We start from the raw sequence: 71,215 nt of genomic DNA, 5'->3' as shown, positions 1-71,215 counted from the left end.
CCTCCCACATCTGTTGTGATTGATATGGAAGAGGGACATTTAAAACGGTCTCTATGTCTGCTCTTTTCCCTAACTTCTCAAAAAGACCAAAGTCTATCCTTCTCTACAAATTCTGAAATCTAGTCATAATTCAGGTGCTGACACTCTGTCACCCAGGGAGGAAGCCATCTTGGAGGAGAAAGCTGCCCGCAGGAGAGCCACTGAAGAAACTTCTTCTCTCTGCCAAATAGTAGAAAGCCGCAGGAGCAAGTAGCCCTCTTAAAGGCGCTACAAGATTTAGAGAGACAGATGACCACTCTAACTTCAAGAGTCTTACAAGCCCCTTGACTTTAAAATTTAAAAAAAATTAAAGTCCACAGTCACAGCCTATGGGCAGACTGCTCCCTTCACTTTGGCACTTAGAGTCTTCCACCAAGGGCTGGCTCATACCTAAGGAATTTATCCAGCTTGCCCCAGCCATGCTCTCTGGGGGAGAAATTGTTCTTTGGAAGTCAGAGGCAGCTGAAGCGGCCAGAGAAATCAAAAGTAAAAACTGCTCACAGGCAGAGTGTAAGTCCTAGACTGCAAAGAAACTCTTGGGCTCTCCTCCCCTCTCTCCTCATGGTCATGGCCAGTCTCTACTTCTCTACACACACACTCTCTCTCTCTCTCTGCCTCCACTACTTCATTAAATCTCATCCTCCGCCCTGAATAAACTCTATTCTATACCAAGTCTCTGTGTGTTTGCCTAGACACCCCCTTCCCCACACCACTGTATAACACATTCTCTAAACCTCTTTCTCTTTTTATGAACCCAACAGAGGTTTAAAAAAAAGCAGGCTAGAAATGGCTGAGAGGGAGGGTTTTGAGATCTATGTGAGAATGGCTCCTGGCAGAACTGGACACAAGTCCCCATCCAAATACAGACGCTATGTCCAACTGATAACCACAAGCATAAGAAAACTCGGTTCTCTCCTATGGGTCCTCTCTGGGTACACAAACCACCCTTAAGAATAGACCCCAATCCCAGGGGTAGATGGCCAACACAAGATGAACTCAATAGTATTTTAGGAGGTTTTGTTTGTGTGTTTGTTTGTTCTTTTGTTGTTGTTTTGTTTCATTTTGTTTTGTTTTGTTTTTGTCTCATAATGCTTTGTCTGTAGTATTAACATTATAGATATTTACTAAAAAGAATGTACGTACCCTATATGATATTTTTCTATTTGTGTGTTATGTGTGTGTGTGCAGGATACATGTGTATGTATGTGCAGGTACACACCTGTGCATGCACATGCACACATACACACAGGGGCCAGAGGATGATGCCAGGTGTCCTGGCCAGTCCTTCACTAGTTCAAATGGAGCTGTTACCAGGACTAAGGCTTTATCTAAAGGCTCAGCCTGGGGTTGTATGTATATATCAGCTTCTGAGGCCATTCAAGATTACACGGGCCTTGAGGTGTCCTATGTCATGCCATGCAGCTGGAAAGACCACCAAAGCCTGGATAACGAGGATGGCACCACAAACGTTAGGCTCCTCTGTCTGAATACTTATTCCCTCTTGGAGGAGGTGTGTGTATTAGTTTGGGTTCTCTAGAGTCACAGAACATATGGATAGTCTTTATATAGTTAGGGAATTTGTCGATGACTTACAATCTATAGTCCAACTCCCCAACAATGGTCAGCAGCAGCTGAGGATGGAAGTCCAAGGATCTAGCAGTTTCTCAGTCCCACGAGGCAAGCAGGCAAGGAAGAGTGAGTAAATCTTCCTTCTTCCAATGTCCTTATATATCTCCAGCCAGTGTATAGCTCAGATTAAAGGCTGTAGTTCTCCAGCAGAGGGTGTGGCCCAGATTAAAGGCTGTAGTTCTCCAGCAGAGGGTGTGGCCCAGATTAAAGGCGTGTGCATCCATGCCTAAAATCCCAAATGATCTTGAACTCGGAGATCTCCTTGTCTTAACCTCTATGCTTCAAGATCTCCTTATCAAGATCCATGTCAGAAACTTATATCTCTGAGCCTCCAAATTAGGATCATAGGTGAGCCTTCCAATTCTAGACTGTAGTTCATTCCAGATATAGTCAAGTTGATGGCCATGAATAGCCACTACAGTGTGTCATTCAGGGTAGGAGTTGAGTTTTCAAAAACTGGATCCATTCCCAGTGCCTTCTCTGCCTCCCAATTATGCATCAAGATGCAAGCTCTCAACTGTTCCTGCCTTCATGGCTTTGTTCTGTCACCATGGACTCTAGACCTCTGAAAGTGTAGCCCAATCCAAGGCTCTCCTATAAGTCACCTTGACCATAGTGCTTTATCACAGCAATAGAAAAGTAATTAAGAAAGAGTATAGTAGTTCTGAGGTCAGACAGTTCTGGAGGCCAGAAAGTCCAGAACTGAGAAGCCAGAATTCCCTCTGCCTCACCCCAGAGCAGACAGAGAACAGGATTCCAGGGTGTGAACTAGTCCTTTTGTGTGGAACTCAAACGTGCTGGTTCTGAGTCAGACTCATGTCATGGGCCATACTTTATCAGCCCTGCACAGACAATAGCATGGATTCTACATGAAAGCAAGGCAACGATTAAAGGTAAACGCCCAACATAACCAATGTGCTACTATCTCTGACAAAAGCATTAAGCGAGCATGCCTTTCAAAAGTTGATTTACCATAAAGAAGAAGAAAAAAGTTACCATAGCATCTGCAGATTTCATATTTACAGACTATATTAGTAATCACTATCCAGCTGCTGCTGCTGGGACCTGTGAGCTCCACCATCTATAATCATTTAAAAACTGGTTATGAAATTGTCGAACCCATGAAGGGAAGGTGGAAAGACCTGGAATTCAGTCTAGTGATGAATTTCTTCCTAATCAACTAGACCAATGCTGTGACAGTTAATCGTGATTTGATTGCATGCAGAGAAATACATGAGGTCAGTAAAGCCCGCCTCCAGGTGTGGCTGGAGGGTGTTTCCAGAGATGATCTAACATGTGTGATAGTAACTGAAGGGGAGCACCCCATCCTGAATGTGGGTGACATCATAACATAGTCTAGGGACCCAGACGGAACAAGAGCAGAAGGAAGTCCATGAGTATAGACCCCATCTCTGCTCCCTCGGCCTCCTGCACACCAGGGGATGAGCAGCCCCTCTCCTGTATATGCCCTGCCATGACACTTTGCCTCACTACACAAAGGCCCAGAAAGTAAGAGTCCAGCAAGACTAAAACCTCTAAAATCATAAACCAAAATCAAATGCTTTCTCTCTTGTTATTTTCTCAACACGACATCATGATGACAAAACCTAACAGAGCTAGTGCTCCTGCATGCTTCACTCAGTCACATGACAATGATTTATTAAGCAATTCTGTCTGTTGGGGGGGGGGGGGGACACAGTCAGTGTTAAGTGACAGGCTTGTAGTAGTGATGATTACAGCCTGAAACAAAGACAAAGGAAGAGCCAGTTTGGTCAATTTCTTTTTCAAATTTCAGTATCTAGAAACAAGAGTTAGTTAAATCAATCATTCAATGAAGTCTGCATCGGTATAACCAGAGAAATGTATTTCAGATAATAGGTTCCAGGACCTATCCTCCCATTCCCTCATTTCCACTGTGCCTTCAGTATCTCAGATCTCTAAGTTTGGTTTGGTACGTGCCTATATACCCACCCTGTAAGCTTTCTTCTCTAAAAGAATATGCTGAGGTTGGAATGTGATCCTCAAAGTCTACACATTAGATAATAACTCCCAATGCAACAGAATGGAGAGGCATGCCCTTTAAGAGGCCATTGAGACCCTAGGCAGAGGCCTCCTGTGCAGGTTAATATGATCAGTGGAGTATGTTCATTATCACCCATGTTATCACCCTATGTGCTTATCTCCACCATGTTATAATACATTCAAGGCCTCACCTTGACTTTGGTCTGTTGCCTCCATAACTGTAAAAAATAAACCTCTTCCTCCATGCCATACCCAGGCTGTGGCACTCTTTTACACAGGAAAAGGCTTGCTAAGGCAGAACACACTTGGGGAACATTCTCAGAAGCGGCATCACAAATCACCCCTGTGAGGATGGACACAGGGATGCCTGTGCCCTTCCAGTGCCTTAGCAGGAGTTTGTGTGCTCGATGTGGTCACTGCCCAAGACACACACACGGGGCACTAACACACAGGCTGATACAATCCTCTGACTATAATTTTAAAAAAGTAATCTAACAAAATTTAGCATAAGAAGAGCATGAGTATGATGTTCATATACCAATGAACTAGATATCAGCCCATACATTTATAAAATCAACTAATGCTCATTGTGGGATAAACGCCATTCTTAATCACTATACCTTCGCACTTTCTAAAAAGTAAGGAGACATTAGAAATCCAAAATGAATGCAGGCTTATGACTCCCGGGAAGGTTCAAGTTTCCTTAAAACTATGGATTGCATGATGTTCTCTAGTTCTAAATCCTGGCCAGGGACTAGAATCACCAGGAAGGCCTCCCTGTCAGAGTTTCTAACTCACTAAGCCTGAAGCTGGATGAGAACTTGGAGAACATTGCAAGCTTTCAGTGCCACAAATACTGTCTGCAAAAGATCAGAGGAGCCAAATAGATATTTCCAGTGTTGCAGTGCAGATCACCTCCACTGCAACTGCCCCATATGCTGCTACAAGGTAAAAACCACCACTGGCAGCACACACATGGACGGTGGGGCTGTGCTCCAGGAAGCTTACAGTACAAACACTGGCAGCAGACTGAATCTGGCCTCATGCCCAAGTGTACTGATCCCTCCTTGGAGAACGAAGGACTCTTCAGAAGACTCATGTGGAGGAGCAGAGAAAGGGATAGAGTCTACACGGGCAGTCCCTGCCTGCCCCGAACTTCTTCCTGAACACCGACAATCAGAACCACAAATGCAGTGGCACCTGTCTTCTACCTCTGAAGCTCTGTCCCAAGGGTCCATAGATAGTATTTGACCAGAAACAACTCAACATATTAATGTCACAGAGCTTCAGAACATGAGATGTTCTTCAGCTTTGCAACTTGTTTTGGAGCATATCATAGCCTATTTCTGTCACCTCTCAACATGCAGGGCTGTTGACAGCCTGTAATGAACAAGACAATAAATGCCAGGAAGGTGGCAGCCTTACCTCTACTTTCTAGAAAGGCTCTTGGCATTCGGTATCTAGTAAAAATATTTGTTGAATGAAAGGGGGCCTGCAAGATCAAGATTCCTTCTTGCCTTGTGATATTCATGATATCTAAATCAGGCCTTGGAGCCTGGCAGCCAACTGAGTTTCCCTCCTCCTCACAATGACAGTCCCAGGATTCTAATGGCAAGAAGAGATCCTAGGAGGGAGAGCGCGCTTATATAGCCAAGGCTGCCAAACTGGGAAAGAAGACAAGAACAGAATTCCTTCTGTCCTGGGAGCCCCACATTACATGGTACCATGAGATTTGGGGTTCCCTCTTTGGGTTCCTGGTCTAACTAATAAAAGAATTCAAGGAAGAACTCGGAAGGAAGCTCAGGGACCATACTCTTATTGTTTATAAAAGAAAAAAAAAAATAACAGGACATGTCAGGAGCCGCCCGAACACTCCTATGACCTCCATTACAAGATGGCGCCTACATCCTGTTCTTGCTGAGCCGTAAACAGGCAGAGTGCGCATGCCCGAGCGGAATTTCCCGCCACTGAGTCTCTGCCTACCTCGTGGCGTCATATGGTGAGCCGCAGCCAACCAGGGTACGCCACGTCCAAGGCGAGAGGACCTGCCTATATAAGACTTGGGTTCGTGCTCCCTCGGGGTCTCCGCCTTCTAAGCTTATGCTCTCCCTCTCAAGATGCATTAAAACTTTCTGCAGAAGGATCCTGAGTGTGCCGCGTCATTCTTGCTGGCGAGACGGAAGCGCGGGACAAGGACAGGGAAGCTGAACATCTTGGCAGCCTTCAGGGCAAGGGAGATTGAGAAGAGATGAACCCATGCTGCCTGAGTCAGGCCTGGTGGCCAGCTCTGTGGCAGGCAAGTAGGCATGTGGCAAGAGTAGAAGGAGCTTCAGAGGAAGGGAGTGGCCCTCAAGGGACAAGGACAGAACATCTGGGCTCTGGCAAATATTTGAATGAGAGAGAGAGAGAGAGAGAGAGAGAGAGAGAGAGAGAGAGAGAGAGAGGAAGATGTGGTTTTCTGAGTAGCTCACAATAGCAGGCAGGCTAGACAAAGCCAATGAATGACGGAGGCACTGCTAACAGCTGCTCTGAGGCTAGGACAGGTCTCTGGGACAAAGGCTGCATCCCTAGAGCCATTAGTGGACAGGGCCTGTAATGGGCATCTGGTAGGACAGGTCAGACTCAGGAACAAAAAGATCACCTGAGTAGGTAGTGTTGGCCAGCAGGAGTAAGAAACAAGTGAGGTTAAAGAATTCCTATTTAGTAAAGAGTCAGTTGCCCAGAAGCAAGAAACCCTAGTTATTTAGATAGCTTTTGGAAACAAACAAACAAATAAAAACAAAAACAAAAAACAAAAGTAAAAACAAACAACAACCAAAAAACCATGCCCTTTGTGTATCAGGCACCTAGAAATGTCTTATGGGGGACCAAGGCCTGGACCCTGCCTTTGCTTTACATGTCTCCTTTGTCTTTGGCAGACTTCTGTTTCAGCCTGCTTGTTGGTGTGCTAACCACTCCGAGTGTCTTCTCTTGATAATGGCTTGCCTGGCTGGTTCACCCAGTGGAGCATGAGACCTGCACGACCTAGAGATTAACCAGTTCCATCCCCCTTCGAGGCTGAAAGCACAAAGATAAGAGTAACGGAGAGGTCTTACCATCAGCTCTTACAGTGCCCCGTTGCATCCTGAAAGTCCGTGGTCATCCTCGTGGGCGTGCATCCCCCTGGTAGTCTAGGGACAGCAGAGTCTCACAGACAAGATCACCCAGGGCCACAGCAGTTATCTGTTGGAAGACAGTTCATCATCTTGAGCGATAAAGACTTTTTTAGACCATCTTACATGACCAGAACTGAGCGGAAGACTATCCAGACCTCACTGTGACCAGGACTGTGGAACCACACACACCATCTCTCATGCCAACTCCTTCTACCCCATTTCTCCCTCTCCATGATCCTAAAACAATACCCCAAAGATGGCCAAAACGCGTGCTTTCTACCTTCCCCTAGACGGTCATTTTTACCGAAACCCTTCCTTTGATTTTTCAACATTACTTTTGTTTTTGTTCTTTGAAAGCTACTGGATTGGGCTTGTTAGAGCCAGCTAAGAATGCTGTTACATATACAACCACTAGGATGAGCCTTAAGGGAATGTTTCAAGTCAAATAGTGCACTCACAGGAGGACAAATATTGTGCGATTCCACTTGAGGGAAAAATGTACAGTAAGTTGATAGGAGCTGAAGGCAGGAGAGGTGGAGATGCCAGCCAGTCAATGGTGCTTCATCTGTCTGAGATGAGCGCATTCAGAGGGCATGCTCCAAACCCTGGGGCTGTTGGAGACAATCCTGCCCCATGTCCTTACTTTGTGAAAAGGGTCACTATGACGTTCTGTGTTCCTATCATACTTTAACAAGCCACCAGAACTTTGTTTTAATTCTGTGATCTTCACAAGTTTGAAAAAAAAAAAAAAAACAAAAACAAAACTAGACTCCAAGGTCCGAGAATCTTCTAATTATCAAGAGAATTTACCCAGATATACAATCTAGTGATTAGCCAAATAACTAAAGCAAATGAGCTAGCTCATTAACATTAGGCACCCCTGTGAACAAAAACAAAAACAGTTCCCCACCAGGGGTAGACTTGGGGCCTGATGCAAAGATCTTATGTTTGTTTTCCAACTTAGACCTAAACAAAGTTTGAAGGTGTGGGTTGTATTGGGGGGGGGGGGGGGGGGGGTAAAGACAGTGCCAGAGGACAGAGTCATCTTGATCTCCTGACATCGAGTTACAGAACAGTTGGATAAGGCGCATCAAAACCTTTGGATAGATCCTCAGAGCATAAGCAAATCCAGTGTGGCCTGAGACTTGCTTAATCAGCTAGCAAGGTTCCTGCCCCTTGCTGGTGCAGGATATTTGATCCCACTGTGAACCCTATGATTGTATGTTGAAAAACCAGTCTCTAGTTGTGGTGTGGCTCAGTCCAAGCACTCACCTTTAATCCAAGAAGTCTTTGTTTATTGTAAATAAGATTAAAGAAAGGCCACTATAGGTCAAGAGGAGAAGCAAGCCGCCAATTGACAGGGAATGAATACCGGAAAACACCATAGAGAGTGAAAGGAAGTCAGGAGGACAGACAGAGAGGCACAGGAAGTAGAAGGACAGGAAGGAGGGACATTCTGTTTGAAAGTGATTTAAAGACAGTATGAAGAAGGAGATGTCAGTTGAAGAGGAAGGTCAGTTGGGTGCTTTCTCTGCCTCTCTAAGCTGGCAGGATTTCACCCCAGCATCTGGCTCCTGAATCTTCATTTGGTAAATCAAATGAGTGGGATTTTGTTTTTAAAAACAACCCCTTGCATTTGTCACTGGGTAGTAAGTGTTCTGTTTTCACTTACTGATTGACACCTGGAAAGGTCACATAGTGAGCTAAGGCCCAGGATGCTCCAGTGCTCTCTGAATTAGAATGGTCACGTAAGAGAGGAATGGGATGTGTGAGTAAGGGTTCTCCAGAGAAACAAGACTAGGAAGGGTGTGAAGATGTATATTGTGCACACTTCCTACACACACACACACACACACACACACACCACCTGTGTGGATAAAGAGGGACAATGACAAGTCCTAGGGACACTGCATCACTGTGTTACATACTTTTCTCATTGACCAAATGCCCGATAGTATGCAACTTAAGAAAGGAAATGCTTATTTTGGCCTATAGTGTGAGGGTACAGTCCATGGAAACAATTTTGGGGTATCTGTAGCTACTGAAGGAAATCCCTGCAGCCGTCAGCCCAAGGAAAGACCGAGTCTCTGAGCATTCTCACACACATGCCCGCTCTCTGGGATCTTCTATGTCATAAGTATCTCATGAAGTGAGGTTGGACTATAGGCTCAAAGCTGGAGCCATGAAACTCACCTTCTAAGCAAGTCTCTGCTTCCTAAGATCCTCTAACTTCCCAAAAGAGTGCCAGCAGCTACGAACCAAGCGTTCAAACACAGGAGCCTATGGGGGACACTTCACATTCAAGCCTCAGCAGACACCAATGGAGAGAGTTGTAAACGGTCAGTGTGTGGGATTGTGGTTTGTCTTTCCCCCACTCAGGCTCTCCACAGTTGGGCACGCCTGAATCATGGAGGGTCATCCCCTTTAGTCCAGATCCACCAATCGAAATACCCACCCCGTCTAAAAACTGTCTCTTTAAAACCTTTAAAATCATGTTTGACCAAATATCTGGTACTGTGGCTAACACTTGATGGGGTGTCGCATTGTGTTATTCACTAACAATGTCTAGAGAGAGAACACTCTTGTTGGCATGACCAGAGCTTCCTTGGTCATTGCTGAGGTGACAGTGTCCTTCCTTAACCTCAGGACCCCATGCTGTGTTCCGCAAAACAAAATTCCCATAAGGATTCAGACTGTTCTCTTTCAGGATGGGTAGCAGAGAGAAAATGAAGATGGCAGCACCCCTGAGCAACAGAAGAGGAGCAGACGGGCAGATGAGACCAGCCCAGATCATCATTCTGTAGTATTTTTGCTGAGTGGTGCCTTGTTAAGCCATATCCTTTCCACAGCCTTGCATGGAATGCTCAAGAGTAGCATTTCTTCCCCAAATGTCCCACGGCTCTTCATTAAGATAAAGAAGATGGGAAGATCCCCCATCGAGCTGCTGAAATTGTATCTTCTCTTTTCCACAGCCAAAGGTAGTCTATTAATTCGTGCCAGGAAAAGGTTCCAGAATGGCACCCAGAGGGTTCTTCCAACCCAGAAGGATGGATGGAGATTTGTCCTTATCTGGATTTACAGCAATTCTATTTCTCAGGCTTGAACTTTCTCTGGTATTGAACAAACACAAAAAGGGCTTTGCTGTAGACGCTGAGGACCAGGATGCGACAGAAATCATTATTTACAGGCTTCTCCCACCTGCAAAGTCACACAGACACTCTGGAGGGAGCAGAATAATTAATCAATGATGGGGAATCACCAACAGAGAAGAAAAATGGTTTTGAAAGAAACCCAAGTAATTTCAGCAAGGAAAAATAGGCTTTAAATTTGTTAGGAATAACAAACTCAGGACACAAACAATGAGAAAGAGGTTAGAGAAAACCCCACAAGTGTCCTCCAGAGCTGTGTCCAGAGGTAAACCTGTTAATGCAGGCTCTTTGTAATGAGTCTGGGACTTAAGCTAAGATTGTATTAGTTTGCTTTTTCATTACTATTATGGTACCTGAGGTAGACCTCTTTGGAGAAGAAGAAAAGGTACCAGGTCGTGGGGGCACGGGTATTTAGTCCCAGCACTCAGGGGGCAGAGTCAAGAGAATCTCTGTGAGTTTGAGGCCAGCCTGGTCTACAGAGAGTTCCAGGATAGCCAAGGCTACACAAAGAAATAGTATCTCGAAGAAAAGGAACAAGGAGGATGAGGAGGTATATTTTAACTAACAGTATAAGATCCAGCTGCTTCATCTATGATGACCTTCTTTGTTGACAGAATCTTTGGCCAGTACATGCATCACAGGTAAGAAATGAGTGTGTGTGTGTGTGTGTGTGTGTGTGTCTTTTCAACTCTCTACCCTTTTTTATAAAGCTGCAAAGACACAATGATGGGGCCTCCACAGTAATGAATTCAATCGATTCCTGAATGTTCCACCGTAAATAGCAACCTTATATCAAGTCTCCATCCTTTCTATGGGAATGAAATTTCCATACATGAAGTCTTGAGGACATTGACACCATATCCAAACACGAGACGTCAGCCAGTTCACAATGCTTACCAATAACGAGCTGGCTGCACCAATACATTAACTTCCACCTTATAAAATTGCCATATTTTAAAACCCTGTCTACCAGTGGGGTGATAAAGGACAGCATCTCCTGTAACAAGACAGACACACTGACAGCGTGCATTCCCTTTCCTAGTGTGAGGATGACATTCTGGGGGCTTCCTCCCCAAACCTGCAGCCACTGTTAATGAGTAAAGTATCCAACTAAAGGACAATCTACAAAATGAGATAGCAAGAAAAACATCACTCTTGCCTGGTGGTCCAGACGGGCACACAAAAGGACACAGTTGGCACCACAGACTGGTAGGCTGCTGAGTGCTGGCTTGCGTTTCTCTTCAGGTTTTACTCTGTTGTTTGGGTTTACAAAGGGCAGTGTTGGGTGGTTTTCATCCAAAATGCTCTCATAATGTGTCTGTCTTTCCTGAAAGCAGTCCAGACATGTGGCCAGCTGAGAGAGGGCACAGCACAGAGATTTGAAGAGAACAAAATATAGGCAGCCTCATGGGAGAGCCTGTTAGCCCTTCTTCTCAGGGGAGACTTAAGACAGGGGAGTGGGCGCACCAACACACTCAGAGCTCTGGAACTGACAACACACAGAGGTGCAGAGCAGAGCCCAGAAGCAGCTGCAGGACAGGGTCAAGCATCTAGGGCTGCAGCAGAGCCTGTTCAGCCTTCTATTGAAGGGACCGTCCAGCATCTGTGAGGCTGAAGAGGAGGAGGACTTAGGGTTCACCTGTTGGCTGGCACTCTTGTTCATAGGCTAGTGTGGTGCTGATATTCCTTGGCTTCCTCTCTGGTGCTGCTCTGAGGACCAAGATTTGGAATTTTGTTGGTTTTGTTTTCGAGTTTTTTCCTTTTTGCTATTTTTATGCATGCCCATGGTGCACCTGTATGTGAAGGCATTGTTTTGCATGTATGTGTATAGGTAAGCATGCTTATGTGTGTGTGCATGCATGGGGATGAGGAGGATGTCAACCTTATGCATTGAGGGCAGGTTCTCTTGGTCAAAAACCCACAGTGCACCCACGTAGCTAGTCTCGTGCTAGCTAGCTTGCTCAGGAATCCTGTCTCTGCCATTTGAGACTGGAATTACAGTGGACAGATATAGCCGCCAGACATTTTACGTAGGTTTTGGAGTGATCCAAACTCCGGTCCTCACACCTGGCCAGCAAGTGCCTTCACTGCTCCATCACCACCTCAGTTCATGATTCATCTTCATTCTGCACCTTCAGTCAGTGTCAAAGAACTGGGCCACAGCAACCATTCTCGAGCCTCTGGGGGAATCTGGTGGCAGTGGAGGAGCATAGACCTATGCAGAAGAACTAGGAGGTGGTCATGTTTATGATATCCTAAAGCCTTATTGTTTCCCACTCTGTCTTGAGGGCATAGTGTAGTTTTCTGATAGCCACACAGTGGGCTAAGGCAAGGGACTGAGCTTAGGTAGACAGAGGGTGCATCTGTCTTCCCTGCAGCCAAACTTAAGACAGGGCTTTCTACTCCTCCTGTGCATGTGCACTCTGCCTTCACATCAAGTGTGGTGAGGACAAGGTCCTCTGTCTTCCACCTTCTGTACCTCTCCTCCATTCTTCCTGTGGATGAACACACTTCCATCTCCAGCCAGGCGGAAAGGTTCGAGTCCTCGCTCTGGGCTCTGAACATCTTTCTCCTCACCTTCCCTGGAACCATCACAACCCAGGGGGAACCTGTGTGTCCTACTGTCAACCCACAGAGACATTCTAGAAAGCATGTGATTCTCTCCATGTTAAGCCTGGGACACTGAGCCTCACGGAGGATGCTTTTTCTGGAGTTCATAAATTGGCGTGTGGTTGGGGAGGGTCCTGGTGTGTCCACAGATCTCTTCCACTGGCTTCTCTCCAGTCCACCCCATAGAGAAGTTTAAGCAGGGCCCTATGGGTTCAGAGAGGTCATGATCATCTCAACGGCCTCCTGCTGGTCATCTCACGTGTATGGTTTCTGAGAAAGATGGGCTCCCAGCCAAAGAACTTCCCAAAAAGCTTTTATGTATTTTTAAGGGCAAAGTCATGTCCCAGTAGCACTGTCTCCTGGATAGATTCTTTAAAATCGAAGTAGCAAAAATATTTTATTATTCAATTTTAGATTCTGAGCTCTCCTGAGATTATTTTGTCTTGCTGAGAGCCTCTTTATCCTCAGCGTCTTTGTCATGTTTATTTTTATTCTTATAGCAATTCATATACCCTTGTAAGAAATTTTATACAGCGAGATAAATGCTAAGCTGTAATATTGAATAACTATTTGAAACCCTAAGTATTATTGCCTCCAATACAGAATCATAATCACAGACTACATACGGAGTTTCCGCAAGGTCAAATCGTGGCTCAGAGGGCAAGCTGGAAATGCCATTGGTCCACACCCTTCCCCTCGTTTCTCCACTCAGCACATCCTTTCAGGAGTAATCGACAACAGGCTTGGAAGCTCTGCAGGAAATCAGTATTCACAGTGCCACGACGCTCATCCTCTTTATGGTTTTTCTATTTCTAACTTCCAGATAAAGGTAAGGGGAATATTTGCCAAGGTTGGTCATTTCTTTCTTCAAATGTCTTTTACTAAACTATAAGTTTGCATGAGACTAAAATTGACTCCACGTTCTTTATTAGCTATTGAATAGCTTCTGAAAACCCCTCAGATGGCTTCTCACCCTGCGACTGAGGACAAGTTGAAACCCAAGTGAAACCCCCAAGGACAAGGACAACTTGCCTCTGTGCCCGTGTGTGTGTGTGTGTGTGTGTGTGTGTGTATGTGTGTCTGTGTGTGTGTATGTGTGTGTGTGTTGATGTGTGTGTGGGTGTGTGTATGTGTGTGTTGGTGTGTGTGTGTGTGTGTTTGTGTGTGTGAGTGTGTCTGTCTGTCTGTAATATATGGCACAATTTCACTTCCTCTTTGGCTTTTGGAACCTGTGTCGATGCCAAATCAATTATACTTAATTTTATTTATAACTTGTATAGCATAATAAAGAAATGCCTTTGATGCTGTGGAGCTAAGTCAGGAGTGACAGCCACCCTCCCTTTGCAAGCCAAGACAACAATGTGAAAGAATTCTGAGTGTAAGAACATAAAAACTCTCGTCCATAAGGCAGCAGCCCAGAAAGACAGAAAGCAGAGACCAGCCTGGAAAAAGGAAGCAGTCCTGACCAATGCACAGAGTCATTTTTATATGCCACAGACTGGGCAACGAATGCACAATGGTAAAAAAAAAAAAAAAAAAAAAAAAAAAAAAAAAAAAAAAAAAAAAAAAAAAAAAAAACCACTGCAGGAATAAAAATATATTCTCTAGGGTATTATGGCTTACAAGTACTTTCTGACATGCAGTCTGAACAGCAAAAGGGCAGGTTCCCTCAGGCCTCCCCATCCAGACCCAGCTCCTACAATCCGACAGAGTCCCAGCTTCTCCATCCCAGAAGCCGCATCTGGGGATGCTGGAGGGGTAACTGTGTCAGGACTGTGTCACCACCGAGCCTGAACCCTCACAACACCGACAGCCACCATGGTTCAGATCTGGAAAGTTCCTCGTGGGTGCATGTGGCAAAGGCTTGCCACCCGGTCTGGCAATATTTGTTGATTGAAAAACCTTTAAAAGGTGAGGTCTAACAGGAGACCTTTGGGTCAGCGAAAGAATCTCTTTGAAGGACATGTGGAACTCTGAGCTCTTCCTCTTTCATTTGCTCCACAGCCATGGAGATGTGACTCAGAACAGATCTGAGTCACTGTGCGGCCTCAGGCTCGAAAGCAATGGCGCCAGTAAGGAAGTTGCTGGAATCTCCAAAGCTGTGGCCACAGATTTTATTATTTATTTATTTATTTGTTTGTTTGTTTATTTATTTATTTCTGCGGTGGGATAGAACCAGGAAGTGAGTCCCGCAAGGTCAGCAGCAGTGAGTCCCGCAAGGTCAGCAGCGTACAACTGAAGGGTGATGCATCTCAGCCTTTTGTTTTTCAGGGGAGTCACTGTGGGTGTTTGTGGCAGTGCAGGGAAGCTAACACACTCGGGCCGGGTTCCGGAAGACTCTGTGAAGTCGCCAAGGTTGCAAAACAGACAATGACAAGGAGAATTTGCACCTTTTCTTCCTTCTACAAACCCTCTTTCCAGATTCTATTTAGAAAGCAACCTACTTAGAGAAAAGTGGGAAATGTCCCCTAAAACCATACCCAGAAGTCAGGCAACACTAGGAGGAAATACTGCTGGGCTGAGACACCTGGTATCTGGGCCCTGCTCACATTCACCACACTGAAATGCCTGCCTGCCTCTCTCTCTCTCTCTCTCTCTCTCTCTCTCTCTCTCTCTCTTTCCTCCTTTCTTTCTGTGTGTGTGCTTTCTTGGTAAAATGAATTATCCTGCCTCACCCCTAGAACCATTATGAGATTCAAAGACCACCACCCAGTCCGCAGAGTGGTACTCAACAATTAGACTGTGCCATGACTGACGGCTGGACACGCCCACATCCACGCACGTGCTCTCCCCACAAGTGAAAGTAAATGGGTACGCCATCACACCCTAAGCATGAGCACCGTTTTCTGTGGAGGCCCCATCGGTTGCCATCCGTTAAGGCAACACTGTGGGAGGCCCATTGCCTCTCTGTGCCAGGATTGTATGGGTCCAAGGGCCTGGAATATAAGTGAGAAATGCAGACCAGGCGTCTCCTTCCACGGGGTTGACATTCCAGTCCACGGAGAATTCCAGTAACTGAGCAGAGAGAAACAAGGACTGCGAGGTGAGGTCGACGCGCGGAGAGAGTAGAAACATAAACGCAAACGCGGGCCGAGCGCCCTGGCTACATTTTCAGATCCCACGGTCAGCTGACCTTCCAAGCTGGTTGTTTTGCAGGAAGGAGTCGATCACGCAGGCATCTGGAGGAATCGGTGCTCAGTGACGGAAATGGCAGATGCCAAGACCAGAACTGGCCTGTCCCACTCAAGAAGGATCAGAACGGCCAGTATGGGCCAAGAAGCCATGAACAGTAAGCTGATCGTTTGCCAGGCCGGGTCCCGAGAAATCCTGGTGGGTTGTGTGTGCTACAGGTTGCATTTGATGGCCACAAGGGCTTCTTCAAACCTGGAAACCTCCTTTAACAAGAATTTGTTTTCTATACAAGCCTGCAGTCCACCTGCCTCTTAAGAACTGAGAGCTAGCCGGGCGCTGGTGGCGCACGGCTGTAATCCCAGCACTCTGGGAGGCAGAGGCAGGCGGATTTCTGAGTTCGAGGCCAGCCTGGTCTACAGAGTGAGCTCCAGGACAGCCAGGGCTACATAGAGAAACCCTATCTCGAAAAAACCAAATCCAAAAAACCAACCAAAACAAAAACAAAAACAAAAAAACCCTGAGAGCTAAACAATTCTGTTATGAATTACCCAGACTCCAACACCGTTACAGTGCAAAGCATCCAAGGAAAGCGTAGGGAAGACAGCCAAGGATAATGCTTGGGAGATGCAAATATTTACAAGTCTACGGGGAAGCTGGCGGCAGCCAGGGTGGTCAGAGGACCGGACAAGGCAGAGACATGGCATCCCTAAAGCTAAAGAGAATCCAGAGCTGTCTGCAGTGCTCCTAAGAGATCAAAGGTACTGCACAACTGACCTTCGGATTTGGCAGCCTGGGGTCAGGGAGAGGACTAGTCAAGAGGTTCCGAGGGAAAGAAGGAGTAGAGGGGTGTGGCACCCAGCCTCATTTAATAGCTGGGTCGTCAAAGGTGCATGTGCAGCCCAGAAGGGAGGGTGGCAGACCCTTTTCTAAAGATAGAAGACTGCTGATCTTGCAGAGCTATGTGTTCTAGAGAGAAACGGATAAGCTGCGCAGCAAAGTCGGTCATCTCTGAACGAAACCCTGCTCTGGGGTCTCGAACCCCCAGCAGGCGACGCTTCCCTCAGTGACAGCTGGCCTAGGGAACACGCCCCCTCGCCAACAGACCGCAGGCGACACCCCGCCCTTCACGTACACGCGCCCCGTCACCCTTCGCAGTCAACAGCCTGGGAGTTGTACGTGGCGCTGGCCGCTGCGCATGCTCCACACGGCCAGGCGGGGCAAGGCTAGGCGGTCCGCTCAGCTCGGGTGGGCGGAGCCGTGCCACGCAGCCGTCCGGAGCCACGCCCCCGGCCCCCGGGACGGCAGTGCGCGTTCCGGAGCGGCGCGCGCCTCACGCCTTCCCTCCCGAGGCCTCGCGCGCACAGTGCCGCCCACCCCGCGGTTGCCATCGCCCCTCAGAAAACCAGCGGCGCCATGTCTTCGCCTCCAGAAGGAAAGCTGGAGACCAAAGCTGGACACCCGCCCGCCGGTACTGACTGGTTTGCACTTTGTCTTGGGGCGCCGGGCGGGGGCGGGGCAGGATCGGGGTCCCGGTGCCCCGCACTAGTGCGATGCGCAGGCGCGCAGGTGAGCGGGGTAGCCCCGGGGTGCAGGTGAGCTGAGCGGGGCGCAGGATTCAACCCTCCCCGACGAGGACACCCTAGTTGTACAACTCAAAACTCAAACGTAGGCAGTTTCTATGAGATTGCACAGATGTTTGGGGGGAAGACCCCCCCAGACAATTAAAAGGTAGTGTTGTATCATGATGATTAATCGTGGGCTGACAGCAATTCACACTGACAGACCAAAGAAGCGGAAATAATTATGATCATAAATCACCCGGCATGACTTCCTTTACTCCTCTTCTTTCTGTATCCAACTTTCTCTTGAAAGTGGCTAAAAGGGTATTTTTAAAGCAAACCCGAAACTTCAAAGCCAGGCAGTTCAGTCCAGTAAAGAGCCACCTTTCTTAGGAAATGGTAAGCAACCTTTGTGTGCCTTGGGCAGCCGCCTCCACGCAGTTCCTGTTTGTTCCTCCATGGCTGGAGGAGTTGGCATTTTTACTGTGTGTGTGTGTGTGTGTGTGTGTGTGTGTGTGTGTGTGTGTGGCAGAGCTACCTGGGGAAGCACCACAGAAAGCCAGCCTGAAGGCAGTGGGTCCCAGAAGCCAACTCTCCTTAAAACTCCTCTGGGTCTTGACTACACATGCTAGTAGTTTAAAACCAGGGCTTCACCCTGCAAACCGTAGAGAACTGAATGGTGTAGGGACACATCTGTACCACCTTTTCTGTAGTACAAACTTACACTCTCCAGCTGCTGGCCCCACTGGAGAACCAGAGTTCCAGGGGAGAGGAAACAGCCTTTAAAGTATGCTGCATTCCAAAGCCGATTCACTGTGACAGTGCTTCTCAACTAACCTAACTGGGTTTAGGAGTTACAGCTCTGGGAGTCTCTGTGTTCAGAGATAGAGTAGGGAAGGCTCTGGGTTCAATCCTTACTTCTTACAATACAAATCAACTCATGGAAAGATTACCTTTAAGACACTGGCCCCTATCCCTAGCCAAGTCAGTTGACAATTGGTACTGGCTCGTTTCTCGAGTGGAGTCTCACTGAGTATATTAAACCATATTTCTGATATACTGAGTATATTAAACCCTATGCCCCAGTAAATAGATGGCCAACTCAAAATGAACTCAGTGGTATTTTTGTAGACTTCCTGTCTCATGTGACTTTCTTTGAGCATTTTTTAAAATCTTGCTAGTCTATTGCTTGTGTATTTTGGTTTGTGGTTTTGTGGACTGTGTGTGTGTGTGTGTGTGTGAGAGAGAGAGAGAGAGAGAGAGAGAGAGAGAGAGAGAGAGAGGCAGAGACAGAGAGAGAGAGAGGCAGAGACAGAGAGACAGAGACAGAGAGAGAGAAAGCATGAAGTAGGGTGGGTAGGGAATTGGAAGAGTTGGGGAAGAGGAAAAGCATAATCACACTATATTGTGTGGAAAAAATCTACTTAAAAAACACAAAACAACAACAAGCATTTCCTTTAAAGAAAACCTTGACCTTTAATTCTTAAAGAAGCAGTTTGTGTCTACCTGCCTGTGACTCTGAGCTGCTTGGCGAGGCCCACACAGTAGGATTACCTGTCTGATTCTCCCAAGATAAGGAGTTCATTAGTGTATACTGTTAGAAAGACCTTGAGTCAGAATAACAGTAATTAAGTTACATATAGAGACCATTTATATGAACATCTTAGGATCAGAGGAAGAAAAACACACATGGGGGGAATTTGACCTGAGAGTTCTAATTTTCTGTAGTTTATAAGCAGGCTTTTGAATTAGAAATGAAGCATGTTGTTTGTGCCTGCAGAGAGAGCCACGCTGTTAGAGTCTTGAGGAACACAACTGGGTTCCTCTGGGACTCTGGGTTTCTTACCTGAAATTAGAGGCTGCAGCAGGTGGTGGCTCTCTGGGCCAGCCTTGGGGCTGTATCATTTCTTCTTTGCCTCTGTTTGTTCCTCTAGTTAAGGAAACAGATAAATTCTGATGACGTTAGGTCAAGCCCTTTTGTTTACCTGAAGCGAAAGTCTGGCTGGAAAGTAGCTGTCGTGTCACATGCTGCCTATCCCAAGGCCAGCTAGACCTGTGAGCCCAGAGGGGTGGGTGGGAAGCTGCAGTAAGTAGGCTGTGGTGCACAGCACTGCCCCTAGTGTGCATGTGTCTCCCTGTCCACAGAAGGCAAGGGCAATGCCTGTTTGCAGCAGGGAGGCCATAGGGTGCGTTTTTTTTTTTTTTTTTTTTTTTTTTTTTTTGTCCAGCAGCACCAGAGAACAGCAGTGCTGCAGAATTAATTTTTTTTTTTAAAAAAAAGGGCCACCCACTAGTAATGAAGAATAAAGGTTTGCCAAGAACACAGTTCATAAGTCAAAAGAACTGCCTTCAAAACTTTGGGAAGGCTTTCGTTAAGTGCTTAGATTGTGTACCAGACTTATGCTTAAATCTTTCATTGGAAATAATAAAATTCTCTCACCACCCTTCCGCTGTCTTCTCTTGTGTTTTCTCTTTAACGACCCCCCTCCCCTATCCCTTCTGGGCCACCATTTCCCTCGTGGCTCCTCCATCCACCTCCTACTGTCTACCTCTCTTCTGGTTTCCAGGCTTACTAACATCTTTACCTTGGCGGGGGGCGGGGCGGCTGGCACAGCGCCTGGAACAGATGCTCAGTAAATAAGTCCAGAGCATTTCCTCAGGGCCTGTCCCCACCTTGCTCTGATGGCATGCCTGCAGCATCCCTGTCTTCCCCTTCGCACAGGTAGCTGGATGGTGAAGCGTCAGAAGGGAGGAAACAGTAACTAGAACCTGGTTACCTCATCCTGTTACAACACACCATTTTACATAGTAAATAGGTGTCCCCACTTTCATTACTGTGGTCCGCTGTCAAGAGACTATGGAGGGTGCCCTTTGAATCACCTGGCAGAGTTGTTTGGGGTGACTTGCTAACCCCTAAGAACTAGTTATTGGAGATTGGCACCCAGGACCTCTGCAGCCTGACTGAGTGGCACTGTCCCCGGATGTCACTCTCAAGCTACGGAATGCACCGAAGGATCTGCCAAAGGAAAGTGGAGGGAAGGACTGAAGGACAGTGCAGTGGAGACCTTCCTGTGAAAGTTCCACTCCATTGTAGCCTGCACACATCTCCCTGACAGCCAGTGAGGCTGCTAAGTGACCCGCCTACTGCTCGTCACTGGAAAATGTGTGTAGGGCGAGAGCACTCCTCTCAGGGCTCTGACTGAGGGAGCCACGTATTAAGAAGCAGCTTCCAGTTGTAACAGCAGCTGTGCAGCGACGCCATACTACACGTGGTGACTCATCCCTGCCAGTCCACATGTGACCTGGATAAAGAGCTTGGCAAATGCACGTTTCAGGCCTATAGCCCTGACCACAGGCACCCATTTCCCAGGAGAGCCAAAACTCTAAGTCAAGTCTCACAGATCTCAATGTGATCCCATTGAGTGTTGCTGATTTTCTGTGTTTCCCCCAAAAGTTCTGCTCACATCCCCCACAGAACCGAGGCAAATGAAAACATAAACGTGACTGTGTATGTCAAGTACAGCGGGAAATAGACCACTCGCTATTTTCAGCAACACCGATAATTCAACTCCATTACATTAATCATGCAGACATGGCTTCAGGACCCATTAAAGCCTGTGGATGATAATTGACCCTGAAGTACTTTCTTGCGGAAGGTTTTTGGATTATCCAGAGTGTTGTTGCTAGAAATGGAAAGTGAATCCGCCTTTTATGGTAGCGAGCTTCCTGTCATGTACATGGTAAGCGGGTTCCCATGCTTAGCCAGTGAACCAGCCATTGACCACAGGTTGAAGGGAGTAAGAGCCCTCTGCTTTCACTCCCAGCATGCCAAGGGGCAGCAGACCCTGTAGTGACTGGTTTCTGGTAATAGGTTCTGCCTCTGCTTCTTAGACATCTCTGGCTACTCCCCCCTTCTGGAACCTTCTGTACCTGGCCCTTTCTTTCCAGCAGATCCCCCTCTGTGTCCTGTTGTGGGTTGGTGGCTTTCTCCCATCCATACATCAGACATCTTGTCATTGACATAGGGAATATTCGCTTGTGTAACAACAACCCTGTGAGGTACGGCACGTGAGCTAGAGGAATCAGTTTCCTTTTCTCCAGTCGAACCTCCAACAAGGAGCGTGGAGTCACAGATACTTCGTACCCCTTGCCCAGTGATGTCTGTCTCTCCCTAGTAGAGCCACTCTTCCTAAGATAGACAGCATTTCCTATTCCCTTCTGTTCCACGCTCCTGCCTCATGTATCCCAGGAGAGTTCTGATTCCATCTCCCCTTGCATACGCGCCTCTGCAGTGCACTGCCTGGGCTTAATCCAACCCGCAACGTGCAGATTGTTTTCTTGTGTTCTCTCTACCAGAACGACCTTCGGAACCCCTCATCTCTGAAGGATGGATTAGCCTCCTTCTAGATAACAAGTCAACAGCTCTTCTCCAGTAAGAACAAAGACAGCCACCCTTGCACAGCACGCTTTAGGATCTACAGTCAGGTTTGAGGGACATTGGTGTGCATCATAAACAGCTGTCTCCCAGTCGCCATCAGAGGCTGTGCCCAGTGCCTGCTGGGTCCTGGAAGAACTTTCTCTCCCCACTCCACCATCCTGCTACAGGCTTTTCCAACTGTTTGCTGGGCCTTAGCAATAGCTGCCAGTGACTCCCTTCCAATGCTCCACACTGTAACAGCTGACAGTAGCTTGGTCTATGGATGGCAGGCAGTCACTGGCCCCCTTCATTTGCTCCCAAGGCCAGCCTGACAGACAGACAGACAGACAAATAGATACATAGATAGACAGACAGGCAGACACACAGACGATAGAAGCTTCGTCTCCCCTCTTTCTGCTGGGACAGGAAGGCGTTCTACAGATTGCTTTTTATTTCTAACTTCCTTCCCTCCTATAAGTGATGTATTGATCAGAACCTGTCCATAGTCTGTCTCTCTGCTGTGCTTGGAAGGATTCCCAGTGATTAATGATGTAGATCATCTAGATCTGTCTGGTCCAGCTGTGCTTCTTGCCGGCAGCGACCCTGAAGGAAACGGGCTTGGTCCTGCATGTCTCAGGCCCTGTCACAGGGGACTAAAATTCGGTGATGGTGAGGTTGGTGCCTAGAACTTCATGGATATTAAAAAAAAAAAAAAAAAAAAAAAAAAAAAAAAAAAAAAAGAGCAGAGGTGGCAGACCTACCCAGGATCTGGAGTCTCTGGAAGACTTACCTAGTCCTGGTGTCCCGATGAAGGTCTGATGGTTGTCAGCAGTCATGTCAGTACCACAGTGGTCTTCTTCCCTATGAATTCTGTTTCCTCCACAGTGAGATGCTCAAAGGATCTGAGCACATAAGACCTTTCCGAGCCCTGGATTTTCATTTTCAGCACTTGCTTGGTAGAGTGGGGCACATCTTGTATGCCAGACTCTCTCAAGAGATGGCTCTGGAGCTGATTCAGTTATCCTCCGCGTCTCTCTCTGGGGGGGGAGGAACTTGTCACTCTTTCTTCACAGATAGAGGGCCCTGAGGCACAGAGTGTCAGGCATGCATATGCAGTCACACACACAAGTGTATGCAGAGCTGAGATTTGAACCTGAAGGCCCAGGATCCAGGCCTTAACCTCAGCAATACAGTCAGGCTAAAAGGAATCTGTCACTCTTCAAATGTGAATCTCTCATTTCAGTAATAACCACCCCCCCTGCCCCAAATCTTGCATTTTCATTTCTACTGTCAAAAAGAACCCCTAGATTTGCAAATGGTTCTACAGATTGCTAGTTTTTCAAACAGAATTCTAGATAAGCTGATAGGACCATTGCAACATGCTGTCGTAACTTTTCACATTCTTGCCAGCTAAATTGAATCTGCCTCGGCCTTGCTTTACTGTCAGCATTGCCATTTTTTTTACTGCATTGATCACAAGCATACTGAGATGGATTAATGAAGTTCATTGTTTTTAGAAACGGAATCAAATGTAAGTGCTGATGCTAGGTGGCTGAGCTCTGACTCCAACTCTGGCTTCTGTGGGGAGTGGCAGGCTGTTCCCCGGTGGTGCCTCCAGAGATGTGGTCGTTTCAGATGTCACCTTGACATTCACTCTTTGTGTTCGTGAACTAGCCCATTTCACTTGCAGGCGCTCTATGGAGTATGTCGTATCTGTGAACTGCCATAGTTGAAATGCTCCAAAGACACCAATTTTTCAACAGTCATTCATTCTTTGGTCACCACTCCTGTAACAGAGTGCCACAGATGGGCAGCTCCCACAATATTTCTTTCTCATGGTCCTGGAGGCTGGAAATCCAAGATGAAGGTGTTGGCAGGCCTGGTTTCTCCTGAGCCTGCTTTCTGTCTCCCTCCCTTCCCCTCCCTTCCTGGCCACACCCCAGATCTGGCACGTGGCTTCTCTCGACCTTTGCTCCACGAATGTGCAGCCAGTGCACAGTTCTATTTCTTCAGAATCATCTTTGATTTTAACTTATCTCCTCAGAGGCCTTGATGCCAAATACCATCACAGTCGGTGGCTAGTCATACTTCACCATATGTTTTTTATGCCAAATACCGTTACAATGTCCATGTGGTGGCGATTAATACTTCCCTGTATGTATTTCATGATACAACAGCATCTTTCATCAGGTCCTGGTGAGCACGGGCAGGAGGGAGGAAGTATATTCTAAAAACCACTTAGGGGGCATTTTTAGACTCTTCATTCTGGGAAAACAATCCATTATTCTCAGATAGAAAGGCATCTTAAAAGAGTTTAACAGAGTTTTAATCTAAGTATTTCAAGTGGGTTTGGAAGCCTTAGATTAACATTTTGCCTACAAATGATGGCTCTTTTGTGCTCTATATTGTTTTGTTTTGTTTTGTTTCGATCTGAACTCAAAGTGAGAGACTTCCCTAAGGAACAACAACAAAAAAGGATCAGAAAATGAGACATGAGACTCGGGCCTTGGTGAGCTGGGGGTTAGACGTAGGACACCAGACCCCAGCATAAAGCCGGTGGTTAGAGGTCAAACCCTGTGGGAGAGAGGCTTGTCCTGCCTCACAGTGAGGCAGCCAGAAGCTGAGCTCCATCAGCCCAGGCTCCAAAGTTGGAGAATTTGTAAACACGGGAGTGATTTTTGTGGAGGCTAAATTGAAATATATATTATATAGTATGTCCATTGCCTTTCTAGTCTATAAATATATCTGCCAGAAGCAGTTTACAGAAGGAAAGATTAATTTTAGCTCACAGTCTCTTGAAGCCAAAGAGGTGTGGTGACAGTCACACATGGTGACTGGAGGGTGTAGTGAGTGAAGGCGGCTCATTCTTGGCAGATCAGGGTCAAACCACAACTGAGTTATAACCTTCAGTGTCACCCCTGCCCCTTTGAACTGCTTATATTCAAGCCTCAGGATCTTGGTGCCATGTCTCAAAGGTCCACTGCCTTGTTAAGAGAGCCTCCCACTGGAGGCCGGGGGCTCCAAACCCAGCCCTGGGGGACATGTCACATTTACACCGTCACATCTGTGGCCCTTCCATGCTATGGAACCCATCTGAAGGACGACAAACCTGAACAAAAATAGTCGCTTCCTCTCCACAGAGCTACTGTCTGCACCTGGACCCCATAGTATAATAATAATAATAATAATAATAATAATAATAATAATAATAATAATAAAGGAAGACAGCATGTGACCCACAGCCATCCGGCCCAGGAGCAAGATCAGCAGACAGAGGCAGACAGCAAGAGTAGACACACAGGGCCTCGGATGACTGAATAGCTGCACAGCTGCAAGACAGGTTTACCTGAAACAAATATGCAATTAGAGACGAGGGAAGAGTAGATCCCCAGCAAATAAGATTCGAGGATGTGGAGACAGAGCTAAGCTCTTTAAAGAGAAGTAAAGTTATTAAAAAATCAACTGTTGAAATAAAAGGCAGATTTCTGAGAGCATTGTTAAAGGGATTTTTTTTTTCCAAAGTAGCTTGGCGTTCCTGTAATAAAGGGTAAGACACGGAGATATTAGTTTCCACCACAGACTGGGAGGTGTACTGTTCAAGCCCAGACCTCTCTGATCTACTGGTCCATTCTTCTGCCTTCTGGAGACAGCTCTTTTACCTGCTGATCACGGAAAGTCAGTGTCCTTGTCTTTCCATGTTTCCCAGGGAAATCAGAGTTCGAGCCTGAGAAGGCCTTCACCTGTTCTCCCTGTCCACTGTCAACTTGCCTGTCCTTGTGACCCAGCAGGATCCATCCAATGAGGAACACCAGAGACAAGTTGACTACTCTACTCCATGGGGTGCAGGCTGTATTGTGGTAGACATGTAGATAGCTAACCTTGAGAGGAAGGGAGGGGCTCTGTGGGTACAACAGAAATACCACACCAGGACACTACTGTCCTTATTTAGAGGTCTCTATTTTAGCAGGTCCACCATCTCTGAAGCTGTGTGTTGGCAAGTACTGGTGATGAAAAATAATTACATTTTGAAGGAAACAAGAAAACAGTTATCCTGGGCCAAGTCGGCATAACTGTCTCAGGAACACAGAAGTAGGTGACTGATAGAACCCCTGTGAAAGAGGTGACCAGCTTTTGTAGCCACAGAAGAAAATCATAAGTCAGTACAGTGGGCGGATGCCTGGTAGGGAGCATCAAGTAAGTGGCTGTACAGGTGGGAAACCTTTCCTGTAGGCTTTTGATGTTACTGCAGTCTTAGCTTTAGGTGTGGTAGAGGCTACGGGTCTGCTTAGAGTTATCCAAGCCATGAGAGCATTAGGTTAGAAACAGAGGTTGAAGGTTAGTGGATGTTAATGGCTGAATACGGCCAAGGTAATTTAAACTCTCAGCCCACAAGACCCCCTCTGTTCACTCCCACAGAGCTCACTCAACTCTGGTGAGGCCAGGCCTTTATAGGGTCTGTAGACAGAGCACCTTTTCAAAGAACTTCAGCTTCACACCTCCATGAAAGACTGCATGAATGTAGAGTCATGCTTGCAAGCCATGCTGTGGACCACTGCTACTAAAAGATGAACCCCAGGTTTATTGGGGGTACTGTGCTTACTCTGAAAGCCCAGGGATCTGAGTTCAGATTCCTGGCATCCAAATCAAAGCTAATTTGTATCTGTAATCCCACTGCCAGGGACGGAAGATAGATTGACTCTCAGAACTCAGCTGTCTCAGGAAAGCAGGTGGAGAAAAAAAGACCGAGGGTCCACCTCTGGCCTCCACACTCACACATGTGGTTCTGCCTCCCAGCGTTTTCCACACTCATGCCTTCCATCCTAGAATCTCCACATTCCAACCCCTCTTCTTATAAAATAATCACATCAGCCACTGGGTCAGTAGTGATCAGATCACAAAGGGATCCCACTTCACACTGACTGTCATGGCTATAGTTAGAAGTAATCAGTGTGGATGCATGTGTAGACATTGGAGGCCTCATCCTGGTGCATGCCTGCTGATGTCTCAGTGGGGTATACAGAGTTCCTATGGGACCCAGCTATCCCATTCCTACATACAGATCCGAGGAAATGAACACACAGACACAGAAAATGATATAAATGGTATCCAGAGCTGCAGGCTCATAACAGCCCAAACTGCTAACAACCTAAATGCCCACCACCTGGTGAGTGGCTAAATCAAACCGTGTTATGTCCCTGCAGAGGAGCATATTTGGCATTAAGAAGGAATGACGCTCTAGTACGCCGGGTAACCCAGGCGAAGCTTGAAGATAAGGAAAAGAGCTGGTGACCAAATTCTGTGTGTTTTATGATTTCTTCTCCACCTTAGATGTCCAGAATAGGAAAGTCTGACTGATGGTTACCAGGAGCTAAGATTACTGTCCATGAGTACAGGTCTTCTGCATAGGGTGATGAACACAGTCATGGCAATGACCACACATAACTCAGGCTGTGTTAGACAGTCTAAACTGGTGAACTCTGTTTCCATAAAGCTGCTTTGAATAAGAAAGTATCATCCACCCACAGGGCATCCATAGCCCAGTTTGGGAAGAACCGCTCTGAATGGCTTTGTAGGCTCTATCTGGGCTCTGAGACTGGCCCAGTAGCACACTCTTGAAAAGAGCCCACTTGGGGGCTGGGAAAACCTTTTCAGTCCAGTGCTTACTTTGAAAGCCTGAGGACATGAATTCAGATTGCTGACACACACCTAAAAAGCTGGCCGAGATTCATGTTGTAATCCGTGCTAGAAAGGTGGAGATGGACAGATTCTTAGAGCCTCCTGGGCATCCATGACTGTGTCACCCCATCCAAACCACTGGTATTTGAAGGACTAAGAACACAAGACAGTGTTTTAAGTGGCCTGTGTTATGTCTATATGACATACAGACCCTAATCCAGTAGCCACCTTGTCACGTGGCTTGTGTTCTGGTTTTGCTGCTGTTCTTAGAAGGTGCTTGAGAGGTGGTGAGAAGGGAACACCAGAGCCTTGGGGAGCTCGTGAGAGGTAAGAGGGTGCTGAGGACTCCATCGTGTCTCCTCTACAGCACACCACCCTCCCACGTTAACGATTGTCGCTCTTCTTGGAGTCCATTCAATAACAGTGGCTCTCCGCCTGATCCACAGGCATCTGTACCTCCACCCTGGTCACCCCTGCCTGTTTGTATTTCAGTGAAAGCCGGTGGGATGCGGATCGTGCAGAAACACCCACATACCGGAGATGGGAAGGAAGAGAAAGACAAGGATGACCAAGAATGGGAAAGCACCAGGTGAGGAAAGGCCGGTGCCTCGAGCAGACGGCGAAATGACTGCTCGGTTAAATATTAATGTCTGTTCTGTGCTTCTGGGAACTCCTGGGCTTCCTGCCCCTGTGCTGCGTGTTTTCCTTTCCCATCATGAGGTAGGGTTCTGTGCTAGCAGGAGAGAGCCAGTGTATCTGAAGTCATCTCTCTGACCCACCTCACTGTGTACCCTGTCCTCCTGTTGAGTCAGGGCTGCTGAGCAGGTACACGGCCTCGCCCTGTGGCACTTTCCTCTGGGACTCTGGTGGGACACACAGCTGCCGTCTCTCCTGGCAGGTCACAATGCTGGAATAGAGGAAACTGATTCTTGTGCTTGATGGATCTTTGTGCTGGGGTCTCTGCCCAGTCTAGAGGCATGTGTAGTGCCCATCAGTGGTCAAGGGCTCTCACTGGGGCTGCAGACTGAACCCACTGGACACCCCTGTGATCACTCACACTAGTGGAACTTTAGCTGTCTACACAAAGAACTTCAGAGTCTAGAAATGCTTCCCAGGCGGGTCTGTAGCTAACAAGCTACTCTTTAAGTGACCAGATGCGTCTTTCAGTGACATCTCTGCCACGGCTTTCCTGGGTGCTAGATTCTGGTCACCCCTGTTTTCCTTGAAGTTTATCAGCTCGAAGTTTGGTTCGCTGTGAGTAACCCTGTCATAGGATGGTCACCACAGACACAACTGAATATATCCACATGGAAGAACATCAGAAGTACAGTCCTCTGCTCGGAACTTGACTGCAGACAGTATCTCGGCTATAACAGGAAGGGAAAGGGGAGTAACAGTGAAAGGAGGTGTGGAATAGTGAGCCCTTATTTCCATGGTCCGGCCTCTAGACTTCCGGGCATGCAACGTTATCTCTGTGTGCAGGAGCAAGACAAGACAATCCCTGACATTTCTTCCTGACTTTCCTGTGAGGTGAAGTCCATCAGCTGGAGGACGAGAGAAGCTTAAATAACGGAGAATGAGTGTTAGTGAGAGAAAGACTGGATGTGCCTGCCTTAGGTTATAGCATCTTCCTCACCCCCAAGTGGTCATCTCCCCCACCTCTGTAGAGCTTGGGATTTTGAAGCAAGCTGATTGCAGATGTGAATAGATGTGACCAAAGAATCTCCGTTGTGCCTCCCTGAAGTCAGGCCGCTGTGTTCCTCCTGGGTATATAAGCTTTGCCTTGGCTCTTCACCAGTGTGGGTTGAACCATGTGACCTAATGGGAGCATATCCTGTGGCTACTCAGCTGTAGACTTGTGTTACCAATACAGGCACCAGGCCTTGTGCCCTGTGTCACGGTGTAAGTTGCTGCAATCCAGACTGACCTCAGACTCAAAATTCTGCTGTCTCTTGAGTGTTGGACCCACAGGTGTGTGCCACCACACCAACACACAAATCGCTAATTTGTGGTGTGTAAGGAGCCCACTTGTTCGTGAACATTCCCTGCACCTTGACACACAGGATTCTCATTACTCTGTTATTTTCCCTGCTCGAGAGTTATCCCCATTCCAGGATACCCACTCCTTAACTCTCCAGAGAGTAGACTCAGCTTCCATGGGCACTTACAGAGAAGTGGCAGAGTGCAGGCAGCTGGCTCCTTGCTCCTGGAGGTCAGCCTCCAGCCTCTGCTGCCCTGTTGAGCTCCTGTTTCGGGCTGGACACTTGCCGACTAATGCACATCAGCCTAGAAACCACCTAAAATTCCGTATCACTATGGTGTCTGTGTGGACGAAGAAGACAAGACTTAGGAGGTCGCCCCAGTCAGCTAATGCTTAGTCATGGCATAGCCAGAATTCAGCCGGAGATGCCCACGAGCCACTCTCATCTATGCAGAGGGCAGTGTAGATCCTTCTCTGTCTAAGACCAGTTAGTGCTGAGAGTCTGTTCTTCTCAAACCCATAATCCTCCCTCACTCTGCTCCTTTGCCATAAGAGAGGGTGAAAGATCAGTTTTCAGCAGGCACCAGGAGACCTGGCTGGCTTCTCCTTGTATATGGAAAAGCCTGCTTATTTTCAGAACGTATAAAATACTTAGCCATCCTCCTGGGTGTGGCGTTGGGCACACAGTTTAGCCATACACATTCTCACACGCCTAAGCTTTTACATTCTTGCATGATCTGATCGAAATGGTCTCCACATATGAAAATAAGCACCCTGTCTATGTCAGCGAACTCCTTTTAGACACTTCCTGGATGTTTAAGACGTTTGCTGACACATTTCCAGTGGCTTCCGTCTTCCTCTTGAAGGCAGAGCAGGGATTACAGAGAAAATGAACAGTCAGAGCCCTGAGGGGGTTGTTCTGTGACCCAGAGAACCCACAGCTTTCTCTGGTAATTATGTCCGGGAGTAAGTTTGTGCGTCCCTTACTCCCTTCATCTTTAACTTTCCAGAGATTTAAAAATAATGCCTTGTGTCACCAGTATTGAGATACTACATTTAAGAGAAAAGAAAGAATATATCAAAACCATGAAAATCAGAGCTGGAGAGATGGCTCGGTGGTTAAGAGTACTGGCTGCTCTTACAGAGGACCCAGTTCAATTCCCAGCAGCCACATGGAGGGTCACAGTCATCTGTGATTCCAGCATGGGACCTGATGGCTCTTCTGATGTCTACAGGCACCAGGCACACGTGGTGCATATATATACATGCAGACAGAATGCTCATACATATAAAATAATAAAGTGTAAAAGGAGAGAACCTTGTAACTGTTCTAAGACCACTCTCTGGGTGTTCCTTCTATTTTCTCTGAGCACGCAGACCCCCTCTGTGTGTGTGTGTGTGTGTGTGTGTGTGTGTGTGTGTGTGTGTATGTGTGTGTGTGTGAGTGTGTGTTCCTGCTATTGCCTCTCTCTTTGAACTCCTGGTGTTCTCTGGACTCTCGGTATAGCATGCTGAGAACTTCCTAATCACACCTCTCCAGAGGACCCAGCCTCTGTTTGTAGCACTTGCTCTCTTTGTGAGGTAAATACTCCCACATGGACTGTTTCAAGTAGAAACATGATATTACTGAGTACCGACACGTGAAGAGGGACCTCTAGCCTTCGCTCTCACCAGAGTCAGGCCTAGCGTTCCGAGGACTACGGCTCCCTTGTGCACAGTTACGTTTGTGGTTTACAGTCCATAGTCTTGAAGAGGTTTAAAGGTGTGAACTACTTTATGGCCACTGTAGATGTCCACTTATTTATTCTGTCTGGTGTCCTCTATAGTGAAAGTGCTGAGCTTGAAAATGGGTTAAGTGTGTCCCTCAGACATTCATGTGTTGAAATTCAGCCTCCATTGTGAGGAAATAAGAAAGTCAAAGGGTGGTCAGACCAGCAGGCCTTAAGAGGTGATTAGGTTTTAGTATGTCGTGGCCTGAACCCATGTCGGAACCCATGTTGGCATTACAAGACAAAACAGGGCACAGGAGTGAGAGAGAAAGGGAGAGGGAAAGAGAGAGAGAGACAGAGAGGAGTGACACACGTCTGACACCCCCAAGCTGCCCTGCACCTCCTTGAAACTCTTACCAGATGCATCCCCAAACCTTGGACTAGACCATGAAATGAGGTAGAGGCTCTTTTCTTTAGAATTAGATTACTACACTGTAGTGGCAGAAAATGGACGACCATAGAAGGGTCCCTTGGGGATGAATTCTTTCATCTATCATCCACCTGAAAATGTATTTTCTGTGCTTTAGCTTTGAAAAGATGGTGTGTTTGTTAGCCTCCCTGTCACTGTGACAGAGCACATGGCAGAAACAACCTAAGAGGAGAGATGCATGCTGTGCTTTCGGGGGGATGGGTGTCCATGTGCTTGCCCAGACCAGTGCTTGGGCAGTGCGTCGTGCTGGGGGTATCTGCAGATGGAGGGGCTTTTCCTTAGGATGGGCAGGAAGTGAGGGAGCTGGGACCATGGCCATGGTATCGTCGCTGCGCTGGCTTTGTGGGCTGCCCTTCTGTCTCATGGCTGCCACAATTCCAGGTCCCTCTGTCCTGCCACGCCCTCCCCTCGATGATGAACCGAGCTTTCAAACCTGCAACAAAATCGATCTCTCATGCACGTTTTTTCTGGAAAGTGTGTGTGGGAAGGAGGTCGGTAGCCCCTGTCAGTCAGCTCTTCATCAGGTTACCTGGGTGAGACTAGCACATCTTCACTCGAAGTCTGTAGACAGAGCGGGGACAGTGTGTCTCAGTTGCATATCAGCCAGTGACAGGTGAGAGTCATCATTGTACCTGTGACTACTCGGAAGGTTGGCCGAGCCAGCACCACCTCCGTGAGGCAGCAGAGCGGGCTCAGGGCATCGGCTGCACTCTGTCAAACTGCATCCCCTGGCATCCAGAAGAGAGCTGTAGTGTGGTGTCTGTCTGCCTCCGTGACTCTCCAGGCCAGCCCTTGGCCACTGCCCAAAGTCACAGATGGGTCCACTGTCAGGGCGACAAGCTGTCTGTCTCTCTTAAGTTTCCAGGGCTGTAATGGCAATGCACCGCAGGCCTGGTGTGTTAAACAGAAGAACTGTGATCTCTTGTGCTCTGAAAACTTAAGGTTGTGTGCCAGCGGCTACGTTGCTTCTGATGTGCCAGGGAGGGAATTGCGCCGGTACTCTTAGCTTCTGGTGTTTCATCAGCAGGCTGACAGAACTCCAGCCCTGCCTATGTGGAATCTACTAGTCATAAGTCTGTCTGATTCCATCTTCAAAAGGTTGTCATGGCTGGAGTAGGGCTCACCTAAGGTTATATGACTTCACTTAACAAATCGCAACCCCAGTGATGGTACTTACAGACAAAGCCACATTCTGAGACATTGCCGGCTGGATCTTCAGGATAGGTTCTTTGGGAAACTCCACCACACCCCACTAACATTCCAAAGGCAGTGGTAGTAAAATAATCTAACTATGAAGTTCCCAGGGTGAAGGAACCCCCCCCATACACACACCCCTGCCAGCCTCTTCTGCTGTCCAGGTTGAGCACTGTAGCAGCCTGTCCTCCAGGCTTCGTGGATGTTCTGTGCTGGAGGTGTGGCCCCTGCACTTTAATCCCATGGCCCATCAGTTTTAAAGAATGTTTTCTGCATTTATCCTGTTTGAGAGTTTGAGAAAAGCCACACCCTGCAGTCTAGGCTGGCTTCAAACATGAGATCTGTTTGCTAGAGTCTCCCAATTCCTGGGTCATTTTTATACTGTGTGTGCACAGACACACAGACACATACACACACACACACACACACACAGTTGAGTGCTATACCTCCATTCTGTAAATTATATAACATCTACAAAACAGAAGGCAACCTAATTGATGAAAGTGAAATCAGCAATAGAACTTGATACTACCATAAGCTGATATCTCAAGGTGCTACCACCCTTGTGGTGAAGTTACCCATTAGAGAGGATGTGATTTTACATTTCTAATGACCTTCTGGGTAATTTCAGGTTTGGTGGAGGCGGACTGCTTCTTATCAGACCCAGTTAGACTGTTGGCATTCACCACACCACTGGTGGTGAACTGAGAGGTGAATATTTTCTTTCCTTTCTGCTCACAAGTGCTCATTTAGGTTAGCCTCCTGTAAGCCGCTTGTCCGTCTTGGGAAAGCTAGTCTAGTTGGTCCATTCCTAAGACAGCATTTGAACATAGTTCTGGGCTCTCGAGGTGTGTCAAGTCGTTCCCACACTCATCTCCCTCCCCAGTCTGACCGTAACCATCTAAAGCTCAAGGCCCTACCTTCTTCACTGAGTGATTCCCAGCCCCAACGCCCATCTTGTCATTGTGCACGGCAGAAGTTAAACCTTCCTTCAAAACACCTTGAGCATGAGTTGTAGCCCGAGAGACAAATATGTGGAAGATGTTCTAGTCAGAATCCCCCTGTGAGCAGAGAGCAGGGTGTGTGTGGCAAACAGCCCTGCAGGAGTTGGCGTCTCCCCTCAGCCAGGCTGATCCCCCTCATCAGGTGGGAGCACAGGTGTGCAGGGAACGGAAGTGTCTCCACGCAGTGACTGAGCCTGTGGGTTCTCATAAATCACAGGATTCTGGCTGGACTCCTTGGGTCTGGGGTGAGAAAGGAGGGATGAAGTCTCAGCTCTCCTTGGGGCCACACTGTTGGTAATGGGCTTTGAGGCTGCATTTATATAACATCTGGCGAAACCAGAAGTGGCTTGTCAGCCTCTCGGTGGTCCTTAGGAGCCAGCTGCAACCACCATTCCAGGAGGGCCCCTCCCAGCAAGTGGAGGAGAAAAGGAAGTGGGGCTTTTCTGTCTGTCCACGGGAGGGTTGGCCTCTCCGTTCACTCGTGGTCATGGAGACTACAAATTATCCTGTCTATCAGGAACGTTTGCTTACCATAAACGTGAGCAGAGCTTCAATCAACTCTCCAGCCAGGCGGTGGTGGTACACGCCTTCATTCCCAGTACCGGGAGCAGAGGCAGGCGGATTTCTAAGTTCGATTTCTGAGTTCAAGGCCAGCGGGTCTGCAGAGTGAGTTCCAGGACAGCCAGGGCTACACACAATAACTACATGGGAACAAGAGCCTTGGTTGAGCCTACTGCCTTATGGCTACCTGAACCTTTCGACTCTTAAATAGGCCTCTCGGCTTCAACACCTCCAATTGCCCAGCACTGAAGAAATGCCTGGCTGACTCTAAAGATGAATCTCTAAGAAACCTACTGCCTTACTGGCTTCTCCATCTGGCCGGACGGGGCGCCTGTGGAGGGCAAGAGCCTTCTTCACCTTCTTGGCCATGTTCCGCTGCTGCTCAGCTCTCTTGGGGTGAAGAGGTCATTGATCTTTGCTTATGTTCATCCCTCGGGACAGAGTTTAGTCATTAAAGGTAAATTATTGTAGACTGGAAGATTGAAAGAAATGTCACACTCAAGAAGGTCCCTTACCTTTCACAGGACAGCGACCTGCACCTGTGGACGCTGCCCCAGGAGTATGTATAGTTGATTTGTCCCCACTCGTCATTCACTGTTGCAACCTATTAAGGCTCTTTGTACCCCAAAAACAATAGTTCTATTAGAACACACACTCAAATATTGTTTAGACTATTTTTTTCATTTGTACCTGACTTTAATTGCCTTTGGTATTCAAAGAAGAAAAAGCATTGTGGGGTTTTTTTTCTATATTCTTTGTTTACATTCCAAATGATTTCCCCTTTCCTGGTTTCCCCCTCCCCAAAAGTCCCATAAGCCCTCTTCCCTCCGCCTGTTCCCCAATCAACCTCCTCCCACTTCTCTGTCCTGGTATTCCCCTACAATGCTGCATCAAGCCTTTCCAGGACCACGGCCCTCTCCTTCCTTCTTCTTGGGAATGATTTCATATGTGAATTGTGTCTTGGGTATTGAGAACTTCTGGGCTCTAATATCCACTTTTCAGTGACTTCATTCCATGTGTGTTCTTTTGTGAATAGGTTACCTCACTTAGGATGATATTTTCCAGTTCCAACCATTTGCCTAAGAATTTCATGAATTCATTGTTTTTAATAGCTGAGTAGTACTCCATTGTGTAAATATACCACATTTTCTGTATCCATTCCTCCACTGAGGGACATCTGGGTTCTTTCCAGCTTCTGGCTATTACAAATAAGGTTGCTATGAACATAATGGAGCATGTGTCCTTACTGCATGCCGGGGAATCCTCTGGGTATATGCCTAGGAGTAGTATAGCAGGGTCCTCCGGAAGTGTTATCCCCAGTTTTCTGAGGAACCGCCAGACTGATTTCTAGAGTGGTTGTACTAAGTTGCAATCTTGTGTCTCCTGCCACAGCACGGGTAGACCTTGATATTCTGAGCCAAGTGAAAGAAGTCTGAGGTAAAGGGACTCAGGCTGCAGGGTTCCTCTGGCGGGTCTAGGGCAGGCCCGGTTGAGGATTAGGAAGTAGAATTGGAGTCAGGGAGGGTGTGGGGAGAGTGAGGAGGGAGTGTTCAGCGCCGGAGACCCGGAGCTCTGTCTTCTCCCTGCGAACACTGAGCGCGCAGCAAAACTGTACTCCTGAAAACGGCCAAGGTGGACAGTTTTACCACCACGCACGCATCTTACCACTGTGCATGCATAAACATAGCACCACACAAAGAGGCCCCGCCCTGTGGCAGTGGTTTGGTGGCTCAGAAGCTAAGCTACCTTGTGACTAAGAAGATCCACCCCAGGTGTTCACGGAAGAGGATTCTAAACAAAGGAACAAACAAAAGCCTGTCTGTGGATGTTTAAAACACCATTGTTGATAAGAGCTAAAAGGTGGTACTGCGCCAGGTGTCTATCACGTGATGGACGGAAGTGTGAGCTGCAGCCATATCACCCAGGGAGAGAATGGCTGAGGGCGGAGGCTTCTTACAGCAGGTCAACCTGAAAACTGTTTTCACCAAGCAAGGGAAGCAGACACCAGCAGCCATGGCTCTGGTGTCATCTGTGGGAAAAGCAGCTCACGGCCTGTGAAGAGAGCCCATACAGAACTGTGGCTTACTGGGTGCAGGTTCTCTTGAAGATGGTAGAGTGTTCTAGAACTCAGTAGTGGCAATGGCTCCCAAAGGAAATGCATTCAGCTGTCACATCGTACAACTTTTAGGAGGTTGAAATGATTATTGTGTCCTATGCCTGTCATCTCAGAAAGGGGGAGGGAGCCGGGCTGTAGACCAGCCTCTGTGTCCTGGCTGGGAACGTGTACAGTCAAGTGTTGAAAGGACGTTCCACAGGACTACAGCTACAATCCCAGGGGGACCAGGACTGTTCTGAAAGAAGGGGAAAGACAGATGCTTGGACACGAGGGCCTGTCCCACTGAGGAAGGGCCGGAGCAGCTGAGCCGCACCGCTGAAGCTTTGAACTCATGAAGTTGTTTCCTTGGCCTCTCAGAGGGCTGGGCCACATCCACGGGAATGATACTCAGAAGAGGAAGCAGGCATCTCGTGTCTGTTTTTAAGAGCAAGAGGGTGCTATGCTAGAAGCCCCCTAGCAAAGCCATTTGTCAGGACTTAGTCACATGACTGTGCCTAAGATTCTTTTAGACCTGTCGTTCTCAGCAGAATGAATGTTTGACATAGGGCCACATCTTAAAAGTAGTCATTATAGGCACCCTTGGTGTTAATCAGACACTGCTGGTTTGGCATTAACCAGACACCGCTGGTTAGGTTGCTAGACTATTGCTGCCCTAAGTCTTCCAGAGGACATGCATGGGACAGAGATCTGACAGCCCACCCGCTGTCAACAGCAGCTTTCCGCTGTTCCCAAGGTGCACATAGCACTACTGGGTGCCAGGTACTTCCCTGTGCAGGCCCTGCTAGTGAGCTTGTATTCCTTTAGAGACTGTAAGCTTAGAGTTAAAGTTACGTCATCACCAGAATGAGATCTCACAGTAGAGAGCATCTAAGGCGCTCCTGCTCCTAAGAAAGCTACATATAGAAGACAACCTGACTCCATGTTCTTAATACCCATGATGACAGCCAGGGCCTTGTTGGGGACAGGCATGGACAGACAAGCAATAAAGATGGATGCAGGACAGCTGTCCCAGGCCATGGCTGAGGAGGCCATCCTATGAGCCCACCAGCGTGGGAAGCTCACCAAGCCAACTTCCTGGAAGTGCTCAAGCAACTGAGCACTCCCGCTCTGCTGTTGGCTGTGTCCTGGGAAGATGATGAGTTTTCTACTAAGGCCATGCAGGAGTGGGACCTTTGCATAAAGGACTTCAAGAGCTACGGCACACCCAAGCCTGAGGATTGGTAATGACGCACAGTTGTCAGAGCTGCATGCTGTGTGACCCAGGTGCAGTTGGCTCAGCCCTCTCTGGGATTCCACAGAGCAGAACCCCGTGTGGGACAAGTACAGCACACTAGAGAAAAATAGAGTCTGTCTTAGATCGTTCAAATGTATCCCTTCCATTTCAGTCAAAAAGAAGTCATACTGTCACCGCTAGCAAGATGTTGGATTTGTGTGAGTCACGAGGGGAGACGATATTGAGTGACCAGTGTCTCGGAGCTAGTTCACTGCTTTTGAGTTTGTGCTCTTCTCAGGGAAAGGCTATTTTGTGTCTTGAAGTCTTAGTACATGTTAATTTCTATAACCAGATTCCTGTAATTGACGGATTATAAAGCAAAGGCTTATTTTGACGAATGATTCTGGAGATTTATAGCTGGGTGGGCTGCATGTGGTTGTGGCCTTTGCTGAACCACAAGGTGGCACCGTGCATCCCATGGCAGTATCAGGAGTGTGTGCACATGCATGTGCATGTGTGTATTTCATGTCGTGACACATGTATGGAGGATAGAGGACAACTTAGGAGACTCAGTTTTCCCCCACAGGGTTGGGCTTGGCAGGAAGTGCCTTTACCTGCTGAGCCATCTCCCTGGCCCTAGCACACAGAATTTCGATGGGAACGTAGGGGGATTAGTGCCAGCTAAGGGCATCAGTGTTGATGGTGCTTCTGAAGAGCAGACCATGGTGCCGACACCAGAGTGAGCCCGGGGTCACCCCGTCCCTTCCTTTTCACAAAACGCCACCATCTGAGCACCTGGCTCCCCAAGGCTTCCAGACTGGTGCTGTGGTCATGGTCAGGCGCTCACTTTTCAGACAGGATCTACTTCTGGTCTGCCATTAACATGAACCTAGAAGGCTGAGGGGTTTGTGCTTTGCTGCATAGACATGTCCACACAGCAAAGAAAACATAGACATGTCCACACAGCAAAGAAACAAGAACGTGGGGCCAACTGAGTGGAGTGTTCCCAACTGACCACAGTGACAGCCGGGCCCTGGGGGCTGGGGGAGGGGGGTGCGTGTAGACTGGCTGGCAGCTCAGATTCCTGAAGTTGTGTGTCTGTGAGGCTATCACAGCTCAGATTCCTGAAGTTGTATGTCTGTGAGTCTGTCACAGCTCAGGTTCCTGAAGTTGTGTGTCTGTGAGGCTATCACAGCTCAGATTCCTGAAGTTGTGTGTCTGTGAGGCTATCACAGCAGGTTCCTGAAGTTGTGTGTCTGTGAGGCTATCACAGCTCAGATTCCTGAAGTTGTGTGTCTGTGAGGCTATCACAGCAGGTTCCTGAAGTTGTGTGTCTGTGAGGCTATCACACGGCTGCTTTTCCTCACTCACTCTGGATGCTGCGCTCTGTACACTGGCTTGCATCTCATTTCCTGAAGCTCTGAGAAGATGGAGCACAAGGTTGTGCCGCCGTGGCAGCCACTGCCACCCATCCCTGGTGGAACCTAAACCATCCCAGCACCTTAAGGACCTGAAGTGTTGCCGTCTCGTTAAAGCCCTGGACAGACTGTCAGGCCAAGTGGAAACCCAAAACAAATGAATCAGAAAACCAGATTACCTGTAAGTCAGAAGAACAATTCATAACAGACTAAATGTTTGTAAATAAATCAGTGGCAAACAAATACAAAATAAGGCCACGCTTCTCTTGCATTAAAAGAAAAATGATAAGCCTGGCTGGAGAGATGACACAGTCAGTCAGGCACTGGCCACAGAAGCGTGGAAGTGGTTTACGGTTCCCGGCACCCTCACAAATGCTGGGCATGCATGGTGGAGTGTGCCTATGATGCTGGCTCTGCAGGGCCCAGCCTAGAAGATCCCGGGGCTTGCCAGCTAGCTAGCGTAGCTGAGCCGAAGAGATCCAGGCTCGCGGAGACGCCTGTCTCAACATAATAGGGTAGAAAAGGCCACTGGCTTTCCATGTACCTGTGCACAGCCAGGGCCGGGGAGAGCATTTCCCTGACGCCGTTTCTTTCTGTTAATTGCATGAGCTGGCTGTCTCCTTCTGGATGCAGAAACACGTCAGACCGCCTGCAAGCTGAGCGTGCCATTCTCGCCCTGAGCGTGCCTCTCCTTGCCCTCCGGGTTCCTTGCTGAGCTCCTTGGACTGCAACCAAGGAATCGGTACTTTCTTCTCTGTCCCTCACCTCCTGAATGCCAGGAGACAGTCCCCTCCTCTATGAAAACAAAGCTAAGCCCATCCTGTGAACACCTCACGCCTCCTTGTTGTGGCTCTGCCTTAGCTCTGACCGCTGGCCCAGCAGACTCGGAGACACTTCCCAGATGGCTTCTCCTCCTCTCTCAGGTGAGGATGGTGAAGCCGGTGTGTACTTAAGTACCTGGGCAGTCCTCCGGCACAGCACTGATTCGATCATGGCCACTTCTCTCTTGCTCTCTGCTCACAAGCCTGGAGCTGCTTCCCTCCTCTCCCGCTGTGTCAGCCACCTGCTGTCCTGGCATGCTGACAACAAATTCTCCATGGATACCTCACAGTTCTGCATTCTGGATCCTTAGAGCCAAGGCACACCACCAAGATGGCATTACTCTGTACGGAGGCATTCCAGGTCACAGACTTAAGCACTGCCCCTTCCCAGATCCATCCAGAGCAGAGGAGGCCTTCATCCGTCACCCCTGTGATGGGTGCTGCTGTCTGCAGCCAAGGAGAGCTGTCTCCCCGCCTCCAGAGAGGAGAGAGAGATACACTGGAGCCCTGTGTAACATCAGCTACCCTCATTTTAGGGGTTTGCTTCTAGGAGGATCCCACTAGCAAGCACAGGTGACATCTGGTCCTTGGGATGCCACCGTCTTCACTGTAAGAACTGATGCTTGAGGGACTGCTGCTACAGATCACTGGCCTGGCTTTTATTCCTGATTGTCTGGAAATGGTGGTTGTTTCCCATGAACTGGCGAGAAAAGAGAGTCCTTAGATCTCTGTTCTCTCTTCCTCTCTCGCCTCTCTTAAATCTCTTAAATCTCTTAAGTGTGTATGCATGGTATGTGTGTTACACACACACACAGCGGTAGACTATAGCGTGGCTATGAATCCTGGTCTCCTGAGTTGCGATCCAGCCCCCTCACCATTAGTGACCATCCTCTTCTGAAAGACAAGAGTTGGCAGAACCTCTCAAACTACTGTGGTTGCAGATCCCAGGCTGACCTTTATCCATGGATCTGCTGGACTTGAGACACCTTTCCCTTCACTCCAAGACACTTACCAGGGGAGCCTGCAAACGCATACCCCGGCCTGTGCAGTGCCCTCCCTAAGAGGGAGAACCGGCTTCATGAGCAAGTTATTACAACTCCCTAATGGACTTCTGCATTTGCAGGTTCTCCTGAGGAGAGAAGGAGGCAGATACGGAAGAACTGTCCACAGAGTAGCATTGAAAATGTTTTTCATGGGATTCTAATCTGCTTTGCAAAGTATGTCATTCAGCCTATTGAATCTGTAATTACGTGGCGTCCTCCCTGGACCCCGGAGGATAAGAGGTTTAGAAGATTGTCGTGGATGTTAAACAAGCAATCCATCCTTGTTCAGAGGGTCTCATGACCAAATAATGGCAAATGTGAGCTCCGTTCAGATTCATCTAGGTAGGTTTTTTTTCCATCTTCACATCTGCAGGAAAGCTGATGTGACTCCGTTTTATGGTTGAGGAGTTCAGCTACTAAGTCTGCTCTCAGTCACACGGACAGACTGAACTGGGATTTGGCTCAAATGTCTGATCACAGAGGTGCTTGCCACTCTGAGCACACCGCCTCTGTTCTGGTGACCAAAGTCCTGGGGCAGGTTATCGAGGAGAGGGTGTGGGGATGGAGCATCTTTGCAGAATAGGATTGCATTACAGAGCACTGGTCTCCAGCTGAGATCATCTCAGAAAGGCGACACTTCTGCAGCCTTCCACCTACCCTGAGTGTCAGCATCGACGTTCACAGGGCACTGGGACAGTTGGTGTGTAAAGTGTCAGTGCATGGGGCACAGGCTTCTGTGGAAGGATTTTCTCTCAGCTACTAGTGCAAAATGACAGCCCATAGAGGAATCGACCAATCCAGGATCTGAGGCCCTGTACTTCCAAACTGGACTCACTGGTACACGGGTGGTCACCCTGATTTCAGGGTAGAGATGTAGGAAGCTGTTGCAAAGAAAAGACATCAAGAAGGGAAAACACAGATGGGGAAGGTGTGGGGTAAACACTGCTGACTCATCGCCACTAAGGCCTGTTAGGACCCTAAATGGAAAAAGCTTGCCTTAAATGAGAAGGCGGTGCCAGTGGGGCCTCAAGCAAAAGCAGCTGAAGATTGAGCCGAAATCTGTTCCATATGGGACTGTACATGGGAAAAAAAGCAGACCGTCCAGCCCTGGCAAGTCAGAGCCCACAAAATGGAAATGTCGGGGGGGGGGAGGGGCCGGGGAGAGGGGAAAGGGAGATGCAGGGAGTGGGCAGGGCAGGGCAGGGCAGCCAGCATCTCTGGAATTCCCAGGTGTCTTTGGGGTAGTTCACCCAGTGGGTGCAGATCCTTCCTCCTGAATGAGAGGCTGGGACAGCCCAAGCCAGGGAAGGCAAGAGCCTCTCCCCTTGAGCCCCCTCCTGCATCCCAGGCTGAATGCCAGGGAGAAGTTTCACCTGGGGGCTTGAGCTTGACTCCCACTCTACAATTTCTTTTGCAATCATATGTGATCTCAGCTACATGTGTGATATGGACTACATGTGTGATATGGACTACATGTGTGATATGGACTACATGTGTGATATGGAGTACATGTGTGATGTGGACTACAGGTGTGATGTAGACTACATGTGTGATATGGACTACATGTGTGATATGGACTACATGTGTGATGTGGACTACATGTGTGATGTGGACTACATGTGTGATGTGGACTACATGTATGATATCAACTATATGTGTGATGTGGACTACATATGTGATGCTAGTTAAACAACTCAGGCCCACATCATCTCAAAGAGTCAGAGTTATACATGAACTGTTTTCATCCTACACAAAGAAAAGGAGCCCTGAACTGCCCGGGATTCTGGCCTATGACCCCCAGTTGTCCCTAGGGTCTTGGCCCATGACTGCTGGGTGGCTCCAGGTAAATCACTAAGCTTTGGCACCTGTCTCCTTGTCACAGCCCAGAATTTTTACATGTGTCTTTATCTCTTCTGTTTGTGGTAGCAAGAAAACGAGATAGAAATGAGAATCTGTAGTTTTGACGAGCAGCCAAAGCTCAGCATGAGTGACTGGCCATGTCTGAGGTCCCTGGAAGAGAGCAGAGAGCAGAAGGCGGTCCACACAGTGCTGGCTGGCTGGGCCTCGTAGGCTCATCTCCATTGCGAGGCTGGTTTCCAGATGTTTACAAATTACTCCACTCCAGGATTAGAGATGCTGCAAAATTTTTAATTTTAAAACATTGGGATTTATTTATTGTGTGAATCTGAGTACTTTTGCCTGTGTGTGTGTGTGTGTGTGTGTGTGTGTGTGTGTGTACCATGTTCGTGTCTGATACCTGAAAAGGTCAGAAGAGATCCTTGGCTCCCCTGGGCCTGGAGTTACAGATGTGTGTGAGCCTCCATGCCAGGCCATAGCATGAAGTGCTGTTAACAACCAGTCCACCTCTCCAGCCTCATACTGTGAAGGCCTCACGGAAAGTTATTGTGCAACAAGAAGTAGATGCTGTGCCCAGTTGTTTGTTAGCCCCTCCTTACAGGGTCACCCAGACACCCAGACCATTTGTATTTTGCCATTTGCTGCAATCATCTTCCAGACAGACACTTGGCAAACACAGTTTAACAAACAGTCCCTGAGATGCAGAGCCGCGTAGACAAGTCCCCTTCTCAGTATCCAGCAGAAGGTGTTACGATCTGACAGTCTAACGAGGGCGCGAAGACGGCACATGATGAAATACGCAGCCACTGCAGTCCAGAGACTCATAATGAGATAGGAGCCCGCTTTCACATTTATTCTTTTGCCTGAGTGTCTGGCCTGGAGCCTGTGACAGAATCTCTCTCTGCAAAGGGCTGTGTTAATTAGTGGCTGTAGCTTTCGGTCTCCCTTTACTGAAAATGCTCAGGACCTCTTGGGGGTCTTTTGGGGTTTTTTTTTTTTTTACTGTTGTTCCTTTCTCATTTATTCAGCTGTGTACGTGTGTGTCAGTACATGTGTGTTAGCATCTACATCTGAGTGCAGGAAACTGGAGGCCAGAGGCAGCAGATCCTCCGGAGTTTACAAGTGTTTACGAGCCACCTGCCTGCCCGCCCGCTGTGGGTGCTGGGAGCCAAACTGGGACCCTTGTGGAAGCAGCACATAGTCTTAACCACTGAGCCATCTCTCCAGCCCAGCGACTCTTGTTTTGTGAGTTGACCTGAGTATTCTAAAGGTCAAACCTGCTAGTACCTCTTCCCTCGTAGGCCCTGCCTCTTCCCAGTGTCCCAAGCACATACGGGACACGTGGGTAGCAATGGTAAGTAAACAGTAAAGGACTGCTCTGCAACAGGTCGAGTGACTCTTACATAAGACATCATGGAGAAACGCGAGACCTGTTAGAAGACCTGGGTTGCTGGCAAATTATGAATATCAAGTTACATGTGTGTGTGTGTGTGTGTGTGTGTGTATGTGTGTGTGAGAGAGAGAGAGAGAGAATGTATTGTGTGTGTGAATGTGAGTATATGTGTGTGAATGTGTGTGTATGAGTGTGTATGTATGTGAGTGTATGTGTGTGTGTGAATGTGTGTGTGTGTGTGGTGTGTATGTGAATGTGTGAATGTATGTGTATGAATGTGTGTATATGAGTATGTGTGTATGTGAATGTGTATGTGAGTGTATGTGTGTGAATGTATGTGTGAGTGTGTGTGTGTGTGTGTGTGTGTGTTTTGAGTTCCCATGGGTTTTAACATTCTCTAATTTTGTATCTGAGAAGCTATCAGACAGTGTTTTCTCTCTCTGTCAGGCTAGAGTCTTCTCACAAATACTGCCGTAGACTAAATACTCAGCTGCTTTCAAGCCTTGCTCCTTCCTGGAGGTGGCCGTGGTAGCTGGAGGAAATGGCACACTGGACAGGACAAATCTGTGTGGCTTCTCCACTGGCATGCCATCAAGGACTGCAGCTCTGAGGAGTGGCTGTCCCTTACAGTGTCGGGACTTTGTGGCTCCAGTGGCTGGAAGCATAACGTGTACAGAGGATTTCTCGGCACACGGGACTCTGGCTGTCTAGCCTTGTGGCTCTGGCGATTGATGTGGGTTCTGAGGGCTCCTGCCCCGCGGATGACCTTAGAGGATGACGGGAAAGCTTAACCTCTGAGAAGAGCTGGAGCAAGTGTCCGAACTAGAGTGAGAAGGCCATCTTCAACAGGTGACATTACTGTGGTACCCAGCCTGGGCGGAGGAGGGCGACTCACAGCCACTCTCCTGCAGAAGTGAATGTTTAGAGTCACCATGATGGAGAGAGGGGGGCTATATTAAAAAAATGCCTTCCTTTGTACCCACAGACACTTTTTAGACTTCAAAATATTTGCCTGGCATGCTGGCTGTGTTTCTGAGGTTGTGTTTTTATTTGGTTGGTTTGATTTTTACATTTGGCCTCTTTGGCCTCATTTCTTACTGATTCATCATGGACGGCTTGCGGTTTCTGTATTTCCCTGTCACAGTCTTTTGTCCCTAAGAGTGGTCAGTATGCAGTAGTGACACCACCGTTGGCTCTCAGGCTTGCAGATGCCGGCCGCAGTGCTCACTCAGGGCGCGCCTTTGAGATCGTACCACAGCGCAAGCCTGTCTAAAGGAACCATGATTGATGCACAAGAAGTGTTCCTAATAAACATACCAATTACTGCTGTACAGATTCTTATTATAGGACGCTTCTAATTCCCTTCCAAAGTCTAGTTTTCTTTCTGGTTTCTGATATTCTCCTGCCGCCTGCCTCCTGTTGTCTGCAGCAAGCACAAACTTCAAGTTAGTGAAGGAGCTAAGCCTGAAGTCTGTCAGACAGCGCGTGCCCCCCCCTGCACCCCCCTCCCCGTTAGGAGCACACCGCCCTTCTATGCTGTGACGTGTCTGGTTACAGGTTCTGGGAACCTGTTGTAATGGTCACTGCCATTCTGTTGTCACGGGAAACACCCTCCTAACAGCCGTGCAGTGTCACTGTCACTCTTTCCATTACTGTGACAAATGCCAAAGGAAAAAAAATCTAAGTGGCAGCGGTATTTATTTTGGCTCACAGTTTCCATCCATGGCCCTTGGCTTGTCAAGGCTGGATCCCAGGTGAGGCAGAGAGAGCATCCTCGCAGTAGAAGCCTGTAGGCATGAGGCAGAGAGGGAGGGCGGGAGCGAGGGCCAGCCCCAGGGCAGACACGCTCCAGGGACCTTTCTCCAGCGGGCCTCTTCCTCTCACGAGTTTCCAGAACCTCCAGATAGCACCGCCAACCGGAACCAATCCTTCTGCGGCGAGGGTGGGGGCGTTTCATGTGGCTTAGCAGAAACTGTGCTGCATTTGAGGCCTTGAATTTCTAAGAGCACCTTCTATGGCTAGAAGCCCAGGCTCTGGTGACAAACCTGAGAGTTTGGATCCCGAATCTTCTGTCACTGCTTGTGTAACAATAGGCAGCTTTTTATTTTAACTTGGTGTGTGTGGGGACAGGGAGGGGTCTGTCTGTCTGTCTGTCCTCTCTCTGCAAGAGACACATAAAGAAGCAGAATTACTAAAGCTTTGATTACCAGAGATCCCAGCAATGACACCTTAAGACCAAAGAGATCAACAGTAAGGTGTCTTGGGCCACCATCCTGAGATCATACCTGCCACAGATACTCAGTCCTGTGGCCACAGGCTAGATCTACCTCACCTGCATGGGATGAGGTCAGTGCTGGGTGCACCGGATGTGCATACACTTGAAGGCCGAGGGACCGTGGGCAGACACGCACAGGCATCAGTGAAAGACGTAAAGCCACAAGCCAGAGTGTTTGTACCCAGCCATTGCCGTCAGTGCAGAAAGGAGCGAGCCGAGGCTGGACCATCCCCTCCGCATGGCAGCTGTGTTTAGTTAAGAAGCCGAGGCTGGACCGTCCCCTCCACGTGGCAGCTGTGTTTAGTTAAGCCGAGGCTGGACCATCCCCTCCACGTGGCAGGTGTGTTTAGTTAAGAAGCCGAGGCTGGACCGTCCCCTCCACGTGGCAGGTGTGTTTAGTTAAGAAGCCGGTGTTGCTCTGTGCAGATCATTGGAAGCACGTAGGCTCCAGAGAGCAGAAAGGCCAGCGTCACCAGGGCAGGCAGAGGAGCTGTGCAGAGGGCGTGGAAACCTGTGCCGCCTTCACGTGTCCAGGCTGAAGGCACGTGCTCACGAAGGTGCCACTGACGTGAGCCCTTATTTATCCTCCTCAGGACACGTGGATGCATTTAAAAGTGGGGCTCTGCCAAGGGTATAAGCAAGGAGATAGAGACTTCTTGTAAAGAACTGAACCTTTGAGAAAGTTAGCTCTCTCTCTCCCTCTCTCTCTGTCTCTGTCTCTCTCTCTCTCTCTCTCTCTCTCTCTCCTTGGAAGAACCTTTATGAAAGGAGCTCTTAGTAAGAAACAGGGATTTTCCCTTGGGGCCTGCAGGAACAGCAGAGAAGCAGCTGGCAGGACACAGGGACACAGGGACACTGTCATCAGTACTCTGGGAAAGAGAGTTAAGGAGCCCTCTCGGTTTTGGAGGAGCTCAAAGTAGACTAGCTCTGTAGAGTGACACAAACAGAGACTCCTAAAGAGCTAACAGTTTAGTTGTAGGATCAGGCTTGTAAATATGTATCTTGTATATAGTTAACAAAATAAAGTAACCTTGCTGAGCTAGCAAGTTTTTACCTCAAAAAAAAAAAAAAGGTGGGGCTCTCTGAAGGCCCTTCTCCTAAGGGTGCTCTTCACACTTACAGAACATGTTCCCTTTATAAAATATGAGAAACTCGGGGCCAATGGGGTGGCTCGGTGGGTAGAGCGCTTGCATGCAACCCGCGGGGATGAAGTGCAATCCTCAGAACTCACCTCCCCAGAAACTGCGTGCAGGAGCCTCTGTGTGCTGTAGCCTCTGTGATAGCAAGAGGGCAGGTGGAGACAGGAGAGTCATCCAGAAACTCATGAACCAGCTAGCCAGGACTATCCCTCATACCAGGAGTATCCCAGAGCGGCCTATATGACAGAAGGCTTGCCTCAGTCATGCGGAAGGAGAACCACTTCCCAAAAGTTGTCCTCTGCCCTCCACCTGCACACCACACACCGCAGCACACACATGCCCCGCCTCCAACCATACCACACAGTAATAAGATTTTTTTTTCTTTAATTGAGAAACAGAGTTCTGGACATCCTAGTGGTTCCAGGTAGAAGAGATTGAAGCTGCGGTAGAAACTGAGGCAGGGAACTGAGAGCTACCTGTTCCTTTTCCTGGCCTGCTTGTTTGGCGTGCTCTGTTCCTCAGTTCAGGAAAAGGCTCTCAGGTCTCCCGTGCTCCTGACTGGCCTGGCATGAGTGCTAAGGGCTTCTCTCCAGGGGGCAGAAGGCTCCTCCCACTCCTGCACCCAGGCTTGTCCGTCAAGAGGCCATTGGCACATACCCCAGGATGCTAGCTGCTGCTAAAGCCAGCAGAGCCTTGTTACACTCGTCCGTTATGAATTATTGAATTGCATGCATATTTATAGCAACTTCCTAGTAGTTTAATAATTTATTCATCCCATATGGCTCCTTCAGTCTATTGCTTTTAATTGTTAGGGGAGTTTTTTTAGAGCTAACTCGACCAGGTTACTCTCTCAAAATGACACTTCCAGAATTCTAAAATTGAATCCCACACACTGGTCCCTGGTTCAAAGAACCTGCTGCTCGGCAGATAGGAATGCACCATACAGGAGCCCGAGCTGTGCTCCCTGCGCACAGGCAGGGCTGCTCCGAGTCTGGAAAGAGCTGCGTTCTTCTCTGGGCTCTGGAGATCCGCACACAAACCTTCAGTGTCTTACACTTGGATTTTGTGGAAGATGAGACAGATAAGAGACCTAAAGAAAAATGCATCATATGTAAGAAGAAAAGATCCCTCCATGCCTCAACAAGTCAGCTTCCTGTCGGGGGCGGGCTGTCTTCTCAGTGTGGCCCAGCACCCACAGGTGAGCCATTCCTCACAGACCCTGGTCCTCCCTCCAGCCCCTACTGCTCAGTGACAAGACAGGCCTGTGGAAATGGCTGTCTTCCGTCTCCACACAGGTAACTGGGCTCAGTGGTTGGAAGATGTCCGAGATAAGAAGGGAGTCTTTGGTGTTAGAGACGCTGGCTGTGGAGACAGCATGCCAGATTTTCAGTTGATGACAAGGCCGCAGCCTCACATCTCTGATGTGAACAGGCCTCTGATGTAGTGATCTTTGCACTGAGTTGAGTTTCTAGTCATAAATGACATCAGTTTCTTTACATGAAGACCTTCTGTGCCAGAGCCTGACGCTGGCCACCTGGACTTTCAGAACTATTCCAGACTTTAAGGAACTACAGCCAGAGTCCCAGGAAGAAATGCAGCCATTGCTGCCCAGTGCCGTGAGTGAGCAGAGGGCAGGGGGACAGGGTTATTTCCCAATAGGTTTCACTCCGTCTCTTGACTAGATACACAGCGGGTCCTTCTCTTCCTTTCTGCACCTATCATGGATTCAACTCCTGGCCCCGCCCCTATTCTGCAGTTCTCTGAAGAAATGCTTCTTAGCCCGAACTCACTATGAGAAGCACAAGATTGAGCAGAAGCTACAGAGAGAACCAGTTCTCTTAGGCTCTAGAGCAGCAGCCCGTTGCCCACGGCTCCAGATCCGCTGGATTGTTCGGTAACAAGCCACACATCTCCAGTCACTCTTTCGCAGGCATTTGAGGCTGACAGTGCACAAGTAGCTGCATATGATTCTCACAGGTGAGCAGGGGTCAGCCACCTCTGGTTCCTTAACGACCTCTGTGCCACTAAAGACCTTTGTAAGCTTAATGTCACTCTCCGATGGTGCTGCTAGCATCTGAGGAACATCTGTGTGCACCAACCAAGAAGTGTGCCCTGGGTTCCCACACTCCCCATAGTCCCTGACCTTCAGCGGGAGACAGGGTCTAGAAGCCTTCATCACATTGTGGTTAAGTGGGAGGTTCTTAAAGAAACACAGCTGGCAGTGCATCAGATCTGCCCTTGGAGAGTCAGGGAAAGTACCAGAAAGTTAGCATGTGTGGTCGCCTTTGAAGTTGGTATTTACAAGCCGGCTCAAGTATCAAGGTCAGAGTAGGGAGAGCGAGTGTGAGCATTGGTTCCACAGGAAAATGGAAGTCTTACAAGCCAGAACAAAGAGGAGACGCATTCTAGACTTCTGCCTCAACTTAGAGCGGCCTGCGGTGTGCTTAGTGTGGCATGCCCGAGAATGGAAGAGAACACTGTTGATCTTTACACCTGGACAGAGCCAGAAACCCAGACTGTCCTGTGGAGGCATGGCCACCCTGCAGGAGACTCAAGGCCGCCTGGAATAGTGTCGTCTCCCTCTGCTGGTCAGCAGAGAGACAGCAGGGCTTGGAAGTGCTTTCATTGTTTTAGGATGAAAGAGTGGAAGAAGATACAGTCTCATCCGCCATTGCAGTCATTTCTGAAAAGGTTTGTCCTGAGACATTTCCTGATAACCGCCTCAGGCTTCGCTCAGCCATAACACATGCTGGAGTCCCCTTCCTGTTCCAGTTGGTCCCTTGGGAAGGCAAGTGCCAAGGACGCACCAAATGCATCCTGACGGGCTGGAAGCCCTGCTTCTGCCCCTGCATTCCTGAGTGTGAGAACCAACCGTGCTGGAGGTTAACCTCCTGCCCCATCCTCAGCAGTCTTCATAAAAGCAGCAGCAGAGATGGATGTTTGCATCTGGGAGTGTGGCTCATGTTCCTCGTGTCAAATGAGAAACACGTCACAGAAATCAGACTCAGGCTGGTGACATGGCTCAGCAGGTAGGAGCTTGCCACCAACCCTGACGACCTGAGTTTCATCTCAGGGACAAGACTAGCAAACAGAGAGAACCAGCTCCTGCAAGTATTCCTCATACATGTGCCATGGCATGCACATGTTTACACACATGTACATGCACAGCACAAACGCACACACACACAAAATAAATAAATGGTTTTTTTTTTAAGAATTAAGAAGCCAAGCAGTGGTGGCGCAGGCCTGTAGTCCCAGCACTTGGGAGGCAGAGGCAGGCGGATTTCTGAGTTTGAGGCCAGCCTGGTCTACAGAGTGAGTTCCAGGAAAGCCAGGGCTACACAGAGAAACCCTGTCTCGAAAAAACAACAACAACAAGAATTAAGAAAACCTGTTCCAGGCAGCAGCTGTGCATTTATTCATCTCGCCATGCTCTGTTTCTCAAACCAGTGTCCCCTCTCCCTAAAGTCCTTCTCTCTGGGTTTCAGATTCACTTCCGGGAGATGCACTCGCTGCTAGCCCAGCTTCACATGGATCAGGGGACACGTGGCCCATGGCGCAGGTTTTTCAGAGCAGTTCCAGGGTCAAGCATTCTCCTTGACTGTTCACACAAGACTTGAGGCAGTAGGTGTGTTTGGGAATAACAAAATGCAAAACTATAGGGTTAGCTTCCCAGTAGAGTGAGACCTATACAGATACACACACACACACACACACACACACACACACACACACACACGGCCAAGAGGCAAGGCCTGAGTTAGTTTGCACAGTGGGCAAGTTTGCCCTGAATCCACATCCCCAAGATCCTGGTTTGTACTTCATTCCGTCAACACCGCATTTCTGCTGCCGGGTCCACAGCACCCAAGACGGTGGTGGGCGCTAGGGTTCACTCAGTGACTGTGGATGCCTTGGGGAAGTACGGGTCCCCACAGGCTGGCTGCGGTGCTTTATACACTAGGACTGCTCCGGAGCCCCGTGTGCAGGGAACGGCTCCCAGCCAGGAGCTGCTCTTCCGCTGACCCTGTCTTCTCCCCAGCCCTGGCCATTCCCCAGCTCCTGCAAGCTTAGCCCCCAAGCTAGTTTGTATTGTTCGTGATTCAGTCTTGCTGAGCTGGTTGGCAGATGTCATTAGCACCGTGGTGACAGTGATGACAATTCAGAAACTTCTGTGATGCAGCAACACTAATCTTATACTGTCTTCACTCAGTATGGATAGGGCTAAGGTGGGGAGAGAAAGAGGGGGGGTAGAGAGAGAGAGAGAGAGACAGAGAGAGAGGGCGAGGGAGAGAGAGAATATGAATAGATATTTTCCCAGCCTTAGTGGAAGAGGGAATGTGAATTCTCGTCTAGCTGCTTAAAGAATAAGTTTTCATTTAACCCAAATGTCTCCTGGGTGTGTGTTCTATCAAGCTGAGGGGTCAGACCAGGGTTTCTCCTCCTTGCCCTGTTTATGCTGTGGCCATCTCCCTAATTATGTCTCAGTTCTGCAGAGGAACTGCCCAGGTCGCTGTGGGTTCAGTCCTTTCTGTAAAGCACCAGAAGGACCGCAGTGGTCCTGGTGCCCTGCTGCCCCGGTGCTAAGGTGGTGGTGGCCCGCTGCTGCCCTGCTGCCCATGTCCTCTGGAATGGCCTCACCTCCATGTCCCTGATTAGCAGCTATCTCCCTGAGTCACCTCCATGTCCCTGACTAGCGGTTGTCTCCCTGAGTCACACTTCACATGTGGAGATGACTTGATCCCAGGTCACTCTGAGCTCCAGAGAGGACACTTGGCTCCTTGTTTCATAAGGGAAACCGGAGTCCAGACACTAGTGCCGTTGTGCCTTGCCTGCTGGCCTTGGTCTCTGTCAGCCTTTGAGAGTATCTCTCAGACCATCTTCTGCCTTCTCACTTTACAACAATAAAGGCAGACCGCAGCATTGGTGAGATGAACTGTCCCATGGAAGACACAGAGATGGAGACACCCCAAGGAGCAGAGCAGCTGGCAGGAATGGAGAGCAGGGCTCGGGATGACTCTGGGGATTACTGGCTCCTGCTTTTCCTCCCTCCTTCAACACCTGAAACCCATGTTTGCCAAGGTCACAGAGAGGCTGTGATTCTCCTGTAGCCCAAGAATAACTTGGTGGCATTGGGGTGAGGAGACAGGCATCCCACCATGGGACAGTGGGGCGCCTCCTTCCCTGTGCCCTTCATCTCACCAACAGGCTCTGTCTTGTGGAAACTCTGTCCATTCTCAAGGACATACTCAGCTTTTTCATGGTTGCCACAGAGACTGGCCACATTGCAACTGGACAGTGTTGTTTCTGGAAAATTCTAATGTCCTTCCCTCTCAGCTTCTGCCAGACCTCACAGGTTGCTTCCCCGGCCTCTTGATGATCTTAAAGGGGCCCTTTGGGAATAGTCTTTGCCCTGCCCCCATCTGTGAACAGGGTGGAGATCACTGCCTTCTTGCTAGGCCAGAGGAGAGAGAGGACATCTTTGCACCCTCCAGCCTCGGGACAGGAAGCACTCCAGAGGTAGCACAAACACTTCCTGGATTATGAGCATAGAAGCTAACCTTAGGGCCCTGAGTATTGATTAACCCAAAGCGAGCCACAATCAGCGAGCATCATGTCTGGTCCACATCAGGGAAAAGAGTGACAGCTCGGCCCGAGGCTCCAGGTGCACACAGAACCAGACCGTGGGCCTTTGATTCCAGTCTGAACCCAGCCTGCCCCGAGTACTCACGCCTGGCCACCACACAGCCTGCTCTAGACATGAGAGTCGCAGGGCACCTTGTGAGATGGAAATCGCCCTCTTCACTAGTAGCTTTTTAAAAAGGGAGCAAAATTGGTGATGTGTTGGGGTTTTTTTTTTTTAATACTTTGTTCTTTTCTGCTAATTCTGAAAAAGGCCCAAGTGCGTGCTGTGATCTAAAGAGGTTTCTAAGTTGCATCTCCACACAGGCAGCCGTTGAGTTTGCATATCTCCAGACCAGGGTGGCATCTGATCTGTCATCTTAGAAACGGGAGGTGACTGATGTGCTCAGCTCACCAAATCCCTCTCCACCGCATGTGACGAAGAGGGTCACAAATATATAATTCTGTGGAACCAGCATTAAAGGAGTCCGAGAGCCCTCATGCTGGGTGTGTACTCTGCGTGCCAGACTTTGACCCAGCCCAGCTTGCTATCCTCTCAGCCACGCTTTGATTCTTGCTCGAGGCATAGCTTCCTTGGCAGAAGGGACCCCGAGGAGGTGAAACCATCATCTTTCCACTCACTGCTAGGTTCTGACTCCCGAAGACCGTTGTCTGGAGATGGAGCAGGTGCAGATGGGGAACGCTGTCTGGGATTGACCCTCTCCTTTCTGGTGGGGACTCACTGTAGGACTTGTCAGGTTCTCCTTTTAAGAGCCACAGTTCAGTTCAGGACAAAGCTAGCTATATACTCTGCCCTTTGAACTGTGGACACCCCCCATGCACCCAGAAACCATCCGCTGTCCAGAGTGACCCTTGAGCCTGAATTTTATTTCCAGATGTAACGATTAATGCTCGAGTTTTCAGCACCTGCCTAATCAGCATTGACTGTTCCCTGGTACTTCCTTGTAATTGAAATTCAAAAGAATGCGCCTGAAAACATCCCTGCTTTCAGAATCAAAGATGGGCTAGCTTTAAGTGTGTTGCTCACTGAAATCAAGTAACTTGTAAAGCTTTTAATGCACGTCTGGTTTTACACACAGGCTGCTGATCACACAGATTATCCTCCGGCTGCTGGGGGTAACATCACGCAGGCGGTTCCCACCCAGTCCCAGGAGGCTCTGCAGACTTCACTGCACACAGGTCCAACTCCTGATTCAGCATGTACAGGAGCTGCCCTCCACCAACCAGAACCCCTCACCTCAGGGCTCTGGAGCTCACCAGCAGGGCCCTGCCCTACAGGGCTTCCTGCCGGCACCATGCCACTGTCGTCCTGTGGTAGAGCACATTGCAACACGACTTGTATTACGCGTGTTGCCACCGTTGGGGTCGGTCCACATTCTTCCTGAAAGTTGTCTTCTTCCCCGGAACACTACAAAAAGAGGCAGCTTGTCCTGTGGGGAGTACAGCGTGCTGGGAGTGAGGCAGACAGGGCTTCACACTCAGAGCACACAGGAGCCTGTCTCCTAATTCCTGCCGGTCCTCAGGTACCAGTGATGCTTAGGGTGAAGAGTGGGGGTCCAGTGGACTTCCTGACCCTCCTCAGATGAGCGCCGAGAAGCCCTGAAGTTCTCTAGTCAAGAAAAAAGTGAGGGAGGAAGATGGAAAAGGAAGGAACAAGGGACAAATTCTTTTTAAAGATTTACTTTTCTGATACGTGTGGGTGTGTGCATGTGATCTGACACGTGTGGGTGTGTGCACATGAATGCAGTTGCCCTCCAAACACCAGAGGCATTGAATCGTCTGAACCTGGGATTATTGGTGGCTGTGAGCTGCCCTGTGTGGGTGCTGAGAACCAAATTTGTCATCCTCTGAGCCATTGAGCCATCCCTCCAGTCCCCAGGAGAAATTCTTACGTCACAGTTCAGAAAACAAAATCGTTGCCATCTTTGCCACCAAGCGTGAGCTGTGGACAGGCGTGGGCTACATATGGCCAGAGGTTTGCTCATTTAAACTTCCAGCTGTTGCACGCGGTGGATCTCATTCCCATTTTACAGACAGATAATGAGGCCAAGACGCTCCCCATCCGAACCCAGAGCCTCTGTCCCCATAACCCATGCCCTCCGGTGCCCGTTCACACACCTCGCTCTGTATAGGAAAAGCAGTGCTGAGCTTGCATGCCCAGGGTCTCTCCTCTGTGGTGAAGTGTAGTGACTCTTGGCCACCAAGATCATTACCGCATCTGGAGCCTGTGAGTGCCTTGTTAGGGTTTTACTGCTGTGAACAGACACCATGACCAAGGCAACTCTTATAAGGACATTTAATTGGGACTGGCTTACAGGGTCAGAGGTTCAGTCTATTGTCATCAAGACAGGAGCATGGCAGCATCCAAGCAGGCAGGGTGCAGGAGGAGCTGAGAGCTCTACATCTTCATCTGAAGGCTGCTAGTGGAAGATTGACTTGCAGGCAGCTAGGATGAGGGTCTTAAAGCCCACACCCACAGTGACACACCTCCTCTAACAAGGCCACACCTCCTGTAAGGCCACACCCATTCCAACAAGGCCACACCCACAGTGACACACCCACTCCAACAAGGCCACACCCACAGTGACACACCTACTCCAAGGCCACACCCACAGTGACACACCTACTCCAACAAAGCCATGCCTACTCCACCAGGGCCTCACCTTCCAATATTGCCATTCCCTGGGCAGAGCATGTACAAACCACTACAGTGAGGAGAGATTAGTCATGGAGTAGCATTGATGTCTGTCCTCTGTGACGGGAAAGAGGTAAAAACAGGAAGAAGAGAAGGGACGTGGGTTTCTGACTGTGAGAGCCTAGCCCAAGAGCAACTTTCTGGAACTGTCCATGGGTAAGGTGAAGGCCACACCCCTTCCTGAAGCAGCTGGTAGCTCTCACACAGTGTCCTCAGTACAATGAGGCATTGACTAGAAGCCAAGGTAGCCCCACACTCAGCCCTGGGAGGTTTAGCTTCCCTGTGTAGAGCAAGTAGATTAGGCTAGACCCTCAAGATCCTGTGAACCAAGCAACTAGAGAGGACTTTGGAGCCTCAAACGGCAGCTTGAGAAGACTTGACCCTTGTCCTGGCCACCTCTGAACCCTTGGGAAACCAGGCTGGCCCTGAGTTTTGGAGGTCTACAGGAGGGAACGGACACTTAGCACCAATTGCAGTGACAAAACTCTTCCCTGCAAGCACCTGCAGTTGGACCGGACTAAACACGAGCCACATGTATGTGCTAGCCCAGCACCTGTTCATGTGCTCGTGAAATACACGACAATTGCATGTGCCTAAAGCAGAGGTGTGGGTCCTTCTAGGGTTTGTCACTCTGAAAGTAACCAGGTGGCGTTCCCTGGACAGTCAGTGCCTCCAGAGAAGCCACCCACTGCCACAGGGCACACTGGGTATCCAGATGCTGTGCTTGGGCACGGCCTTCACCAGCTCTGAAAGGACCAGCAGCGCCATCTGGTGGGGACATCACGCAGCAGGCAGGGAAGCCGCCGTAGCAGGCAGATTTGAAGGCAGCCTTTATGAAGCCCTGCCTGGGTGCAGTGGAGTGAGACAGTAGCCGCCTCTCACCAGCCGTGCTAATGACTGTTCAGGCGTCTGTGAAATTAATAACCCCAATAATAGAAGACCAGGCCAGGAAGCTATGAAGAGGACGGAGAGAGGCAGGAAAGGACTTGTCTCCCATCTGTTTGCTGAGAGGTGCTTCAGGAAACACCCCAGGGGAACTCTGGGAACACACCACATGAGGCCACAGGTTCAAAACTAAGCTGAAATAAAGTTTCAGGATTTGCTTCCAAGTTCTGACTCTGTTTCGATGCAGAAGGTATCTGAGAAGAGCACAGCCACAAGACACCCTGCCCCCCCCCCAGCCACCTGGCCTCGTTCTGTTTGTCCTGACAGAGCTACTTCTTCCCACCACTGAGCCCTGACCTCAGCATGGAGTCCCCAGATCAGTCACAGATGTGCACACTTACAGAGCCCAACTGTGCATCCTGGGTCAGCACTGCCCCACCCCAACACAAACACACACACACACACACACACACACAGAGTTCCCAGAGACCTGAACAGTACAAATGTGTCTATCCCAGGCACTTAGCACCATGCTAACCTCTGCCTGGGGCCACGGAGCCCTCCCCACACTCGAACGCCTCACAGGTAACAGCTATCCCATCAGCTTTGCCCAGCACGTCAGAAGGGTCGGTCTATTTCCAAGGTGTGCCATGATTTTGCAGCCCCTCTGAAGGACCGTGCTGTCCTCCCCGTTGGTCCAGTAGCAGTAAGACATGCACTAGCAGCGCTCAATGGTGGGACCAACCGTGCTGTCCTCTGCTCATGGCCAGCCTCCTGGTGTTGGGGCAGCCTGGCGCTCCTTCTAAGTGTGCTTCTGGTAAAGGAGGACTCGGCTGCAGGCTTGGTCCCAGGGAAAACATCCACTCGCTCAACTGCTAAGCCTCTTCCTAGAAGTTGACATCATGACTCTGGTCCTCTGCCCCTGAGTCACCAGGCAACTTTGAATTCTAGGTGGATGTCCTTTTCTGAATGCCGATGTGCCTTCATACCAGAATGGCCCCTCCATGCTCGTCCTGGAGCCTTTTCTGGATGTCACTGCATGCAGCTGGCCTGTCACATCCCAGAAGCAGTCCTTCAGGCTCTGCTCCCTGCTTGGTTGGCAGAACTGGTAGCCCATCGCTGATGACCCCCTACCTTCCCCTGAGCCAGGCTGGCACCCCATGTACTCAGAGAGGCCAGATCTGGGGCCCAACTGCATCTTTCCACTGCCCTTGGGCGCCATGTCACTTACATTTGCATCTTGACTTCAGTGAGCTAAGAACTAAAGTAGCAACTGTTAGATCAGGTCGGACAGGCAGAGTGAGTCTGTGAGGCCTGGAGAGCTCTCCTTCAAGTGCAGTCTGAGGTCTGTGATGACATCTGTTTCTATGTGAGACATTTCTATGCTTACTGTAGCAGCCATTCCATCATATATAAACAGGGCGTGGCTCCATATAGCCTAAGAAAGAAACAGCCAAGCTGGTCATGAACTGGTAGTGGAAGCATGCATGGGGAGCAGGTGGGGACATGTCATCACATGCATGGGGAGCAGGTGGGGGCATGCCATCACATGCATGGGGAGCAGGTGGGGGCGTGCCATCACATGTATGGGGAGCAGGTGGAGGCATGTCACATGCATGGGGAGCAGGTGGGGACATGCCATCACATGCATGGGGAGCAGGTGGAGACATGCCATCACATGCATGGGGAGCAGGTGGGGACATGCCATCACATACATGGGGAGCAGGTGAGGACATGCCACATGCATGGGGAGCAGGTGAGGACATGCCATCACATGCATGGGGAGCAGGTGAGGACATGCCACATGCATGGGGAGCAGGTGAGGACATGCCATCACATGCATGGGGAGCAGGTGGAGACATGACATCACATGCATGGGGAGCAGGTGAGGACATACCATCACATGCATGGGGAGCAGGTGGGGGCATGTCATATGCATGGGGAGCAGGTGGGGACATGCCATCACATGCATGGGGAGCAGGTGAGGACATGCCATCACATGCATGGGGAGCAGGTGGGGGCATGTCATATGCATGGGGAGCAGGTGGGGACATGCCATCACATGCATGGGGAGCAGGTGAGGACATGCCATCACATGCATGGGGAGCAGGTGAGGACATACCATCACATGCATGGGGAGCAGGTGGGGGCATGTCATATGCATGGGGAGCAGGTGAGGACATGCCACCACATGCATGGGGAGCAGGTGAGGACATGCCATCACATGCATGGGGAACAGGTGGGACATGTGACATGCATGGGGAGCAGGTGGGGACATGCCATCACATGCATGGGGAGCAGGTGGGGGCATGTCACATGCATGGGGAGCAGGTGAGGACATGCCATCACATGCATGGGGAACAGGTGGGACATGTCACATGCATGGGGAGCAGGTGGGGACATGTCACATGCATGGGGAACAGGTGGGACATGTGACATGCATGGGGAGCAGGTGAGGACATGTGACATGCATGGGGAGCAGGTGAGGACATGCCATCACATGCATGGGGAGCAGGTGAGGACATGCCATCACATGCATGGGGAGCAGGTGGGGACATGCCATCACATGCATGGGGAGCAGGTGGGGGCATGTCACGTGCATGGGGAGCAGGTGAGGACATGCCATCACATGCATGGGGAGCAGGTGGGGACATGCCATCACATGCATGGGGAGCAGGTGGGGACATGCCATCACATGCATGGGGAGCAGGTGGGGACATGACATCATCTTGTCATCATAGCATCTGACTGATAGCATGAGTCCTATATGCTAAGCTATGGCTGTGCTGCACAACCATGCAAGCACCTGAGGATGTAGGGTGTGTTACCCACCCATGTTACAGATGAGAATCTAAGCCACAGAAAGGTTAACAGCCTACCAGTTGATCCATCTGAGAACATAGCCCTACTCTCTGGTAACCAGAAGCCACCTTTTCTCCTGTCCTTCCTCTCCTATCCTTTGTACCGTGATTTGGTGCATAGTTTGGAGCCTCCACTCCCCTGAAGCTCGTGAATTGAGCTGCTTGTGACACCGGGGCAAGAGCATGGCCCAAGAGGCCCTAAAAGCTCAGCGCCAGCTCTCAGAATAAGCTTGCAGCTTCTCAGACCTGCCGGGCGCTTCCTCCATCAGACTGAAGTAACACTTGCTGGGGAGAATCAGATGACTTAGCCAATGAGTGAGTTCTTTGGATGCTGGTTAATTGACCACTGATGACATAAGTGGCAGTTTTTAAATTAAATCATTGCAATTCAGAAAGCAAATGTCTAAACAGATTCTAATAAGTCTGTCAAGTAGGGAACTCTTGGATTGCATTTAAATAACTAACCTTAAAAAGCTGCATCTTTATGTCATACACAGAAGATGTCTCAAACTATGAGGCTTATCAAACTCAGGGTGTGGAGCTTATGAGGGTGGTCATGGGGCCTGTGCAAGGTTGGGTCTGAGTCTGGTTCCTGCTGTGCAGTCTTCATGCAGGTTGGATGCTACTGCTTGGGCTTGGGTGACTGGAGGAAAGCCTTTGTAGAAATTAGCTTCAGCATCTTGAACTCTGTTCGAACCAACGTGGACGTGGCGCTGTCAGTGAAACTCCAGACCGCCTGCGTTATCATCTTTCACTTTCGGCAGGTCAGCTCTCCCGGCTTCTCATTCTCCCTGACGTGTGTGTATGTGTGCAGACACGCACGCATGTGGACAGATGCTTTGACATCTGCCCTACCCAAGTCCTGCCAGGATGTTTGGGAAGTGCAAGCTAAGTGTCTAGGATGCTGAACACCCCACCACCCCTACCACACAGAATTCTATTTGGATGACAAAGGTCTCCACAGCTTTAAAAATGGTGTGGAAGTCCCACAGAGTTAAAGGACCTCACATTATTAGCTAGAACCCCAGGCTGGGCAGGGCATTGAATACAGAATTCCCAGAGCAGGAGCTCAGCCTGTATGAAGGTGCTTAGCTGTTGCTACTTTGATGGCCATCTTCTCAGGCTTACCTGCCGTCTGCAGCTTTGGGGAGCATAACACAGAAACAGTTGCCTGGTACCAGCCGGGTCAGTGGGTGTTAAAGTTACCTGGTGATGCTCTGGGGGAAACCTCACAGCACAGTGAAGTGCAGATGAGAGAGAGAGCGTGAAAGAATAAAAGAATCTGTTAAGCAAGATAAGATGGCCACTGTGCCCAGGGGGTGAGCAGCCTAAAACCAGATGCCTTATAGGTGTGGAACCTGAATCTGTCACCTGGGGGACATCTGTACTGGCCAAACAGCCTCACCAGGCCCCGTGTACCTTACTCCACGGGGCAGGAAGTTAGGACAGTCACCATCAGAATCCTGTCCAGCCTCTCAGTGGAGAGAGCTTGTCCCTTTAGCCTCTCAGAGAGATTCTTACTGACGAGGGAGCTTATGAAGTCTCATACACAGGCAAAAATCACATTAGGTCAACAGTCAAATTTAATGCTCGTGACATGTTGGGAGAGTAGCATTTGGTTTATAATTAAGTAAACTATTGAAACCGATTTCACAAATTGCTAACCTAGGATTCAGGGGAGTTAGAGTGTGTGATGATGTAAGCCTTCCTCATATCTGCATACCTAAAGTCACTGAGCCCCTGGGCATTGTGGGTGTTTTGTCCTGCCTTCTGCAGGTACGGTCCGTGAAATGGCAGAACTCGTAAGCGTAGCGAGTAAGGGAGGATAAACGTGTGGCTCAGTTGACTGTGTTCAGAGTCTGACGTGGTCCTTGAACAGGAAACCGTAGTGACCTGAGTGCCGGACACTGAGCAGCCACTCCAGGCCAGGTGGGACAAAGCAGCAGCCGGCAATGGCCAGGAAGCACTCTAGGCTCTGATGGGAATTACTTCCTCCTTGCCTGCAGCTCCTTGAAATCTTACTAAGTGATTTTAAAGATTGGAGAGCTCGAGGCCTAGGGAGGGCAGGAGCTCCAGGCCAAGGGAGGTCAAGAGCGACAGTTGTTTCCTGACAGAGGATAATGTTGAGCCTTCTCCCAGAAATGGTATCTGTCAGGGCTTCCGTCAGGGGAAAGGAAGCCGCAAGGTAGTTCCTGTGGGTGTCTGTAGGGTTTACAGGTATCAAAGCACGGGGTTCTCAACTTGAGCTCTGTACCACGCTGCAGAGTTCCTCGGTCGTGAACTTTTTATTTAAGCTCCTCTGGCTGCAAGTGTTCAGAATCACTTTACAAATGGAAGAAACAATCACTCAGCAATTGAGGGTGTGGCTGAGGGACCTCAGAAGGGGCAGTGAGCTTGGGAGGTCTTTTCCCAAGTTTGATAGACGCCAGCAGTCAACAGACCCTGCCTAGGAGGAGCCCTGTGCCATAGGCGACACCACCAGGCAGTGTGGAGGAGGCAGCGTACTCTCTGAAGAAGGCAGGGCCTCTGGGGGGGATGAAGATGCTAGCAAACATGGGGTGCGCTTCAGAAATGGACAGAGGGTGAATTCTGTTAACTGCTGAACGAGCTAGAGTTTCAAAGCTGCTTTAGAAGGTCTGGAGCTCTGCTTTTAGAAGCTCTTTGCTAAAGAGCAAGCCCACCTACCCGGCCTCTGCCATCTCTCCCAGAAGTCCTGCACAGACAGCAGGACTCCCAGCACGCTTGTGTGCGTCTTAAAGCGGGAATCTCGACTGCAGACGTGCTGGGCTTGGGGGGTTCCCCTGCTTGTTTTGGTACATTTATTTATTTATTTATTTATTTTTCATTTTGGTTTTGATTTTTTTTTTTTTTTTTTTTTTTTTAGGTTTTGTGTTGTTTTGTTTTGTTTTGTTTTAGACGGTTTCAGGTTTCAGACTAGACTTGAACTCTTTCCTCCACATCTCAAATGCTGGGATTTTGGGTGTGTGCCGCAACACTTGGCTTGGTAATTTCTTTCGTATCAGTATGAGATGCATCTGAGGTCTTAGGAATGGCCATCCTTTATCCCCAGGATAATGAGGATGCTCGTTGTTTAGATGGTGGCTGTGCACCGCCCCTGCCGCTGGGTCAGAATCCACTGACCCTTCTGGTTCACAGTGGAAGTTCCATTTCCCGTTCTGAATTCCCTTGACTGGGACTCCAGACCCTGGGTCGCACCAACCACTTGGCCCAGTCACAAATACTATCCCCACCAGAACAAATGGGTTGGTGTGGTCACATGGTCACAGGATTACTGTGCACCCAGAGCCTGGTGACCCCGAGAGACCCTGGTGGCACTGGGAAGGTCAAGTGTCTTGATGTGAGCTCATCAGTAGGCATATGAGGTGGATGTAAAGTGCAGAAGTGTTTTGTTTTGTTTTGTTTTGTGACACAGTAGCCTAGGACTGGGTTGGCCTGGGATGTACCATGTGATCCAGGCTGCCTCTGAACTCTAGCACCCAAAATTTCTGTTTCAGTGTTCCTGGAGCTAGGGCCCCAGAGTACCACAGTCTCTGGCTACAGAGCACAGTTTAAGATGTATGGTTGCACTGGAGAGATGGTTTAGTGGTTAAGAGCACTGACTACTCTTCCAAAGGTCCTGAGTTCATATCCCACCAGCCACATGGTGGCTCACAACCATCAGTAATAAGATGTGTAATAAGATCTGACATTCCCTCTTCTGGAATGTCTGAAGACAGCTACAGTGTACTTATATATAATAAAAAAAAAAAAAATGTTAAAAAAAAAAAAACACTGACTGCTCTTCCAAATGTCCTGAGTTCAATTCCCAGCAGGCACATGGTGGCTCGCAACCATCTGTAATGGCATCTGATGCCCTCTTCTGGTGTGTCTGAAGACAACAACAGTGTGCTCATACACACACACACACATATATATATATATAATAAAATGAGACATATAGTCAAAATGTATTTGAAGAGATAATATTTGAACTTTTTACTTCATATTTTTAGCGTTTACTAATTTTTAATATTTAATGTTAATCCAATATAAAAATTTAATATTTATCTCTCCAGTTTGCAATGTTTACTCCCTCTCAAATTCCTTCTCACAAGGTCTCTGGGCCATCTGTACCCCAGTGAGGCCAAGACTGTGGGCAATGTTGTCCTCTGTTTGCGCTTCCTGCCTCTTGCCAGTTTCACATACAGTGTTCCAGAAATGCCCTCCTCACAACCTAAGGAGCTGTATTGTATAGGACACTGTCCCTGTGAGTATCTTGAGATAGGGCAGTGACTTGTCCAGTGGCAGATGCGTTTATAGTATTTGGCCATCAAGGACAATGTTGTCCTTGGGCCTCCTGTGGATCCTCAGAGCCTTTGACCATTGCCTCCACACACCCCCAAGCCTCCCTGTGATGAAATGGACAGGAGAGATCACATGTGTCCTCCTACCCTGATTCTCACCCCTCCTGTCAGTCACAGCGCAAAGCGCTGCCTACCCATCACGCTTGACTCGGCGAATACCCACGTGCCATGGCTGCAATGAAATAGATGTAAGGTTCCCAGGAGCAGGGGCTGATGGGAGGCCCCTGGTAACCTGGTTTCCAAGAGACTTGGGCAGCAGCTGTCACATAGTATTTCAGAGTGCCAAGCCATTTTAGCTGTTTTATCTGCTTCTCGACTCTGTGTGTGTGTGTGTGTATGTGTGTGTGTGTGTGTACAGAGATGAGGTAGGGAGTTTTAGGCTTCCTGTTTCTAGGACTCTGACTGAGGGGCAGCCTCTGCCACATACTCAGATTCTTCCTAGATGCACTGCCAGGGTGAGGATCATTGTACATTGCCCTGGAGGGGCTGGGTTTGCTTTGCCTTCAGGTGCCTTGACTCACATTAGAAAGGAAATCAAAAGTGAGAAAGACTGCAGCAGTCAGACACTTGAGTTCGCAGCTGCACCTTAGGGGACAGGGACATGGAGTTCATTGTCACACTGCTCCTACTTCAGGTTGTTCCTGGGGATTTAAAAGGGCATCCAAAATGATGACCATTTTATATGCCTTTCCAAGTGATTGAAAAAATGCTGGTGTCCAGTCTACAGCCCTCCAGCTCTTGAGTCCACAGTGCACAGACCTCTTAGCCTCAGCTTCCCCAGACACACCCAGCAGCCCCCATGGATGGGGTCAATGGGTAAAACAGATAGGCCCTGAGAACCCCAGAGTGCCCGAGCCCAGTCCTCTCTGTCTGCCCTCTCTTACCCTGTGGGCTGGGCAGAGGAACCAGACTCACACAGGCAGAGGCACAGTTTGATCAGCTTTCCTAGGTTGTGAATTCTGAGGACCACTGTGAAGTCGTAAGACATGGCCAGGGTGCTTCTGTACTGTTTAAGCCCTAGAAGTCAGAATGAGTGACAGGAGCAGTGGGTCCTGGGAGGAGGAAGGTTGGTTTCTCGGATGCAGGAAGAGGTTAGGCTCACAAGGTCCCCATTTCCTCTCTCTGATTTATTTCTCACCTCGCTTCCAGGACATCAGCTCCTCCCCGCCCCCACGCCCCCACAAAAAGCCTCCTCAGTGCCGGCTGCATGAGGAGAGATGGGCTTAGTGCCCTTCCTGCAGTTCCCATGCTCAGTAGCCCCTTCGGTGTACGAGGGGGTTTGGACCTAGCAGGCTGACTCCTCTCTAGTTAAATGAACAGGCAACAGAGAAACCCCAATCCTGTCAGCCCCACCACAAGCACTCAGCGAAGCCAAGCGGTCCCAGGATGTTTCAGGGTAGTTTGGTAAGACGAGGCTTCCTCAGCTCCTGGAGCAACAGAAATCAAGTGTGTTTTGCTAAAGTCTTCAGGACTTAAGCGGCGGTGCTCTTTCTAAATCCCACACAAAACCTGGCTGTGGCTTCCTTCCACAGTTAGGTCAGAAGCAGAGCCATGGAGACAGGTGGATGCTCGTAGGATGCTTCGTCAGCCTCTGCCTGCCAGGCCTGGCCTTAAGCACAACCTTATCCCCAAGGGCCTCCGTTCAGCCCCAGTATTTTGGGGCTGTGGCCTTGTCCTTACCTCCTGTCCCCTGTCTGGCTCTGAGTGTCTCCTCATGCTGTCAGAACAAAGCACAGCTCATGCTCCAAATGGAGTAAGAAATGGTTTATCCCAAGATAAACAGGTGTGAATAAGGACCAGCAACCTGAGTTCGGATTGCTTCCAGTGAATTGTTCTATCACAGAAGCAGCATAAGTCCATGCAGTGGAGTGGGCAAGGAAGCCAGTGGCTGAAGCCCTTGCCTTGCACGAATGACGGCCTGAGTTCCGGAACCCAGGACAGAAGCGAGATGTGGTAGAGCACACTTGTAATCCCAGTGCTAGGGAGGTGGGTGCAAGCAGGTTCCCTGGACTCGCTGGTCAGCCAGCTGAGCCAGCTTAACAAATTCTAAGCCAGCAAGAGGCCCTGTCACAGACAGACAGAGAGACAGACAGACAGTGGTCAGTGCTTTAGCAGTGACTCCCAAGGCCTCTGGCCTCTACACACACCATGCACACTTGAGACAATGGCTCTATCAGTTATATCAGGTCGGGGGTCACAGAAAAACATTTGTGCTGTAGGTTTCAGACGTTGTCTGATGACATTCTTGGCTTCAGAGTTGGTAGAAGCTTAGTTAACACGTTCCAAAGGTTTTATCTAATAGTTAAAAGGATGTTAAAACGGGTGCCAGGGGAGATAATGGATGACTTTCAGAATAACTAGAGAGCCCAAAATCATTGACTCTCCAGCGCAGGTGTGGCTTTTTCAGGGAACGTAAGTTCATGGTTCCTCACGTTCTACCCCTAACTCATCCTGGTGTTTCTCAGTGCACATAACAGGATCTCACTTGTAGAGATATGCTCAGCAAATGCTCAGTTCAGACAGCAGGTTCTAAAGCAGTATGACTACTTTTGTAAGAAAAAATTTAATAAGAGAAGAGTGTGAGCACACCCAGGAAGATGGGAAAGAGATCCGTTGCAGCTGTGCGCTGAGCCCACAGCAGCTGAGCACATCTGGGCCTCGCCTCTTCCCTCCGTGGGCGTGTATTACTTTGATGCTATATCCTGCCCTCCGTACTGTTGACAGGAGCTATATATGAATTAAGATGCTAAGAACTGATGATAACACAAAGAAAACCTATACTTAACATGCACTAACATCAGAGTTTTGAAAACCGCATAATGCTGGAGCACTCGGATGGCTGGATCCCTGGGGCTCCCTGGCCACCTAGACTAGCCTCATCATCAAGCGCCAGGTAAGAGAGGAACCCTGTCTCAGAAACATGAGTGCACTGCACCCGAGGTTGATCTGTGACCTACACACACACACACACACGCGCGCGCGCGCGCATATATTTAGTTTTAAAGTTGTGAGGCAGAAGAGATGGCTCAGCAGTTAGGAACGCTGGCTTCTCTCCTCCAGAGGACATAGTTTGATGCCCAGCACCAATGGTGTGGCTCACACTGCACCCCCAGTGTCAGGGAGTCTGACACCCTCTCCTGGTCTCTGAGGGCACCAGGCACACAGATGGTGCACAGATCATACAGGAACATACCCACACCCATTTTCTTTTTAGCTTTAAGTGGCAGTGGCTTCTTTAAGGACTTTGCCTTCATATTTGGGGATGGGGGTGGGGAGGACAGCGGGGCCAGGAGTTTGCATTCCATGAGAATGGTTCGAAATTTCCAGAAGCCATGGCCATCAGGGAACCCGGTAAAGGAATGCCCTGTGTGAAGCTGCTTCGGCCCTGCTTCAGGGGAGCCCCTGTTTCCAGTCTCATAACCCCACAATCTCACTCTCAGCAGCAAACGCACCGATGCCTCTGGGTGATGCAGCTGTGGTTCGCTGCAGTCCCGTCGCACCCTCATTCTTCCCAGACTAACCTCAGAAGTGTCCCCGAGCCCTGCAGTTCCCTCGCAGCCTGGTTGTTGACAAAGGAACAGAGGGGGTGAGGTCAGCTCCTTGTGTGGCAGAAGCCACCACTGCTCATTCTGGTCTCCTCTGTGGTCGCTATGTTCCTTTCCCCCTGTGTGAATTGTTCATTAACTCCTCATTTCCCCTCTCTGTTTTCCAGCCCGCCTAAACCAACAGTGTTCATCTCTGGTGTTATTGCCCGGGTAAGTGTGTGACTTCTGCATGTGGGCAGTGGGCAGAGGGGGTGGGGGTGGGGAATCCCTGCTCCTGGGTTGTTCCTCCTGTAAGAGTGGGCACATGAACTCCCCTACAATCTCTTCCTGCCTTTGCCTTCAGCAAACACAAGTGCCACCCATCTGGTCTGGGGCTGGTGGCCTTCTTCAGTGACACACTTTCCTGTAGGAGTGTGCTTCAGTGGGTAGGAACTGTGACTCCCACAGCTGAGCTCCCTCCTCCATGCAGAATCACCTAGTCCTCACAGGCCGCGGCTCTGGGCCTTCAGTGGCCCGGCCTGCAGATGGTTTCCCAGCATCAGTACAGGTGTGACACAGGAGACCTAAGTAAAAAGAAGTTGAGTGTCTATGAGTGGAGTTTTGGTTCTGTGTGGCCAGGCGTGCGCGTCTGCGTCCTGCTGTCTGGATGCCTTTGTTCGTCTGCCCTTGGACTAACACCCATGTTTTCTGCCACACCATGAGCCTGAGGAGTCCTCTCCTACTGAACTGGCTGGTTTTGTGTGTCAACTTGACACAGGCTGGAGTTATCACGGAGAAAGGAGCTTCAGTTGGGGAAGTGCCTCCATGAGATCCAGCTGTGGGGCATTTTCTCAATTAGTGATCAAGTTGGTAGGGCCCCTTGTGGGTGGTGCCATCTCTGGGCTGGTGCTCTTATGTTCTGAGCAAGCCAGGGGAAGCAAGCCAGTAAGAAACATCCCTCCATGGCCTCTGCATCAGTTCCTGCTTCCTAACCTGCTTGAGTTCCAGTCCTGAGTTCCTTTTGTGATGAACAGCAATGTGGAAGTGTAAGCTGAATAAACCCTTTCCTCCCCAACTTGCTTCTTGGTCATGATGTTGTGCAGGAATAGAAACCCTGACTAAGACTCCTACCAAGGTCCAGGTCCCACTGTCTGAGGAAACCAGCATTACTGGGGACAGCATGGCTAACAGAACTGTCACAGCCATTTAGACCTAGGGCCAGACTGTGGCAGGTTTGCCATACACAAAAATATTAAATGCCTCCATTTAATATCCTCACCCCTTGGTTGCATGGTGCTGTCTGCCCTTGGCCAGATCAAAACCCATTGCTGGCCTAAGAAACCAACTGAGCCCTCCTTGGAATGTAGCCAGGCCCTTTCTCTACACCCCCTCCCCCCACACACACAGGTTGCATCCAACTCAGTCTCCTGGTCCCACCCTGCCCGGAGCTGTTCCTCCCCACAAGTACCCGGGCCTGCTCACAGCTGGGCCGACAGATCCCACTTTGAGACTCTAGATTTGGTCTGTGTTGCTGTCAAGTCAGATGGTGCGAAAGCAGATCTAGCAGGGAAAGCCTGCCGCCCCCAGGTCAGTACGTGAAGCCGTGAGGCAGCTGGCTCTTCTAAAGCAAGGCCTCATGCCACTGCCTGCGTCCGGGGCCGGCGGCCTGCAGGGAGGGCCCTGCTCCCCACAGCAGTGCTCCACTACTCCACAGCCAACTCATCCCCGACCCCTGCAGGAAACTGGCGGACCTGGGTTTGAAGGAATTTGTCTCTAGTCCATTCATGTACTATTAACCGGCTGGTATATTGCTATCTCCCCCCCTCCTCCAGGGTGACAAAGACTTCCCCCCAGCGGCTGCACAGGTGGCCCACCAGAAGCCACATGCCTCCATGGACAAACACGTTTCTCCAAGAACGCAGCATATCCAACAGCCTCGCAAGTGACCGGCGCCCAGACCCGGCACCTCAGCAGCAGCAGCAGCAGCAGCAGCAGCAGCAGTGGCAGCCACACCGCCCCCAGGATGCTTCCCTGACTAAAACAACCCCCATACTTTCCACAGAGTTTACTAAATTTAGAAATCTAAGACAAAGCAATGTGGGCCTCAGCTGTCTCAGATCCCCATGTTTAAAACTAGAAGAGGCTCAAACCCCAAACTTTGTTTCTAAGTGTCCTAGTCGAGGGTCACTAAAGGGTCATTGAACCCCCCCCCCCACACACACACACCCCTCCCAGAAGTGCCATTAGCAGACTGTGGCAAGTCCTAAGTAAAAGGAAGTCCTTCACACTATAGCAGTCACTTCAAGTCCTTACTCGTGGTCCTGAGAGGAAGAGGCCACTTTGGAGAAATTTGGTAAGGTTAGGGGAAGAAAAAAAACCAAACATTGTGGGATGCTCCGTAACAGCTGTGCCCACGTCTGCGGCCTGTCTGTGGCCGCAGATCCCTGCCCTTGAGAAAAGCCAAAGGGCTCCTTTAGCCAGATGTAGAGCCTTCGGAGTGCTGCTCTGAGCGGAGCGTGCTCCTGGCTGTCCCAGGGGCCTGCAGTGGCTCCAGCTGCCGTTCACAGTTGCTCTGGAAAACCATGGACACCTCCAGCCTTTCTGGGACTACTTACCAGGCCAGTGCCGTGTCGCTAAAGGAGGGGTGGGCTCCCAGAATTTTATGATCAATTTAGTACCCCAGCAATAGACTTAACAGGGAGCAGGACACAGCCCCCGAGACTGCTGTCAGTCTCTCCCTTTGTAATTACTGAAATGGTGTGAACCAGGGTCACTTTGGAGACCCTGGTTTGGTTGCAGCCCACAACCAAATCTAGGAAGGGACCTTAGAGTCAGCAACACCAGGTCCCCCTGTGACTTCCCACGTCATGCTGCATACATGTTAAAGCATCCACAATCCCTTTTAGTTCAGCAGCCTGGGGGGAGGAGGCTATCCTGTATTCCATGTGCTCTGAGCTAGCTCTGGTGTGTGTCTGGACTCTGGGTCACTGAAGGTGACACGTTTGCCTGAATGAATTTCTTAATCTTCGACGTTGAGAATATGTTGATTATAATAAAGCCCCTGCATTTCTGCCTCAGTCTCTCTTTTATGGTTCAGAGATTTCTCGTTCCGACTCACCTAGGGCAGTTTCGTGGAAGTATGAATAGGCACACAAGATGGACATTCTCTTCAGACACACCAGAAGAGGGCATCGGATCCCATGACAGATGGCTGTGAGCTACCATGTGTTTGTGGGATTTGAACTCAAGACCTCTGGAAGAGCAGTCTGTGCTTGTAACTGCTAGGCTATCTCTCCAGCCCCATGACAGATATTCTCAACACTGATTTCCCAGACACAGCTGAGCTGTTGGACACCTGACAACCCAAGCATGGTTGCCTCTGGAACCGTCAGAAGATGGAGACGCTTAATGTAGCTGATTGACATGTCCCGCTTGGGTCCCGCAGCCGGCCCTGTGCTAGGTAGGTTCTCCAGGGGCAGACTCAATAGAGAATTATTAGTGGTAAGCAGAGGGGTGTCACTGAACAGCCTTTGACATGCAGGACATTTACCTGTTTCCGATCTTCCTATACAAGAAAGCAATCCCAAATGCCAAGGGGAGAGCCCCAGCATCAAGGCAGCTGAAGGCTTTTCTTCTGTAGCTGC

At 49.2% G+C, this 71,215-nt stretch overlaps 1 protein-coding gene and 1 long non-coding RNA gene across 2 annotated transcripts; both read left to right on the top strand.

The window, feature by feature from the left end:
• Positions 1-17,008: 17,008 nt before the first annotated feature.
• Positions 17,009-70,648, top strand: Dap (death associated protein). The gene is made up of 4 exons (XM_052159785.1): positions 17,009-17,204; positions 27,881-27,977; positions 67,760-67,802; positions 69,404-70,648. Exons 1-4 carry the CDS (start codon positions 17,150-17,152, stop codon positions 69,515-69,517), a joined length of 309 nt encoding a protein of 102 aa, XP_052015745.1. The 5' UTR covers positions 17,009-17,149; the 3' UTR covers positions 69,518-70,648.
• Positions 58,446-59,985, top strand: LOC127666811 (uncharacterized). The gene is made up of 3 exons (XR_007973720.1): positions 58,446-58,932; positions 59,305-59,370; positions 59,434-59,985. It is a non-coding gene; the product is annotated as an uncharacterized LOC127666811 (long non-coding RNA).
• Positions 70,649-71,215: the final 567 nt, after the last annotated feature.

Source organism: Apodemus sylvaticus, chromosome 16 (genome assembly GCF_947179515.1).
Source record: "Apodemus sylvaticus chromosome 16, mApoSyl1.1, whole genome shotgun sequence".
Lineage (NCBI taxonomy): Eukaryota > Metazoa > Chordata > Mammalia > Rodentia > Muridae > Apodemus > Apodemus sylvaticus.
Note: the sequence above shows the minus strand (reverse complement) of the source record. Positions and strands in the feature narration are given on the sequence as shown.

What these genes read in the sequence shown, in the direction of transcription:
- Dap (XM_052159785.1), top strand. Translation starts at nt 17,150, where the DNA reads ATGTCTTCGCCTCCAGAAGGAAAGCTGGAGACCAAAGCTGGACACCCG. An exon ending in CAAGAATGGGAAAGCACCAG is followed by an intron (nt 27,978 to 67,759) that starts GTGAGGAAAGGC and finishes TCTGTTTTCCAG; the next exon opens with CCCGCCTAAACCAACAGTGT. An exon ending in TCTCTGGTGTTATTGCCCGG is followed by an intron (nt 67,803 to 69,403) that starts GTAAGTGTGTGA and finishes CCCCTCCTCCAG; the next exon opens with GGTGACAAAGACTTCCCCCC.